A 72,089-nucleotide genomic window follows, 5' to 3' on the forward strand; every position below is an offset into this window, starting at 1 on the left:
TGGTGACTCAGAGATAAAAGACTCCACCTGCAATGCAGGAGACACCAGTTTTATCCTTGGATGGGGAAGATGTCCTGGAAAAGGAAATGGCAACCCACTTCAGTATTCTTGCCTGGGCAATCCCATGGACAGAGGTGCCTGGTGGGCTACAGTCCTTGGGGTCGAAAAAGAGTCAGACACGACTGAGCAATTAACACTGCATTACTACAAAGGGGGAAGTGGATTCCAAGCAGAGGGAGAATTGTGTGTATTTTATCAGTTTACTATTTTAAAAGAAGACGCTATTCTTTCTTTAGTATTGCTAATAACATGTAAATAAACCTTTTCTTCCAACCACCAGAGAAATGTAGAAATGCACATTCAAACTTGGAAAACAATGGACAAGGATGGACTATTCCTCATAGCCTCCACTTGAAAAGGGGTCCGGTTGACACTCCGCATTGGTGGGTTCTGCATCCATAGATTCAACCACACAGATGTTTTTTTTTTTTTTTAATTCCAGAAAATTCTAAAATGTGAAATTTAATTTGCTGCAGGTCAGCAACTATTCACATAGTATTTACATTGTATTTACAGCTATTTATATAACATTGGCATTGAATTCGGTGTTATAAATGATATAGAGATGATGTAAAGTAGACAAGAGGATGTGCTTGGGTTATAAGCAAATACTCTGCCGTTTTATATAAAGGACTTAAGTATCTGCAGCAAAGTTGAGAGGCGAGTCTGGGAGAACCCGTGGGACCACAGTCCTTACACAGTAAAATGCAGTATCCATTTCTTAGAGTCAGTTTAAAGCCTACCCTAAGGCTACCGGATCAAAGTCTTCAAAAGAGAAACTAAATCTCTCTTGACTTCACTTTGGATCAGAGGTCACCTCTTGCAGATGCTACAAAGATCAATTTATGCTAGAAAACAGTCCAAATAACATCGGAAACAACAATAAAATCTCTCATTTGTGCAGCAAGTCATACATTTATTTTCCTATTTGAGGTCAATCATTCCTAGACTTCTTGAGGAATGCCAGACAGAGACTACATATCCCCACTGTATATATAAAAAAAAAAAAAAATGAGACCCATAGACGTTAAGTAGAGTTCCAGGGCTAGTAAGTCACATAGATTATCAGATGACACTTCAGTGATCTGCTCAGTGCATCCACGCCCAATTTGATCTGACTGTGTGCTGGGTAAATATCCAGTCATGTCAAATCTAAATCCAAAGCATTATTAATGGTACTATCAAAATAGTACCATTTTGATGGAGGTGAAGTGGAGGCAAGTTACCCAGAGGAATCCCCACATAAACATTTCCAGTAGTTTAAAATGCTATAATACCTAGGTCATAAAATGAAGAACTTATTTCCCTTTGCCCGTTCATCCTTATATTCCTGCCCCAAACATTTACTCAGAACCTATTCTGAGCTAGGGATCCAAAGAGAAAGAGAGAAAAAAAGGTGGGTCCCCCACTGATCTAGTTTGCTTGGTCACCATCATGAAACTAACCACCTCTTCACTAATTTATCAGAGAAAACATTTTGAAAATTACATTTCCAAGCAAGCACTATTATTTCATTCACATCCTAGCTAGTGTTTGGAGAAAAAAAAGGAAGAAAATTACCATAGCATGAAATAATTTCCAATTTCCTGAGTGCTAAATGAAGTAAAAATTGTGGTTAAATTAAACTCATCAGGATTGCTATTTAAAAAAAAGTATTCTAATAAAATTATATGTCTTCAAATGTAAATATTTTCAGAGTTATGTCTATTAAAAAAGATTCCCATTGTTTGAACAAATGAGCAAAGATATATCAAATATGAAATTCACTGTATTAAAAATGTCAAAGTTTGTGCAGTTCTTGACAACCTCATCCCAATTTCATGTATCACTTGATACATAGTTTCTACCCAATTAAACACAATTCATAATCATGTAAATTTATTTATTGTTTTGTAATGAAACATTTAAAATCTCTTTTACCTGGTGCTTTGCCAGTGTGCTATACATTGTAGTCAAACACCTGAATTCATCGATCAAGTAATTAGCCTTATTTATATGTAATGTATAACATATACATGGACTGTATATATTATAATTAGCCTGGCACGCTGCAGTCCATGGGGTCACCAAGAGTCAGACACGACTAAGCAACTGAACAACAACAACGACGATATGCATATATTTGGTGGTAGTAAACTCTGCCTATCCTAAGCTATGGAATGCCAAGCTGTGTTCTACTGTTGGCTCAGGCTAGAATGATGAGAGAGTGAATTGATTTTGAAGAGGAAAAAGGAGGTATAAAGAAAGGAAATTCTTCCCTTAGATTGTTCAGCAACCTGGGACTGGGAAAAGGTTACTCATCCTAATAATATAATTGCTACCTTATTTAAAGCATTTGCCCTGTTCTAGAATCTGAGTGGCTCTAGAAATATGACCTCATTTATTCATTACCACCACAGGCCATGTTATTTGCATTGCACATTTGTAGAAAAAGGTATCAGAGAGGTCAGTGTACCTGGCCAAAGTCACACAGCTAGTAAGTGTTGGAGCCAGGCTTTACACACAGTGGTGCAATGAATGCCCACCCAACAAGGGTGGGTAGTATACAGCTTTTTCTCTTGAGCTGAAGATTTGAGGTTTGTGAGGTTTGAGCCTTAGACTTGTGTTGCCTCTGTGAGCCTGTGAGAGATGATCATGTGCCAGCCATCAGCTGATTCAAGCGGCAAATAACTGTAAAATCACATGTAAAAATGTATCACGACACCTGGAATGAAGAATGCTCTGTGATCCTAAAAATGATCAGCTGAGTTAGTCTGCAAGATGAAAATTCAATTCTTCCTCCCAGTCTACTGGGGCCTGACAAAGACTCTAGACATTGACCTTTTCCCGCCAGCACAGTTTTATTGCAACGAAGAGGATGAAATATCAAACTTCTCTGTGAAACATATTACAAACAGCTATGACATGCCTTATAAGTTTCTTTTATATTTGATTTTCAACAGCCATCTTGTAAAAAGACTTCAAACCCCAGCAGAAAGAATTCATAATCCTGTCTCATGAATCCCTTTGGACTTGGAAGGCAGGCTAGGCATTCAGAGCTGTGCCTGGATCCAGTTGTCCAGCTCTGTGGTGAATGGCAGCTCAAAGGACTGTCCATCCCAAGTTCTTACTGCCAAGCCTGAGCTAAGTCACTGATGATGAGGAATAGCTATCACGGTTAGCTCTTTAAAGGATAAGCCCTTGACACCAGGTGGGAGAAACAGGATCCATTCCTATCCAGCTTTGACAATCACTTCCTGTGTATGTGCTGAAGAGATGTTTAGCCTCTCTGGTCTAGTAAGGTGAGGATCATAGCATATCCTTTGTCTTCTCACAGGAATCAGTGTCGTGTATCTATACACATTCTCCCACACAGTAAAGGCTCAAAAAAAAAAAAGCCTCATTAGTTGAAGAAAAAAATTAATGCATTAATTAATATCCTCTTATTTTTCAAAGCATTTGACATACATGAATAAGGTTTATGCCTACTAATTATCCTTATTAATAAAACTAAAGCCAGCATTACTCTTCAACACCAGAGGGACTTAACATTACCATCAAAACACTCCTTTATAGTTGGGAGAGAGCAGTGAAACCCAATTAGACATACAGTCACTCCTGAGACTTCACCCCCTTGATAAGGCTTACTCTGCATGCCCAGCCCTACTTCTCTAGTGAGCTAAATGGCAAATCCATATTTCTCATTACCTAGTTCCACTTAGCTGCCACAAAAGCACCTGCAATTTACAAGTCCAACCCAAACTTAATTCAACTTCTTTGCCCCCACACCACTTCTCCTTTTAGATTCACAATCTCAGATACCCAGATCACAATCCACTCAATTTCTCAGGTAAAGAAAGCTTAGTATCACACAGGCATTCTCTCATCAGTCATCAAATCCCAATCAGTCTGCCACACTGGGTACCATCATCCATCCAAGTATGGATTGCTGTGTTTCAGGCACAATGCAAAGCATTGGGCATACAATAGGTAGACAAAACCTCTACCCGCTTGAGGCTTACATTCTGGCGGGGCATTCAGACTCAAAGACAAAAGAAAAGCCAATAAGAAAAATAAGTTTACAGAGTTGTAATCGATACAAAGGAGACCAACAGAGGATGAACCACTTTAGATGGAAAGGGGGGCACGTTTTGTCTGTATGAGGAAGTAAGAGATCGCCAGGGTGGTTGGATCACAGTGCACTGATAGGAGAATGGAGGAAGGTGAGGTTGGTGAGATTTGCAAGGCACTAGTCATGTAAAGCAACATTTAAGACTTTGGAAAGCCAGTGAAGAGGTTTAAGGTATGAAGTCAGGTGGTCTGTGTTGGGTGTTTGTATCCCTCTGGCTTCTTTGTGGAGAAGCTGGGAACAGGAGCTCAATTTAAGAGGCTATTTCCATCCTTCAGGTCAGAGATGATGATGGGCTAGGCCAAGTTGACAGCAGTGCAGAAGCAGCAAAGCCTTGAGTCTTTTCCATCACCAATTCACCGAATTACTTTAGAATACTTATGTCACATTTTGACATTCATAAAAAGCCTCCTGACATGCCTCTAGGTTTATAGAATCCTAATGTGTCCACACTGCCTGCCAGATAGATTTCAACACTCTTCTCAGAGATCCCAACTCACCCCTTGCTGTCCTCCAGAGGCTCTCAAAGAGATGAAGGACATTGCGTAATCACCCAGGAGCAATTTCAAATACTGTTGACCAGGTCCCACCTGATTCACAAGGCCATCCTCTCTGGGGAACCTGAGTGTGTAATTTTTAATAAGGTCTCCCAGAAATGTAGACCATCTGCTCTCTTACTTTCCCCATCATGCCAGGAACACTGGCTCATAAAATGCAACTTAGCAAACACAGGATCTATCCAGAAAGGTCCTCCACTCACAGTCAGCATCTCACCGTCTTCTGTTAGGCCTTTGATTTGTTTCCTTCCCTCGACCCTTAAGGATAGGAAAGAGCCAGATGCATTGTCTGGAGAGGTAGGTGGGTACAGAGGTAAACAGGTGATTAACAGGATAGGTATTTTGGAACAAGTTTGGAAAGACTAGAAGATATCAAGGAAGCTTCTTCATTCTGTATCCTTGAGAAACTACTACAGGGTCTACAAAATACATTTTGATGAGTGAATGAATGATGGATGGAACAGTACCTACCACTGAAGGACAAGAAGAATAAAGCAGCGCCCTTTCTTGAGCTGAATCCATGTCATAATGCAGTGATTACTTTATATTGAAATAAGGAAGGACCACTTAAACTAAAGCTTGCTTTTAAGGGAATATGTTCCAAATGAAAAAGGACTCCACTAGTCAGGAAAGACACTTTATTTGAGAGCTTCTAAGAGGGTTCTACAAACAATAGAGGCTTAGAGTGAAAAAGAAGATAAAAAGGAAAAAAAAAATGAAAAACAAGTATTTTAACTATTGAAAAAGTAAACAGCCTTTTAAAAAATTTAAACACAAAAATGTGAAAATGTAGTTGTCAAATCTAATCCAAATACATTCCTAGAAAAAAAGGATCATCCGCAGTGACGGGGTTACTTACAGCTGTATACTTGTTTAAGTGCTATTCATTTTCCTTTTGAATTATTTCTTCACTTCAAATTCAATTGGAGATCTGTGCAAACCTAGCAAAATATTCTTTGGAATACAAAAACTATATAAAAAATGAACAAAACTTGTCATTACGGAAGTATTGAGAGTGTGCAGTCCTTCACTGAAATGAAAGATTCCAAAGTGACATCGTCCACAGAATTTATTCCATTGAAGTGTTCAGACAATTTGATTCAAACGCAAAGGAATATGGAAGTGAGCACTTCATCAAAACATTTCTCTTTGTATGCATTTTGACTGAGTCATAAAAATAGTCTGTTGCAGGATATCAAGAAATTGCTTGAAACAAACTCCCACAATAAAGTTTAAAAAAGAGAAGATAATCTAAAAATTATCTGAAATCCAAGAGAAAGCACGTGCCCTGTGTCTAGGGGAAAGAGAAAAAGCGCTTACAGCACAGAATGACCTGTGTGTTCTTCCCCCAAGTATTGCTATGTTTTGACCTTTGGCCCTACAGAGCAGGTGAAGCATCCTTCAGAGAAGTCCCAACCCCTAGGCAGCAAGATGGGACCGCAGGAGACTGCAGGCATACTCACAAATGGCATTGACCTCAGAATCCCACCATGGTCCCTGCCCTCATTCTGAGCTTATGGCCCAAAGCATAATTTAAAACAAAGGTTCAGAAATGAATTGCTCTTTCTTTGATCAAACTTTGAAATGCCACATTGTTTTAAAAGGAGTTACAATTATAAAAGGAAAAAGAAACAGTTTCAACTGTCAGAGTCATTATGCTAGCCTGGCAAGATCAAAGTAAGGAAAAATAGAATAACACTGGAGGTCTGATCTGATAACTACATGTGGCAAATGTACATTTTTTACTCTTCACCCCCATCAATCCCCAAATGCTCGGTATGGGGCAATAACATCCACATCTTGAACTTTAGAGTTCTAATAGATTCATTCCCCCATGGATTCATTTCTCATAACCATCAAATTACTGATATACAAGATAAATGCATATTATATAACAAATATTGCAAAATCATAGACTGACCTAGATCTTTACCATCCTTCTTTGATAGAAGATGTGTATGAAGAAAAGCTAAGAAGCTAACACCAAGAATGTACAAAAAAGCTTTACACAATGTTACAGAATCTTGTCTGAAAAAAAATTTGTAAAACATATCCAATTTTAAATAAACAATAAAATCAGCAGACTATAACAGATCATAAATAGGGTTATGGAAAGATCACAAATACCTTAAATTAGAATTATAAATGGATAATTAGAAATACTTAATTGTTTTCAATGTTAAGAATCGAACCCAGAATTAAAAAAGAATCTTTTTTATTTCAAAGGTTGCTTCTTATATTGAAGCTCATATTAAAGCAACAGTACAATGTTCATAAAATATAAGTGTGATGCCGTAACATTTCTTACATGTCAGAATACTGATATTCGTATGTATACTAAAATAAGAACTTTAAAATTGTACAAATAGATACATTAAAAATGACATAGAAATAGGGCGCCTCTCACTGAAACAAGACAGTTATATCTGGCACATATTAGTTTAAGATGAAAGTAGAAGCAAAAAGATTTACAAGAATCAGCAGTAACAAGATTGATGCTCAAGAGACATAATTGTACATTGTATTGTACATACATTGTATGGGTTTAAGCTGGCTGAATATTATATATTTCAAGTTTAAAAATGCACTACATGTAGAGTGTCCATAGTTTAAGGCGAAATTACAGCTCAGAACTGTTGTCCTTTCTAATTTTGTGGAAGCATCTTTGACAAATTAAAAACAAAAAGAAGAAAAAAAAAGAGTTCAATGTTCATGACACATAAACAATTTCCCTTCATTGTGAGTTCACTGTTAAGACTTCCCCTTCTCTTAAATATTTTGTATGCCAAGTGGTTTTTCTCTAGCCAAGTTGATAAACAACTTCAATATTTGCCTTTTTGTGAGAAAAGGTACTTCACAGTATTTACCACTTTGATGTCCTTGCAGTTTTATTAAATGTATCCTCTCTGTAAAACTTTGCTTGTTTTAAATGAGCCTTTCCTTGATTTAAAAAAATACCTGTTTACATATCTTCTAGATTCCTCAGAACGCCAGACACAGTTCTTAAGGCCAAATTTGTATCGTTATTGTTAAGAGTCGTCATCAAAAGTGTCTTTGGAACCGTACAAGTCCGCTAGTTTCTTAAACCGAGGGCCCCAGTTCTGTAGGTAGTCATAGTCCAAGTCTGAATCTGTGGTAGCCGACTCTAAGGAACTCAGGGACCCAGCCACGGAGCCCCTGCCTTCGTAACCATAGATTTGGATGGAGTCATAAGGAGGGGCAGTCGGGTCATTATCCGCCTCCTGTATTCTCGTGTTGATGAAGTCATCCACATCCACACTGTTGGGAGCTGGCCGGAGCCCAGGTCTAGGCATGTACTGATACTCAGGTTTGATGTCTTTGCGAGGGATAAATCCATTGATACCATCAGGGTTCTGGAGGGTGGCGATATCAAAGGCTTCTGTGTCTTCTTCCCCACCGCCCTCGTCATCATAGGTAATGATATTCTCACGGACATCTTCTTCCTCGAAGACGATGAGGGGTTCTTTCTTTTGCCTTCTCAGGGTCACAAACAACACTACAATAACTACAGGGAAAGACAAAGAAAGGAAGCAAAGGTTAAGTCCAGTCTTCTGGGGTTCTTTTCTCAGAGGAACTCTGCTTACCTTAAAGCATGCTGTACACATGCTTCAGAACAGGGACCAGTCTATGAAATGAGTGCTTTACCTGGAATCCTCAAAGATGTGCAAAAGCTGGCCTCCACCTGTCTCTTCCTCTGCAAAAACGCTGCCAGCAAAATATTATTATCCAAACAAACTGGCAAGTTGGAACTATTGTGAGCTTTTTACAAATCAATCTGATACTATTTGGAAGTCATTTTCCAAAGAATTAGGAAGATTCTAAATATGTCTGTCTGTCTGCAGCCTCTTAAATGTGGGTTATGCCTGTCTCTTTTTGCAAAGCAAGGCAGCTGCCTCTCCAAAGTTTACAAATGAGGACACGAGAGACTTGAGGTCCTGTTCTAAAAGAGGTTGCAAGAGCTCTAAGGTGAGGCCAGCACTGAACCCACTATACCTTTATAAGAAACTGTATCATAAGCATGGCTAGACTCTCTTCAGACCACCATATAGAAGAGAGGTAGCTTATAAAGACCCCCAACAGACAAATGACAAATCTTCTGTATCTGTTTGAACAGAAAACAGTGTCAGCTGAAACTCCAGATGAAACCAGTTATTGTCTCTTCTCTGAGAGAGGGGATTCCACTAAACTCAGGCCATCTAGGTAAGTGAGCAGAGTTGCTTACAAAGAAAGCTCAGCCACTGCTTCATTCCTCTAGCAACTACCCCCCCCCCCCCACCCCGCCCCCGCCCCACTTCCCCATAAAAGGCTTCTGCAGTCTTTCATTGGAACACACGGGCTTCCCTGGTGGCTCAGTGGTACAGAATCCACCTGCCAGTACAGGAGACAGGGGTCGGGAGGATCCCTTGGAAAAAGAAATGGCAACCCACTCCAGTATTCTTGCCTGGAAAACCCCATAGAGAGAGGAGCCTGGCATGGGGTCACATGGTATCCATAGGGTCATAAAAGAGTCAGACACCACTTAGCAACCAAACAACAGCAACTGCAGAAAATGTTTGTGACTGAACTCGGCAAGTGAGCTTAGAGCCCCTCTGGATCCACCATCACTGTGAGGTGGAGGATGAGGGTGTGCATTTGCCTAGACTCTGACTGGCTTCCAGTGCTCATTAGGCAGTGTTCTTCCCCTGTGCCTAGTTCCTAACAACACCTTCACCAGGATCACTCCTTTTCACTTTCTTTGCTTGGATAACTCTTAATCTTTCATCACAAAAATCCTTCCTGATATCCCATTCTGATACCAGACAGGACTACTGGTATCCATTCTATGTATCCACCCGGCCATCACCACGACACGTGTTACACTGTTCACACATCTGCCTCCCCAACTCAGTTATGAGCTTCTCAGAACATTTATGTTTTCCGCCCCCTCTGCTTGGACTATCTGTCCCCCCCAGCCCCTTTCCTCAGATGGAACACTCAGCATCTGATAGGTGTGTCACATCCTCCAGGAGGATGTCTCTGACCTTCCCATTCCATGTCAGGCACTTCCTACTCTTGTGCCCCCACGGCCTGTTATGTTCATATCCCAGTCATGGCGCTCACCATGTGCCTCTGTATTTATCTGCTCATGCCTGTTTCCCTCAATAGATGATGAACTTTTTGATCACTGAGATCTTGTATAATTCTTCTCTTTACCCCTCCGGGCTGAACACAGGGCCTGGTATCCTGAAAATGCTCATTAACTATTTGTTGAATTCAACTCCTTGGCTCTTCCCTATGCATCGAGGATCCATTAATTCATTCAGTAGACAACTGGCCATCAGGGAACAAGTATAAATTGATGTCTGACATACTTAGGTTTCAATCCTGACTTTTTTGTCATGCATGAGTTCTGAGACTTTGGGACTACTGATGCAATCTTCCTGAGGCTTTCCTGCTATTACAGAGTAAACTATAGATGGGACGACATGTAGAAGAGGGGCACCAAATTCAGTGGGCAAGTGCAGGAAAAGCTTCTCCCAGGTCCCTCAGAGCTGAGGCATATACCCAGATATTACATATGACAACTGGCGGGGAGGGTGGCGGAGAGCCAAGATCCAGCTTCAGCCAGGCCACTGTTCATCCAGTTCCTTGAGTCCTCCATAGACCGTCTTTGACATCACAATTACTCTTTCTACCTCTAACTCTTTTCATTCTTCTTGTAAGGCAAATGGTTGTTCATATACTATGTCTCTGCCTAAATTCCTCTCCTGAAAAATATTCTGATGTTCTACCCGGTCCCCTGTCGATGCCCCCAGATGTATTCTGCTAGCAGTCTGGTGATGCCAGCAATTTGCTCAATACAGAGTTCCCCTAACTCTGCTCTAATGCTTGCTAAGTCACCTGCCCCCCCCCCCCACCACACCCTGAAATAGATGACCAGGCAGATGCCACTTCTGTTTTTGTCCCAAGTTGCATCCACAGTATATAGCACATATAACTTGGGAAATATACGTGTGTCAAGGATGGGCCTCTGGATGAAAGGCCCTTCCCACGGGTGGCTGGGGAGATCCCTTACCCAGGAGAATGACGATGCAGGCGAGGATGGCGATCAGCGCCCCGGTGCTCAGGCCGGCGTTCAGGATGTAGGCTTCTGCGTTGCAAGACAGCAGCGCCCCGTTCACGTCACACCCACAGACTTTGATGGTGAGGGTGTTGGTGCTGCTCATGGGAGGGATCCCACCGTCACTGATCACGATGGGCAGGAGGTACAAATCCTGCTTCTGCCGACTGAACCCTCCGCGCCGGGCATACACCCCCGCGGTATTATCTGTGGGAAGAGGGGAGACAAGGCTCGCTTGGAGAGCAAGGCCAGGGAGTCACAGCCGTCACACTGCTCCGTTCAGCTTGGCTGATCTGAGTGTGCTCTTCTCACCACCAAGGCTAACAACCAGAACCGCCCCACTTGTTCTTTAATCTAGACATCCACAGAAGCCGCTGCCACTTGGCATGACAAAGATCCCTGAGTTTTGTCCCATCTGGAAACAAAATTCAGAAACTGGCTCTTTTGTATTTCGTCAGTATGAATGCTTTCAGTGGCTGGGTAAGGACACCGTTTTCTGTTTGAGTGTTTGTCCTTTTCCTCAAATACAAGGACGTATGGGCTTCAACCACACCCTGTTAGTGAAGGATACAGTCAAATAGATAAGCGACTGTGCACTTTCCCAACTTCATGACCAGCCTTTGGCCAGTTTTTGTTAGTTTTTTGAGAGATTTGTAATCCACTCTCAAATCTTGCCCAAACTACAAACCCACTCATAAGTCCTAAAGGGAAATGTTGTCTTCAAAGTAAAAATATTTTATAAACCTAGAAGCAGGTTTATAGTTTCTCCAAAATTCAAGCAACATCAGCCACCCAGATGAAAATATCATTCCTGCTTAAAACAATGATGTTTTCTCTGTTGCCTACACAATGTAGCCCACGTCTACACAGTGGATCACCAGATGGTTCCCTGATCTAGATTAACCTTGCCTTCCAGGCTCACGCCTGCTGTCTCCCACACACCCCAGTTCAGCCTGCTGTGCAGAACTTAATGATTGTTCCCCAGCACACCATATTCTTTGTACGCCTTGACTTTGACCCTTTGCATTAAAATGCTCTCCGATCCACCCAAAGTTCCTTTAATCATGACAAGTGAGTTTCTCAAGCCTCAAAACTAAATCCAAAGTCACCTTTCTAGACCTCTCCCCCCATCTCCGTTGGGACCCAGCACACTGTACATTCCTATAAAAATCAGTCCCCCACTCTTCTGTCATTTGTTGGCATAAAACACTTGGTTCTCTCCTAGACTGTGGACTTCTGGAAAACAGGGGCTTTTATCTGCTTCATCTCAGTCCCTCCAGTGCTGGACACATAGCAGACATTCAACAAATATTTGTTGAACAAATGTTGTAACCATGTTTTGGGAAAGGTTTCACCCAAGTTCCAGATGTTGGTTTTCATGTATTTCTCAATCTTTTGTAACCTGTTCCCAAGTGCTTATTCATCATGTTTTCTGCATATCTCTACCCGCCACAAAGATTTTTTCTAGACCATATGCTCTGCGCTTGGAAAACATTGCTATTATAAAACCGTGGAAGTTTTGAATATGCTCCATCAAATTACACGCACACACACACACACACTCAATATGGCATGCCTCATTTTGTGAGGTAGGAATCAGTAATTTATAGCAAGGTTATGACCAAGATGATGGCCCATTGCTTTGAATGAATTGATAGTACCATGAATTAGCTCTAGGAAAAATTATCCTAGAATCTAAAAGCTGAATTCATATTTTTAGGTTAAAGAAAATGTAACATATTCTGTGTGAGATTAAAAAAAAATATCTATACCAGGTTCAGTCTCGTTTAGGACTGAACAGATATTCTGAGTATTGCAGAAGCTAAGGTGTGTGTGCTGGCTGGTTTTTGGCAGACTTATTAGTGACGGATCTTCTGCCCTTTGCTGCCAATCTCTCAATCAAAACAGGGCCGAACTGCCCGCCCTCATCTCTATATGTTCTGAAGTTTGTCTGATTAGCATATATTGCTCTTATCACTGGAGAAAAATTATATGTACTATGAAAAATCATGAGTTTTTTAAAAAGCTGGTCAAATAGAATGTAAACTTAACATTCCATTTGCTGACTGTGCTTTCCTATTGTAGGCTATCCCACTGTTCTATGCTTAACAAACACACAAAAATGGACAGATCTACATAAACTACTTCAAATGTTATTTTTTCCTCCTCATAATTTTATTTGAATTCAAGTAAGACTTTCACAAATTAAATGTCAAAATATTTACTGTATTTTAATGATCTGAAATATCACAAATGCCATGCCATCATGAATAAAAATAAATATGAAAAAAATTTATGAAGAAAAGAAATTAATTAAATTGCTTGGTCAAATATACCTCTCTGATATGAATGACATCCCCAAGAGATGTCATCTATTGAGTCCCACCCTGTTACCCATGGTGCAGTTTGGTGGGAACGTGACCTGAGTGTTTTGTTTTTTTTTTTAAACCTGTGGAGGCCATGGCTTAAAAATCTACTCTTCAGTGTGCAATCCATGCAAAACTGTACCTCCAGATGACAGCAGGCTGGCTGATACATGAAGGTAATTGAAAATCAAACACTAGTGGAAAACATGTATCTGAGCAGGACACCCACCTGTGAATTCAAGATGTTTCATATTCTGAACAGCTGAGTCCTCTCAGACACACTGAAACTATGAAATGAAAGCTCATCAAAGTACCCAGCTGACTGAACCATTTATTGTCTCTGAGTGATTCATCAGTAGAATCTCAAGAACTTTTAAAAAATGTTTCACATATGGATTTTAAGATTAGTTTGAGAGGTGGAAAATAAATGGACTGAAGGTCTGTTCCTGGGCATAGTCCAAACACATGCTTTAGAATGAGTCATTTGTCCTGCCAGAGCCTTACTTGTTCATCTTTAAAATGACACAAGTGGATAGCAAGCATGCCTCATGGGGTTGAGATTAGGACCAAATAATAAAAATCTTTGGTTGTCCTCTGGGCTGTGCTTCCAGGAAGCTCAGTAATCCTTCTACTGGAAAACTCAGCACCAGAATCCAGGTCCTCCAGAGCTCGTGAACTGGTGAGGGGTAGGCATAGTTAGAGGAGAAGCATGTCTAACCAGACTAGCTTGGCACTTAGGTGGCTGCTGTTGCTTGAATGCATACAATATCCCCCCTTTAGATCTAGACATCAGCACCAGTGGGAGGATGGTGCTGCAGGGAGGGCCATATCAGAGGAGACAGCACCGTGTCCTGTGATGGTCTTTCTTGCTGTCCACTCTGGCCACTGATCCTTTATTAACAAAAAGAACCACTATAGGCAGGGACTCCATGAAAAACAACTCTAGAAAAACAAATGGAAAATGAAACAAACTGACAACAATAATAAAACCTCTGTAGGAAATCATTTTTGTATCCTAGGTTTGGCTACAAATTCTCTCATTATCTTAATTAGCCAGCTACTCTATATCCATCTTTGAGAGGGTCCCCTCAATTTGGACATACACATTTCTGAGATTTATGGGTGACACAAGAAAAAAAATAAGAGCTTCTGTAAGACATATTTTCAGGGAAATGTCAAATTGATTCCATGGCTAATAAGATGAGGCAGAAAATGACAAATGTTCTATCGATTTTTGAGTTTTCATCAAGAGATTTCTCAAATCCTTTTCCTTTGTTGTTGTTGTCGTTAAGTCACTAAGTCGTGTCCAACCCTTTGCCACCCCATGGACTGCAGGCTCCTCTATCCTGCTCTATCTCCTGGAGTTTGCTCATTTTCATGTCCATTGAGTCAGTGATGCTATCTAAACATCCCCTCCTCTGCCACCCTCTTCTTTTGCCTTCAGTCTTTTCTGATGAGTCAGCTCTTCACATCAGGTGGCCAAAGTATTCTCCTTTATAAAGCTTCCAAAGAGCAAATCTCAGTATTTGGGGTCAAACAGATCTGGTTTTGAATCATGACTCTTCTACATATTAATTGCCTGACATTTAGACATATTAGGTAAATGTCTTGAGTTGCTATATTCTCATCCAGGAAATTAATAGTTTTTAGGGTTAAATTTGATTCCATTCGTAAAGGCACTTAGCACAGTGCCAGGCTGTTGCAGATGACCAGTAAATATCAATTCTTTTCTGGAAGTTCTCCTCTTTGTACAGTAGACTAATGAGGAAGAGAAACATACTAGCAAAGAGAGGAAAGTGAATTCTTAGAAATGTCATTGCAGCCTTGAATGCAATTGCCTACAGAGAAGGGCGCATCCTTCAGAGGTAGGAAGATAGTTCATGCTCTTCAGTTCTGGGTAAAGTATTTCCCATGGTAAGAAAATGCTTTTCAATCACCTTGGTGTTTCATCCTGACACCTTATATTCTCCTCCCTGTCCACAAACACGGAAGCCTTTCCTTCCACTCCCCACCCACCCCACTTAGGCAAAAACGTGCAAACGAGGTCATTAATTACCAGTATATGTCTTGTACAAACTGTAGCATTTCTATTAATGGTAAATAAATTCAGGTTTCAAATTTTTATGTCTACAACCTAGACTCCTAACTGGATGCTATTTTTATCTGCATACTTTGTGATTACATTAACCAAATGTAAAAGTTCTTCATAACGATGGTCTCCATGGTACCAGTTTGGAGATGCAAACGTAAGGGCCATGATGATGATATCACCCAAGGGAGGGATATATACAAAGGATATTAAAAGGGAAAATTATGATAGGGAAGCAGCCTTTGTTACATCAACTGCACTGGGCGGCTATCTTATATTAGCCAAAGACACTCTTCCTTACCACTTCTTTTCCTTTGTTGCTCTCCTCTCCAAAGCTAAAGATCCCCCTACTGATCAACTTGATCAGAGATATTAATACTTTAGCCTGTGAAGACAGACACTGTCTGCATCCTACTGGAGCCCATCTCTTGAGACTGTAAAAGATCTAGGCCAAGCCTTGCTCTTATTTAATTCACTTCTGACCTAAATCTACCTAATTTACCCTTTCTGCTCCAATCTTAGCAACAAACTAAATCCATCCACCCCATTAAAAGCTTCCACACATTTGAAGACAGTTATGCAGTCCCTAGTAGAATAATCATTATGTGATTATGTTCCTCTGGGTCTTTTCTACTTTCCTTATATATGTGGTAATAGCTCTATCAGGATAATGAAAAAAAAAAATATATATATATATATAAAGTGTGTCCCAAAAGTATTTAGTGAAGTTTCAAACTTTTAAAATTTCAGAAAGACACATGTTACAGAATTATTGTACAAAAGACATCATTGAAAAGTCTAGTTATTTAGATTTTTTTGGTACTCATTTACATTTGTGATTTTTGAAAAAATAATTTTAATTTTTGATGGCAATATTTGTGACACCTTGAATCTGAGGGAGGGACTGAAATAATAGAAATTTCAAATAATGTTTTTAAAGTTTGTAGCATTAACTTTCTAAGATGACTAATGTTTAAAGGTAAACTCAATAGCTTCTGTATATATTTTTTATTGTCTTTCTAAACACCGTATGAGCCACTTATCTATCTGTAGTCATTGCTCATATTGAATATTTCACAGTCTATGGCAACTGTTTGAATGTGTTTCTTCTCCAATGGACAGTAACATCATCGAAGGCAAGAACCTTGCTTATTCATCTTTGTTTGGTCAGCAGTGTTTTGTGAGCTAGAAAAACAAACAGTTGAAGGAGGTTTCTTTCATTACATTCTGCATCCATCTGGCTTTTCCACACAGTCAGATTTTACTGGCTTAATAGTTTGCCATCAGTTTCCAGACTGCCTATCTTCTCCCACTTTGTACTTTTGAACCCAACTTGATCATCGCTGCCTCTATCTATATCATATATTTTGTTCCTGGAAAATATCATCTCTTTATCTCACTATTTTTTCTTATTATTTTGGGTGAGTCAGATTTAATTAACTAACGTTTATTGAGCTGCTAATATGTGCAAACCTTATTCTTTGTTACTTCCACCTACTTAACGCCAAAGAAATTTTAAACTATGTGCTGAAAGTATAATTACCTTTATTTTATATGAAAAGAAATTCAGAAACAAAGAGGGAAGCAACTGGCCACAGTAACATGGAAAATACAAACAGAACTAGGATTCAAACTCCTCTAGGTTTCACTGTATCTTTACCAGTACACAGCAGACCCTAGAATTCTGATATTATTGCATGCCACATTTGTTCCTTTTTTTAAAATACCAGATTTCTCCAACATGGTTAGTTAATTATATGGACCCCCATCACAGCCTATAGCTAAATCCTCACAGACTCAAGTCCCAGATGAAAGAGCTGCTCTTAGAACCCTAAGAATTTTATGTCAGAGAGACCTATGAAGGATTTAGGGCACTTATTCAACACGTCTCTTCCCATAGCATTTCCATAAACACACACACCTTCAAAAACAAATCAGTATCCAGACGTAAAAAGAAATCTATTATTTTCTTAATTTTGGAATGATGGAAATGCTACAGTGAGGTAAATTCTATGAGACTAGCCTTAAAATATTAACGCAGGAAATTGTTTGATCCAAGACTCAGATGGCTATAACGTTTCCCCTGTAAGTGAAGGCCTACATCCTACAGAGGAAGGGGGATTATGATCTTTTAATTATATCTCTGATAGTGAGATTCAAAATTCAAAACACAGCAAATAACATGGGAACAATTGCCTATGTGCGTGTGTATATGCACATAGATTTGATGCTTTTGAACTGTGGTGTTGGAGAAAACTCTTGAGAGTCCCTTGGACAGCAAGGAGATCAAACCAGTCAATCCTAAAGGAAATCAGTCCTTAATATTCATTGGAAGGACAGATGCTGAAGCTGAAGCTCCAATGTTTTGGCCACCTGATGCAAAGAGCTGACTCATTTGAAAAGACCCTGATACAGGGAAAGATTGAAGACAGGAGGAGAAAGGGATGACAGAGGATGAGATGGTTGGATGGCATCACTGACTTGATGGACACAAGTTTGAGCAAGGAGTTGGTGATGGACAGGGAAGCTTGGTGTGCTGCAGTCCATGGAGTCACAAAGAGTTGGATATGACTGAACTGAACTGAACTGATGTGTATAGGAAGCATCTAAGTGTGCACTCTTTGTTGGTATCAACAGACTTCTCAGGTTGTAGTTTATCACATTCCTTAGAATCAACTCTCCTTCCACTTTTGTTAGAGGATAATTTTCTCTTGGTGATAGGGAGGGAGAAAGGAATGTATTTCCTGGTTTTAGAAAAGGAAAACTACCAAGGAATTCAGTGGGAGATGAACATTTAGGGTCTTTTAGTGAGTTGAGAAATCCCAAGGTTTAAGTCAGTGACCACAGCGAACCTTGAAAGAATAATCTATCTAATTCACCAAAGAGACCTATTTATCCTTCTGTTAGGTTGAGGAGGGGGTGGGTTTCCAGATAAATTGTGTTCTGTGTTGGACAAACCACGGCAGTGAATTTCAGGCAGAAAAGGAACATAATTATTTATACAGTGAAAATGGCAGGGCATTAAAAGCCATCTGCCATTTTGATCTGCCAACAGAGAATCTTCCATATTGAAGCAATTAAGGGGGGAAAAGTCCCACAGAAATCTGTTTGATTACCTTTAAATTATAAAAGTGAAAAGCTAGAAGCATATTTGGATGCTTTGTGGTGCTGCTCATCAGAAAAAGAATTGTTATTAGTTTAGACCAAAAAAAAAAAAAAAAAAAAGAAGAAGAAAGAAAGATGTTTGCCAATTGGTCTAATCAGGATGAATCTGTCTTGGCTATCTTTCCTTGCCAAGCCAAACCTGCTTTCCATACAAACATTTTTTGTTCTATTTTAAAAAATATTTTTAATTAATTTATTTTTTATTGAAGGATAATTCCTTTACAGGAATTTGCTCTTTTTTTGTCAAACCAGCATGAATCACCCATAGGTATACATATATACCCTCCGTTTTGAAGCTCCCTCCCATCTCCCTCCCCATCCCACCCCTCTAGGTTGATGCAGAGCTCCTGTTTGAGTTTCCTGAGCCGTGCAGCAAATTCCTATTGGCTATTTTACATATGGTAATGTAAGTTTCCATGTTACTCTTTCCATACATCTCACCCTCTCCTCCCCTCTCCCCATGTCCATAAGTCTATTCTCTATGTCTGTTTCTCCACTGTTGCCCTGTAAATAAATTCTTCAGTACCATTTTTCTAGATTCCATATATATATGTGTGTTAGAATATGGTATTTATCTTTCTCTTTCTGACTCACTTCACTCTGTATAATAGGTCCTAGGTTCATCCACCTCAATTAGAACTGACTCAAATGCATTCCTTTTTATGGCTGAGTAATATTCCATTGTGTATATATACCACAAATCCTTTACCCATTCATCTGTCGATGGACATCTAGGTTACTTCCATGTTCTAGCTATTGTAAATAGTGCTGCAATGAACAATGGGATACATGTGTCTCTTTCAATTTTCGTTTCCTTGAGTTATATGCCTAGGAGTGGGGTTGCTGGGTCATATGGTGGTTTTATTCCTAGTTGTTCTATTTTTTTTAATTTGATTTTTTTAGCAGTTCAAACTTAACTCTGAATGTATCAGAACTCATTTGATCTGCAACTTGCTGCATATTAGATAATATACTTACAAATTTAATATATTTGAAACCGTCTCTTCCTGGATCCAGACCTTAGATGTCCAATATAACTTTGTGCAATAATATATGATGCAAGGATAAATGGATAGAAGGGGTGGGTGATCTGGTACTGACTCCTTCAGAACTTTCCAACATAGAAAGAAGGGTTGTCTTTTTTAGCCTGAAGCTTATCTCATAACATAATCATTTTTCCACAATAATAACTAACCCCCCAAATGACTAAAGCACATTACATGTCTTTCTAACTACTTTTTCCACTTTAATTCATGCATTTGGTCAACCCACTTTTTTGAAGTTTTGGGATACCAGAGCTCGTATTCTAATGGGAGACAGACAGAGAAACATATGCTTAGAATGCAGAGTGATTAAAAAAACACTAGAGGTTAGTGCAGTGTTCCTGGAGCACAGAGGAGGTAGCATCCAGGGATGGGCTGGGATGCCCAGCAAAGCTTCACCTAAGAGACTTCATTTACAATGCAGCTTGAAAGAGGAGGTATAATAGGCAGGGATGGAGGTACATTTTCCACAGAACAAAGCATGGGCATGTGAGAACACAGCATATTTGGGAAAATAAAGATGGTTTGAAGTTTCTGGAGCATGGTTTATGGTAACAAGAGAAAGGAGATGATAGACCCCAAGTTTATGGGAAGTAGGTCATATCATTTCTTGCTCACTAGGCTATAAACTTTCAGTTAAAGCCATAGGAAATGGAGAGCCATAGGAGAATTTTAAAAAGAATTATCAGTGGGGGCAAGTTAAGTGGGGGCAAGGCTAGAGTCAGACAGCCTGTTTGGAGGCTGCCGTGATAGTTTCAGCTCCTCTGCAAGTAGATCATGAACAGACACTATCAAAATCACCTGTGCTTTCACAAAATAGCTAACTTTGCTGCATGTGCTTTTAGGAGTTTCCTGATATATGAGACTATATCTCACTCACTGCTACAGCCAACATTTAATCTTTAACCCTTGCTCTTTTCCTCTACATTTTATCATTATGTGGAATAGAGGTTTGGAAATTAGAAATAAGTTCAAAATCAGGATATTTCAATTTAATATATCAATTAGGTCAGTGGTCAAAATCATACTATCTTATTATTAGTATCCAAAAAATTGTGTTAAAAACTGAACATCTGTTTTTTAAAATAAAATTAAAATGGAATGGAAACTTCCTAAAATACACACACACAACATAAATCTTAATTTTAATCTAACAATCAATGTTATGCTTAATGATAAAACTCTAGAAATAATATCCCCATTAAATTAACAAGTAAAGGCATTATTTTTGCTATTATTTAACACATAAAGCACAAATCTATGCAGTTTGTCCAAAAAAAGCTCAATTTATTTTTTTTAAAGATGAAGCAAATTATCATTATTTAATTTTTATGTAGTTGTTTCCCTAGAAAACCTAGGAAAATAATAAATGAACTAAGTAAAATAGCCATAGTTTATACTAAAAATTGTCACTTAGAAAATATACATAATTAAAAAAATCTAGGCCAGCATCCAAAATATAAAGTAGCTAGTCATTATCTTAATAAGAAATATGAAGAACAAAAATGAAGAAAACTATAAAATATCCCTTATGGTAATTAAAAAGAGAACAGATTCAATGGAAACTCAGAACATGCTTCTGGATAGGAAGAATATTTTAAAATTCTTAGTTTTTTAATTAGTCTGTAAATTTAAGGTAAACACAATAAAATTCATGAAGATACTTATCAAGCACCGAAAAAAGTTCTAAATTATATCTGGAGGAACAAAGAAACCAAAATCTAAGAAAGAGTAATAAAAGGAAAACAATGTGGACAAAATACCTGTCAGATTTTAACATATTATGTGTGAAACCATTAATGAAAAATGTGATGCTCTGATGAGAGTAACTAGAATAGGAAACGTTGATAGGTCCATAAAATCTAGTAGTATGTAATGCAGGTGAAAATAAGGATGGTGTTACAAAGAAACTAGAAATGACTATTCCTTAAATAATATTTTAAAAATGGCCAACAAAGGGAGCCTGTGTATTTATCTCATATGGTTAAAAGGTTGGAATGGGAAACATGATATGTAAGAAAGAAGCAAAGTGAATATTGATGTCAATTTTTCATGAGGATAATCTTGCTAAGAATAATATTACACAGGAAAACTGAAAGGCCATGTACACACTGCTATATTTAAAATGGATAGCCAACAAAAACCTATTGTGTAGCACATGGAACTCTGCTCAATGTTATGTGCCAGCCTGAGGTTTGGGGGAGAATGGATACATGTATATGTATGGCTGAATCTCCTCTTCGTTAACCTGAAGCTGTCACAATATTGTCAATTGGCCATACCCCAATACAAAATGTTTTTGGTCTTAAAGAAAAAATTGAAATGAAAAAATAAAACCTTTACTTTAAAAAAACACAGCATAAACAGGACTGAAAGGACATTGAAACAGTGGGGAGATTATGCAGTAGTATGGTAAGACATGCTATTCAAGGTTATGCTCAAAATTCTCTATGCAGAGCTTCAGTAGACGTGAACCAAGAACTTCCAGATGTACAAGCTGGGTTTAGAAAAGGCAAAGGAACCAGAGATCCAATTGCCAATATTCCTTGGATCATAGAGAAAGCAAGGGAATTCCAGAAAAACATCTACTTCTGTTTCATTGACTATGTGAAAGTCTTTGACTGTGCGGATCACAACAAACTGTGGAAAATTATTAAAGAGATGGGAATATCAGACCACCTTACCTGCCTCCTCTGAAACCTGTATGCAGGTCAAGAAGCGATGGTTAGAACTGGACATGGAACAACAGATTGGTTCAAAATTGGAAAAGGAGTGAGACGAGGCTGTATATTGTCACCCTGCTCACTTAATTTATATGAAGAGTACATCATGTGAAATGCCAGGCTGGGTCAAGCACAAGCTAGAATCAACATTGCTGGGAGAAATATCAACAACCTCAGATGATAACCACTCTAATGCCAGAAAGTGAAGAGGAACTAAAGAGCCTCTTGATGAGGGTGAAAGAAGAGAGTGGAAAAGCTGGCACAGCATCTGATCCCAACACTTCATGGCAAACAGAAGTGGAAAAAGTGGAAACAGTGACAGGTTTTTTCTTCGGCTCCAAAATCACTGTGGAGGATGACTGCAGTCATGAAATTAAAAGATGCTTGCTCCTTGGAAGGAAAGCTATGACAAATGACAAACCCTAGAGAGCATATTATAAAGCCAAGACTTCACTTTGACAGAGGGGGAGATGGTTGGATGGCATTTCAATGGACGTGAGTTTGAGCTAACTCCAGAAGATGGTGAAAGACAAGGAGGCCTGGCGTGCTGCAGTCCATGGGGTCACAAAGAGTTGGACAGGACTGAGCAATTGAACAACAAAAGTGTGTGAAAAGAACGTGCTTACCCAACAATAGTCAACTGATATCATATACCCTTATAATGAGGTCAGGAGGTTATTTAGGAAAAAAATGTTGATGTAAGTATAATGATGCTAAAAAATGCACATCATGTATTATTATGCAGGGAAAAAAGGGAACATCATTTTATAGTTGCTTTTTTTAAAGATCAAAATATATGCCAAGAAAACAGCTAGAAGGCTATAAAAATTAGCAGTGATTATTTTTAGATTGTATATTACCAAGTTATTTTATTATTTCTAAGTTTATTTCTGCTTGTTTGTATTTTCTAATTTTCCTGCAAGGAATATGTATTAATTATGCAGTAGAATAAAATTATAAAATTTGTCTTCCACAAATAAGTTTTACTATAATTTCCATGGCTGATTAAGATTACAGTTTGTCCTTTTCTCTTCATACTTTCCCTGGAATCCTAGATTGATGAATCGAATTCTAGACCTTTTTCTCTTCAAAATACTGACAGTTGATTATGGGGTAAACAAAGATTTTTTAAACAATAATTCCAAAATCAGAAATTAGAAGAGACACAAGCTCTATATTCATAATATACAGTGTTACCACACCTGACAGAACTCAGTAAACACACAAGCATTCTAGGCCAATTTATTTATTGGCAAGGTGACCTTAGGCAAGTCTCTGAATCTTCTGACTTTTCATATTCCTTCCTCATCTAGGAAGTGGGGACAAAAATATCCAAAATGCCTACTTTCTGGGGCTGTTTAGGAATTAAGTGCAACAATGGCGACTAGAAAGCTTTATAGACCAATGAAGAGCTACATACACGAGAGGTGCTATTCCCAGCATTCTTTTTCTTTGTGCTTTTCATATTCATTATATGTTCCTCATGATTTTAAAAGGTGCCATAAGTCTAGTATTTTCAAACTAAATGCATCTCAAAGCCTGGGTGGATCAGCTCTTCATCTCCCCAAACAGCACCACTCTTGATATTAACAGCCAAAGATGGACTCAGATGTCCAAGAGTTAGCAGTGCTCTACTTCCCGGCTCCCTGCTGAGTTGTCTTTGAAGCTCCCGTGCTGTAGAATGGAGTAAGATAAAATATGAAATAAAAGGCTTGTGTGTGTTAAGATGGCTTCCCCTCTTATATTTTTAAAGAGGCCGAATGCTTCCACAGAGTTTAGGCAAACACAATCCTGATTATTTACATGGCATAATGGAAGTAAACACTCAAGGAGAGAGAAAGCTGATGCTTTTACTCAGCATGCTATAAACCATTATCTCATGTTTTCTATGGAAAACAGTCTCAGCCGGGAAATTTGGTAACTCAGTAGGCTATTAATAGGATGTGGAATGTGATTACTCTTTTTGGATTACTTCAATATGTAATTACTTTTAGGAGCTGGTAGAAAGAAACTCTATTAAATGATAATTATAGGACTGTATTTGCTTTAAGGTTTGGTAATAGCTCTAAACATGGGAGTTTTCATTAACTGTTTGCCATAGTTAATAAACGTATTTTTCTTAAAAAGTAGCAATCCCATGCAAAAGTGGTGGCTCCACATAGAATTAGTTTCTGATAGGAAAGGGCAGGGGAAACCGATCATGTGGTAGGGTGGCTTCTCCATGGTAATATAATCTCCCTGAAAATATAGATGGCATCCCCAAAGTACTGTGACAAAGTGAACTATGTATAACTCCCTGGAGAACAATAGGTCTTAGTATAATGCTTTCAGAGGTTAACAGCAACTAAACATTACAGAAGACATAAAATGAAGACAAGGCGGGTGATGGAGGTGAAGTTGGCACAATAAGAAAAGCCTAGAGACACCAGCTGTTCCAGGAGGTGTCCAGTGATAAATAGGGATGTTGCCAGGAATACATCCAGGAGTGAGACCTCAGATGTAAACTGGGGACTATATGAATACACAGATATAAGGATCATAATGAAATGCTCAGATCAGCCCAAGAAGTAATAATAAAGTATGTTAGACCATATCCCTTCAAATCCAAGGAGCATGGGAAACACTTATCTGCTTTAATAATTTACCCAGGAGGGCACAGGGGTTCAGGCTGTCACCTCTAGCCTTCTGAAAGTCCAGATTTAAAATCTAGGTCTCGCTCCCACGTGGCTGACTTACTTCATGGCCTGTCCCTCATTTTCCTCATCTTCAAAACGGGAATGATAATAATTCTTACTGTTGAGAAAATTTAATAGAGTGCAGGAAGGATCTTGGCATGGTGTTTAGAACATAGTTTGTTGTGGTGGTTGTTTAGTCACTAAGTCATGTTCGACTCTTTGCGACCCCATGGACTATAGCCCACCAGGCCCCTTTGTCCATGGGATTTCCCAGGCAAGAACACTGCAGTGGGTTGCCATCTCCCCATCCAGAGGATCTTCTCGACCGAGGGAATGAGCCTACATTTCCTGCATTACAGACAGACTCTTTATCACTGAGTCACTGGGGAAGTCCCTAGAACATACTAACTGGTATTTATAATATTGATAACACTGATAACAGTGATGGGGAAAGTAATAATAATTAGTTTAAGAAGCTATAAGTCTGATCTCAGTCACCAAGAAATCAATATATAACCTCCCACATAGCTAGCATGTATCTAATGAAAACGTGTGAAGAAGGACCACCCGTCCTTCTTTGTTTATTCCTATATTGAATCATGGCATTTGTCTTCCTGTTTTTACAGACTTGCATTGTCACAGGCTTATAGGAGCAGGTGCAGACGAAAATAGTCTGGAGAGGAGTCAAGAAACTTATTTTTTGATCTTGGCTCTGCTGCCAGCTTTGTCTAGGGACTGAACTGTTTGGGCCTACACAACAACAATGAAAAACAACTACTGCAAACAATTTGCAAGTCTAGAATCTCCTTGACTAATGAAATAAGAAGTAGAAATCACATCAAATTTTGCCATGTTTACAGCAAAAAGACTAATGCCCTTCAGGCAATAATTCTACAGCCACCTTTAGGTATCAAGCTCTGTACCCAACCATACTACAATAAAACTGTGCTGGAAAGGGAAAGACAGCTGAAAGATTACATTGCCTTACAAAGTTGAAAGAATCTCTTTTAATGCTTTTCTTGATATCAATATTCATAAAGCCATACTGTCCACAAAGAGTTTATCAACCTCTTAAAAAAAATAAATGAAGTTGTTTGCATATTGACCCTGTAAGCATCCCCGCTTGGTTTCCCCAGCACTTCATGAATATCAAAGCCAACAACAACAACAACAACAAAAAGTAAAATAAAAATAGACTCACTTATTCCTATGCACCAAATGAGCCCATGTCTCAAAATATAGGTGGCATTATTATTTCTTGTTTGTTCTTCAACAGAAAGGCATTATTAAGATTAGGGGGAAATACTTGTGCTCTGCAATATAAAAGCCATTTGTTTTCCATTTCTACTTCTCTGAACGCACAGGAACCTTGGTACGAACCTCTGTTGTCTCTGACTGTGAAATTTGGATTGTGAATGATTTCAGGGGGTAGACTGAAGATAAATCTTGGTCCATTGGCTGTGTCATCCTTGTCATCTGCACTAATTGTAACAATTGGCTGAAAGAGAAAGGTGGCCCATAAATAAATCATGCTAACATTGACACATCATTTATTCAAAAATTCCTGGCTGGCTAAGAAGCCTGATTTTAATTAGAGAACTTAGCTCCTGAGCTAAACCAGGGCTCTGAAGCCTTCTTGGGCAGTTGGGAAGTTTCTCCAAGGGATGCTCTTGAAAGCAAACTGGTTCTAAATGATTGTGTCTAGCCAGGGCAGGGCAGCATTACCTGGTTGGAATGTGGCTTGGTCTGGTCGCTCTCACAGATGAAGCCTTCATAAGGAGCAGCAAACTTGGGAGCATTGTCATTAACGTCAAGGACCCTAATGGCCACAGGGACTTTGGCTTCCTGATGCCGGTTGTCTGAAAGGAGAGAATTCAGATGGTAAACATGTGCAAGGGAAGAATCCATGTTGGTCCAAGGTTACTCCCAAGAAACAGTGAGCTCCAGCTTCACTCAGGCCCTGCAGGCAAATGCACTGTTGGCACAAAAGTCACCTAAAACCCAAAGCATGCCAAGTCCAGTGTGGGGGTCATGTCCTAGAATAAAGGCTAACATTAGACCAGTAAGAAATAAACCACTTTTCCCTTTCTGCTGAGGTTTAATTCCAAATGCTTATAGTGTAGCCTGGCTCCCCAGAGTGTAGTCCACAATAGCAGCTCTCAAAGGAGGGTTCCAGGACAGCATCAAACGATTTGGGAATTTGTTAGAAATGAAAATTCTCAAACCAAACCCAAGACCTGAGTTAGAGGCTCTGAGGGAGGGGTCGAGAAATGTTTGCTACAACAAGCCCTTCGTGATAATTCACTGCGTGATCAAGTTTGAGAATCTCTGGTCCTCGACTCTTTGAGACCCCATGGATTGTAGCCGCCGGGCTCCTTGTTCATGGAATTCTCAGGAAAGAATACTGGAGTGGGTTGCCATTCCCTTTTCCAGGGAATCTTCCCGACCCAGCGATCGATCCTGGGTCTCCTGCACTGCAGACAGATTCTTTACAATCTAAGCCATCAGGGAAGCCCTCACAGGTAAACAAAAACCCATAAATCTTGGCTCTAAGGATTCTGCTGCTCTGGGTTTAAACAAAACTGAGGATAAAGTGGGGAATCTTTCAGCGGTGGTGAAGAGTCTCAAGCTGCTACAGGCTATCAGCTCATGTGCCAAGCCTGTACCCAATTCTGCCAAAGAAAAGGAAAACAACTCTATTTGCTTATATGTCTTTCTAGATAGATGACCAAAAATAAATTTTAAAGATTGAAAAATATGTTTAAGACTAAAAAAAAAAAAGAAAAAAGCTTGTTCTATCTCAACTATCTGTTATTTTCCAGAATATAGAGAGTCTGAAGAAATAATATTTGGCAAAGTAGAATCAAAACCCTTAGGATAATACTTACGGATTTCTGCTGCAAAAACTGATATGTTGAGCCAGGCAGTTTCTTCTCTATCCAAAGGTTTCGTAGTTTTAATAAAACCATCCTCTGGATTAATAGTGAAAAACCTGTCCAGGTCAGTATGACGATCGATTGAATACCTAAGCAGAATGCAAATGAGGCAATTAGACTGAGACATTCTAAGCAGCTTAATATTGGAATATTTTCTCCATGCTATATTTAAAGCAACTTTTTCAATGACTTGCTTGAGCTAGATTTTCTTTTTAATCAAATTTACTTTTCAAACTCCGTACATGAATCTTTTATAGAAATCATTTTGCCACATTGGAATTCTTTATTCAGGACAATGAATGAAAGAGCTGTTTAGCATATTTGATTGAGAAACAGAATAACATGCTGCATATTTGATTGAGAAATGGAATAACAGGCTGCAGATTTCTTCATATTTACTACAATCATCCACCATCTGAATATTTATGAACCTGCATTTGGGAAGCGGGCTTACCTTGCTTCCAAACTACTCAAATAGTCACAAGTGTATGGAACTTTTGCCAGATTTTTGCATACAAAATATTAAATACTGTTAAGTTTACCTAAAGTTATCATCAAAGATCATTCACAGTCTAGAAAGAAAAATCAGTTTTATCCATACTTAAAGGAAAATGATAACTACAGTTTGAGTAAATTTATTCAATGTATTTGGTTTTAGCAGTTCTCAGGTAGCTTGGTTCTGAATTCCATTGTGAAGTATGTAAAGCAGTCTTGGCCATTCATTTGTAGAGCATCCTCCCCACACTTTAATGACCCCCTCCTAAGCCTAACACCATAGTTGGAAGGTTTCAGCTACTCCTGTCCACTAGAAAATTTGCTTTTTTTTTAAAAGAGACAGAGTAATTTCTAGAATATTACAGGGAAAGGTGAGGTAGAATATGGGTCAAGAGGAATGGTCTTTACTGAGGTATAGTAAGGTAAAATAACTTTCCCAGGATGATGTACTAGAGACGCGGCTCTCATAAGTGTTGACAATTATCCATTGACTTCCATGAGGGTGTGGATCCAGGATCCCTGAGGATACCAAAACCCATGGATGCTCAAGTCTCTTATATAACATGGTGTAATATTTGCGTATAACCAACACATATCCTCCTGTACACTTTAAATTATCTCTAGATTACTAAAATAGTTAATATAATGTAAATGCTATGTAAATAGTTGCTGCTGCTGCTGCTGCTAAGTCACTTCAGTCGTGTCCGACTCTGTATGACCCCATAGATGGCATCCCACCAGGCTCCCCCATCCCTGGGATTCTCCAGGCAAGAACACTGGAGTGGGTTGCCATTTCCTTCTCCAATGCATGAAAGTGAAAAGTGAAAGGAAAGTCGCTCAATCGTGTCCGACTCTTCGCAACCCCATGGACCGCAGCCTACCAGGCTCCTCTGTCCATGGGATTTTCCAGGCAAGAGTACTGGAGGGGGGTGCCATCGCCTTCTCCAGTAAATAGTTGCTGGTGTTCCACAAATTCAAGTTACGCTTTTTGGAACCTTCTGGACTTTTTCCCTCAAAATAGTTTGGATCTGCAGTTGGTTGAATCCATCAATATGGAACCCATCAATACAGAGTCCATGGCTAAAGATGGCCAGCTGTACATATGTCTAAAGGCATTCACTGGGAGCCATACAACCAAATAATATTACCAAAAAGAGATAGCAAAGACCCTGGGTATCACAGAGTTTAATCTCTTCAATTTATAAATGATGGGATTTGCAAATGATCTGTCTCCTGGTTTCTGGGGAGCCAATATTAGAACCTGGGTCTTCCAGTTCTAGATCACGTTATTTCCAAGAAGGAGGAAATAAGTATGGAGCAGCACTTCATAAAATATAAAACATGGGCTCATCCATGATACCGTCGACTTCACAGCTCCCTATGGGAACAGAATGATGAGTCCCCTTCACCGGTGATAAAATGGAAGATAAACTATCACACACCTCATAAATGTCAGTAGAGGTTCAGTGATTGAGCTGACTGAACCCTAAGCAGAGCTCTATGTGAAAAAAAAGAGAAAAAAATAATATATTTTTCCTGACATCAGAGAGTTTACTATCTACTTGACATGATAAGACAGGCTCATGGGAAGAAAGATAATTAACAAAGTGTTGTTCTATACAGGTGGAGCACATGGATTTTGGTTTTGTAAAGTCCTAGGTACAAGTTCATGTCCCACTGTATATACATCCAGAGATACTGGAGAAGCCACTTAAGTTCTTTAAATCTGAGCTTACTTATCATTTAAACTAGAATATTAATAGTACCCAACTTCAAGGTCTTCTGTAAGAATGACATGAAATAATAGACGTTGAAGATGTATAACCTAGTGCCCCACATATAGTAAACAGGAAAACAAATATAGCTGCTATGATTTTCGCTGTCATCACCACTATTACACACTGGATAGATCATGGAAGCTCTCAAATGTCAGTCTACAGAGTATGACTTTCATCCAGTGAAAAAATCATGAAGGGCTTTCGATCAGAGGAAAAACAGACTGAATCAGAGCATCAGGATGATGAATACGATAGGGTGGGCAAGGTGGTCTGAGCTAGTGAGGGTGGGGGAAGGAGCAGTGGAAACTTAAGGAGTTGATGTAGTTTTTAAGGAATATGAGGTGATAAGAGAGTTAGGTGTAGGAGTGACAGAGGGAACGAAAGACCCTTGACAAAGACAGAACCAGTAGGATTCAGTTGATATTTGGAGATCTGTGGGAAGCTGGGAGAGTCCTAGAGAATTTTTAGCATGGGTGTCACAGAGAGGGAGGCATTGGAAATACAAGAACAAAGTCAACTTAGCAGGAAGGAGAGACTGAAATCCTGCTAGGGCTATGCTGCCATGCCAGGAGAGGAGAGATTCAAGTCTACCATAGGTTTCACAAAGTCAGGAGTAGAGCCGATCTTCTTCTTCTTTTTAAAGTATGTCACAAGAAGCATAGGCTCAAAAATATCTTTCTAATGAATGAGCAAGGGAAGGAAAAAGGAAGTGGGTAAAAATGCACAGCAGATAGCAGACAAAGTACAGAATGAGAGTCAGGGAGAAAGATCAGTCTAGAGACAGAAAATCTGGAGCATTAACTCAATTTAAACATCAGAATGGAATGAAACTATAAATAAGTGGACACAGGGAGAAAGACAATCTGAGGTCAAAGGTTGAGTCTCAGGGAGTCCCCGGTGCCTGGGCTGGGATGGAAAACTAGCAAAGACACCATGTATGTCTGAGGCATGAAGAGGTTACTAGCAATGAAGCTAAGAGGAAAGAATATTTCAGGAAGGCAATGGTAAAGAAAGGATCTCTAATGCTACAGAGTCTGAGTAGAAAGATTTGCAAAAATTTCTAAGCAGCTAAGAGTTTGGGTGACACTATAAGGCCCTACCTGTATGTCCAAGGACACAAATTCCCTTAAAGGTGAAGATAAGCACTCAGGAAAGTAGGCAGTCTGGCTAGAAAGCTTACTGAATAAAAAACTTTAAATGTTTTTCTATGAATTGTTTGGTAGTTCTAACAACTAGGACTTGAGTGGGTGAGGGAAGTTGGTTCAAGGGCAGTAATGAGCATCTTTGGATAATTACAGAATCGCTTCCATTGCAAATATGACCCAGATAACCAATCGCAGATGTGGATCCCTGGAAATAATGAGGTGCCAAGGAAATGAGCTGTTGTTCCATGTGTTTTTACGTCACCACTTTTAAAACGCTGCTAATGTACCTCAATATTTCTGGGGCAAAGCTAATTCGTTTAAAATTAACACCATGAAAATTTTTGAGTAGTTTAAAGGTGCTATCAAGCTCCTCAGTCGTTATGTAACGTATCTTCTTGCGTGCAGAGCACAGTACTCAAACGTTCCCGGGAAATCTTTCCATTAGTGCCTGCTCAGCCAGAGTAAACCACCCAAGGCAGATCCGGATTAAAATCCAGTCTCCAATACTGACTGGTCATGTAACTTTGAGTAATTCACGTTAGCACTTTGAGCTCCAGTATTTCCATTTATTGGATCCTAAAGTGATCACTGTCTCAAGGTTGTCTGAGGATTAACTTATATAACTTCGTGCAGGGTTGTCTGGAGCCAAGAAAACTGTCTTCCTTTCTCCCCAGAGGGGCAATGTTCAAAGACTTAAAGGCAACTGAACAACAGTTACATTTGGCATTTCCTTCTGCCCTGTCAGCATTTTTTTTTTTTTTTTTTGGTATAAATAGAAAAACTCCAATGTCTGTGATATTTTTTTTTCATATTCAGATATACTTACTTTTCTTCCCAGCTTTATTGATGTATGATTAATAATTAAAAAATCATCTGTATTTAATGTCTAACAACATGATGTTTCAAAATAAGTATACCTTGTGTAATGATTACCACGATCAAACTAATTAACATATTCATTGCCTCCTCGCATAGTTACCATTCATGTGTGTGTCTGTGTGTGTGTGGGGGGGGGGGGGGTCAAGAACACTTAAGATCTACTCTCTTTGTAAATGTCAAGTCCACAATACATTAACTATAGTTACCATGCTGGTCAATATCCCTCCCCCCCCATTTCCCCAATTCTCTAGATCCTGGCAACCACTGTTCTATTCTCTGTTTCTATTAATCAGACTTTTTTAGATTCCACATAGGAGTAACATGCTATGTATTATGGCTTTCTGAGTCCAGCTTATTTCATTTAGCAGTTGTTGTTGTTTAGTTGCTAAATTGTGTTCAACTCTTTGCTACCCCATGGACTGCAACATGCCAGGCTTCCCTATTCTTTACCATCTCCTGGAATTTGCTCAAACTAATGTCCATTGAGTTAGTGATGCTATCTAACCATCTCATCCTCTGCCACCTCCTCCTTTTGTCTTCAATCTTTCCCAGCATCAGGGTCTTTTCCAGTGAGTCATTTATTCGCATCAGATGGCCAATGTATTGGAGCTTCAGCTTCAGCATCAGTCCTTCCAATGAATATTCAGGGTTGATTTCCTTTGGGATTGACTGGTTTGTTCTCCTTGCTGTCCAAGGGACTCTCAAGACTTCTCCAGCACCACAATTTGAAAGCATCAGTTCTTCAGCGTTCAGCCTTCTTTATGGTCCTGCTCTCACATCCATACAGGACTACTGGAAAAACCATAGCTTTGACTGTATAGACCTTTGTCATTTAGCATAGTATTCATCATTTAGCATAGTATCCCCCAAATGCACATATGTTATCACCATTGGCAGAATTTTCTTTCTTCAGGCTAAATAATATTCTATTATATAGATATGTCATGATTTCTTTGTCCATTCATCTGTCGATGGAAATTTAGATTACTTCCATAGCTTGTCTATCGTGAATAACACTGCAGTGAAAATGGGAGTTCAGCTATCTGTTCAAGATACAGCTGTTATGGAAAGCAGTATAGAGGTTCCTCAAAATGCAGATGGTGGCTTGTTCTGTGGGCTGTAACTTATCAACCCATGACCTAGACAGACATATCCCCGGCCCTCTTTGAGTATGCCAATGGCAACACAGTGTAAGCTGTCACTGTGATGCAGCATGGTAAGAGCTGTGAGGTAGAAGCTGCATCCGATCTATCTTAGGGTGCCTGGGAGAACTCCTAGAGGACATGACACCTAAGTGGAGGTGGGAAAAATGAGTACCATGTTGCAAGCTGGAAAGGAGGAGGGAGAGAGCTCCAACCAGGAGGAAGAACATACAAAGGTCAGGAACTAGAAAAGGACAGGAAATAGCCTAGTCTAGCTGCAACTGAGAGTCTGGTGAGAAGGAAGAGGAAGAAAGCAGAGAGACCAGCAGTACTGAGGGGTGGGGGTGGGGAGGGGCTTGAAGAAGAGCTTTAGCCAAGTGAGACTTGAGATTATTTTGGACTATGGGACAATGAGAAACAATTTGATCATTGACTTTTTGTTGTTGTTGTTTAACTGAAGCACGATATGATATTTGGATCTTGCTACAGGATGACGGAAATGCAGGTGGTGGTCTGGGGGTAGGGAGACCATGAGGAGGCAGAGGAAGGAATCTAAGCAAGAACAGAATTAGGGGAATGGCCACGGAAGCATAAACACCTGCTAGAATCCAGGGCAGGTTTCAGACAACTTTCCATTCCTGCCCTATATAGACATGCCTTGACTGTATAACTCAAGCTTCCTTCTGGTCAGCTTCTTTCTCATCTCTGTCTCATCTTCATCACCAGTCTCATTGGTTATTAGCTCAGGTTGGGGAGGCAGGGTTCTATTTTCTAGTTTTCTTTTCTAAGTCACAAAAATGTACTCATCATAAGAAAAGCACTCTAAATTTGAGGGTCACTTTATTTTCTCTTCAAAGTGTTCAGCAGTTATATAGACAGGGCTTGCTTTCTGAGCCCCTTGATCACTATCTGGGTTCTTTGGTTAGGTCATTTTGTCCTGCAGAACCCCGTTTTTGTCTCAGCTTAAGGGATAAGAATTCCTATAAAATAATGTTGAGAGGATAAATTAGTTTATGTATCTGATTCCCCTTAGTGAAGTAACAGGAGCATAGAAAGGTATTCAATAAATTAGAATTACGGTTATTATTTTACAACCATTATTTATACTTCACCACAATTCTCTGAGACAGACAGGTGAAGATAAGGGTTATATCACCTAGTATAACCAGGAAATCTGCTCCAGAAATTATGGAGCCTGAATGAGTCTATCCAAATAACTGGAGTAGAATTTTCATGTCTCCTAAGTCTTCATCTTGTTTACACTGAATGATATCTTGGACCCTTCTTGAGACTGAAGGATGTGGCTCCTGTAGGGCTTCCTAAAACCTCTTGCCTCTAGAATTCCCCATCCAGACTTTAAAAATAAGTTTATCTGTACCTGATCGGGCTGTTGGCAGCATCAGGGTCTTTGGCATGCACTCTCCCCACCACAGTGCCAGGGGCTGCGTTTTCTTGGACTTCGTGGATATAACTTGGGGCCAAGAACATAGGGGGCTCGTCAGCATCTTCTACTGCAATCTTGACTGTCACGGTGTCCTTGAAAGGCCCATTGCTGATGAACTTCGGGTCAATGTGCACGTTGGCTGCCTCTACCTTCAAGCTGTATGCTCTTTTGGTTTCAAAATCTACAGGCTGGCAAAAAAAGAAGAGAAGATTGACAACCAATTCCTTGAAAGAATAATGGAAGAGAAAGACATGATTGTTTTTATAGGGCCGCGTGAATAGTTGTTCAAAGAGAGAAAATCTGTGTCTATTCAATATCCAATTACCTGAGCCATTTGGTCAGAAAATCAGACAAATCAATTGTTAAAACCTGGAATGTGTTTAATGGGTAATTCTAGGAGCATGGCAGACTCAGAAGGACCCCATCATCTAAAATGAACCACGTTCTCTGAACACGCTAAGGCTTCCCAATTCAGTCACTAAAATCACTTAAGGAAAGGAATTAAAACATTACAAAAATAAATGTTGTAGCCCATTCTGAAAAGTACTAAGAGTCTTGGTAATAAAAATACTCAATGAATTTTAGAGAAAAAAGCAATGTCTTGTTAGATGACTCTCCCCTCTACCTATACACACTCTAGCTTAATCATATTAACAGTCTCATTTTTAAACTTTCTGACCACAGAGCATTTCTCAAAGTCTAGAAACCTTATCATCAGTGGTCCATAATCTGACTTAACATGGTTTATGGGTAATTTGAGTGGGTGGGGTTTTTTGAATGACATTATCCTAATTACTGATACTATTATCCCTTTTCCAATTCTTCCATTCCCAAACACATCAAGGACATCTCAGTACTAATTTTTAAAACACCTATTATGCTTCCTAATCTCCCTTTTGAAAGACTATGATAGAACTCTCTAGCTAGAATGGAATGACATCACTTTGTTTGGACTGAATTCATTTTTAGGTTACTTCCTATTTATGGCAAGTGATATAGGACAGTGTGAGTACTTCCCAGTTAAAAGAATGTATATTTGTACAGAAGTCCATTGAAAGAAAAACAATTATAAATAATATAGATTTTACACAGATGTGAAAAAAAATGAAGTAACATTTGAATGGCTGTCATTATTAAGAAACTGACAGTAAGCACTCCCACATTCTGAAGGAGGGGTGGTTCTGTGAAATCAGTCAGCAACGGGTGAAAAGTGAAATCACAGAGGAGAAACAAGCCTTCCTGCCCGGAAACAGAACTTTCTAATGAGCACTCTGAATGATGCTGAACTCTCAAATGTTTGCAAAGAGTTGGGTCTTTTAAGGCTAGCATCTGCCTGCCTCGTTGCTGTCATCTGCCTAGTATTATTTTGAATGGACATATAATCATAGGGCTTAGTCCTAACCTAATTCTACAGAATTCTAACTGAGGATGGTTCCAGTTTCAGGAAAGTTAAAAGCATTCAACACCCTTGACACTTTTCTCGCCAGATTCAGAGAACATTCCCTTTTCTTGAAGCAAAATCTGTCCCCAGCTGCTCCAGGTTCCCCAGCAGTCTCTTTGTCCTTCAGTGGGTTACTGAACAGCAGGAAGGAATGGTATTTATAGGCTGAAGGTGTGAGACTGCTGCAATCCTTCAAAAATCTCTGTGATTATTAGACAAAATCAAAAACCTGAATATGATAGTTCTGAGACCAGGCAAGAAGAAAATTTCTTCTCTCAGGTAATCTGTCGATTCACTTGGTAACAGAATGTTTTGAACTTGGCTTAGGTACACGCCTAAGGACCCAGAGCATTGTTTCCACTGGAAAACCTTGTTAATGTTAAAGTTGGTATAGTATAGTTTGACTGGTACCTGCTGAATCTAGAGCAAAGCTCCCCAGATCTTTGCAAATGCTTGTCTGGAATGCCCTTTCTAGTTTGGTGAAACTTTACTGTCTTCTGGTGGTCATCCCAGGCTTATGAAATCCTCCCCATCTCCCCCAGACAGATTGGTCTGGCCCCTTAATTGCCCATCTGCAGTCCCTTGTTCCCCACCCCTGCTGGGCAAGGAGCATCCCAAAGAACTATATGCAGTTGTGTTGATCTTTGCTCACCTCTGCCTCCCCAGCACCTAGGAATGACTATACCAAGTGATAGCATGCACCAATCACTGTGGCTGAAAGGAAAGCAGAGCTGATGGATGGACAACATTTAAGCATCTGCCTCTAATTTACTCCTTGCCTCCTTCCAAAAGAGATTTAAAGTAGTTTCCCTATCCATGTCATGAGTAGTTGAAATAAAGCTATATGAAGCAACATACTACATAAGCCATAAAAATCTCAGTACTCCCGAGTTTACTAATCCCACCTCTAAAAATCCTGCCTGAGGGATTAATTCAACAGAAAACCAAAACACACAGTATTCACAAATGCATGACGTTGTTTAGACATCATTGAGGGGTTATATCTAATCCTGGGAAACATACACACAAAACACCAAATCCAACTGTGAGATTTTATTAAGGAAATAATGGTCCATCAATAGGATGGGATGTTTAGTCATTAAAAATGATTATGTATATTATATAACAGCATGTAAAACATTTATGATGTGCTATTAACACATCTGATTACTCTATGACTGCAACTGTGTTAAATGTTACACATCCACATCTACATATATGTGGACAGAGAACATAAAGAAATAATCAGGCGTGCATGCATGCATGCTAAGTCGCTTCAGTTGTGTCTGACTCTGTGACCCCATGGACTGTAGCCTACCAGATTCCTCTGTCCAGGGGATTCTCCAGGCAAGAGTACTGGAGAGGGTTTCCATTCCTCCTCCAGGGGATCTTCCAAACCCAGGATCGAACCCATGTCTCCTGCGGCTCCTGCATTGTAGGCACTCTGTGCTTTTTTTAATCACTGAGCCACTGGGGAAGCCATAATCAGGCATAAAAGTGGCTTTATTAAAATTGTTATTTTAAAAATATTTAAAATGCCTTCTAATGCTGCTCTCTCACTGCTTTACAAGGAGTTTATTTGTTTGAAAGTGAATACCTCAGAGACCTCAGAGACCATGAAGAGATCTCTCAGTGATAACTGGGAATCCCACTCAGTCAAAGCTGTTGCAGCATCGGATTTTCCTAAGTCCACCAAGCCACCTACAGGTCTCACTTTTACTTTGCACTGGTTCTTCTTCAGCTAGTCACACAGAGATCATCTCAATATCCTGAAGGCAGCTCCTCCGTCTCTCTCTCTCTCTCTTACACACTCTTATAAGCCTGACACTTACTCTGTCTGACACAGGGTATTCAAGAAATATTTATTACAAGCTATTCAGTACAAGAAAGTGAAAGTGTTACTCATTCAGTCATGTCCAACTCTTTGTGACCCCATAGGCTGGAGCCCTTCAGGCTTCTTTTCTGTCCATGAAATTCTCCAGGCAAGAATACTGGAGTGGGTAGCCTTTCCCTTCTCTTCCCAACCTAGGCATTGAACCCGGGTCTCCTGAATTGCAGGCAGATTCTTTACCATCTAAGCTACCAGGGAAGCCCATTCAATACATGAATAACTCCTAAGTAACTCTTGAATTCTTTATGTTTATCTTTTCTGCCTTCTTCCAGTCTTTGTTATTTCTCTCTTGAATTCCAGCAAGATTTTTTCAACTGGTCCCACTGTATCATCTCAAAACCCTCAAGACTGAACTCACTCAAGTTTCTTAAAAGTGTCCTGTTTTCTTCAAGACCAGTCCTTCAAGCACTTGTTTTCTCTGACCCTTCTCTCCTTATCCATTTGATAAATTCCTACTCATCTATGAAGACTTAGCTCTAGAACTGCTCCCTGCAAGTGGTCATCCATGACCCATATTCATAGATTCTATCATGTGTTATCATAATTGCTTTTCAGCCAGGAAGTGATTTTGCTGTACCTCACCCCAGGGAATATTAGGCTTTGTCTGGAGCTATATTTTATCATCACAGCTGGTGGGGCTGGGTGTGTGCTTTCTGACATCAAGTAAGGAGAGGTCAGGAATGTTGCTAAACATCATACAATGCACAGAACTGCCCCCTACAACAAAGAAGTCTCTGTCCTGAAATGTTAACAGTCTCAAGGGTCAGAAACACCCCCTCTATTTTAATTGTCTTTTTTGCTTAACTGTCCTGTTAAATTCTGATCTCCCTGTGACCAGAACTCTGTTTTTTCAATTTTAGATGTCCAACCTCTCACAAAGGGCCTGCCTGACAAATAATAAAAACTCAATCACTCTTGGTAGAAAAATAAGTTGAATGAATTAAGAAACAAGTGTAAAAAAAAAACTATATTAGAGAATATTTTTGAAAGGTAAAAATAGTTTTGTGGGTCTCTCTACATCTTTTTATATTATTAAATAATATATAATGCTTCCATCAATTTACTCTATTAAATTTACCTCTCAATATTTTTGTTTTCCTCCTGGACAGTTAGAACTTCATGCTATAAGTTTAAGGAAATGTTCTTTTATAAATGAAAGAACATTCTACTCTGTTTTCAACCTAAACATCAGTGCTTTATGGAAGATTATTCCTTTGCCTGAAATAAACACATTGAATTGGGGGGAAATGTGCAAATTAATCATATGCAGAGAGCTCATTTGCAATGTGTTAGTCCCATGGGGTCATTTAAATGTTTCAGATTTTAAAGACACAGTGTGTGTTTATACCCTGAATACACTGAAAACAGGTAACAACCTTAGCATAACCAACTACCCAATTACTTGAACAGCCAAGGATGCGGGCAGGAATCGTTGATGTCACTGCTCATCTGTCAGTATCAGGCAGGAGGGATAGTCATATTAATTAACAAAGCAAGTTGACAGCTCTATGCTAGAGGCCAATTCACACAGCTACTTTTCCAGAGGAGAAACCAGAGGGAGGGGATTATCCCAGCTCCTTGAGGCTGGTGATTAGGCTTCGGTGACTATACCATTCATCACCACTAATATCCAACTTCCATACTCTTTTATGACAGAGTCATTCCTACTCTCTTTTTCTTTGGGTCCCCTCATATTTCTCCCAAACCCAACAACATTGCTTTCGTATGTTGTGAAAAGTGGGCTTCCGAGAACACATCTCTCCCTGCTCCCTTTACTAAAAGATTCCTCCCAGGAATCTCCCTCCCATCCCACCCTTGCCTCCTCTCCAGCAGCTGAACTCTTTATTGATTCTCGAAATTAATTTTTTCATCAGTGTTCCAGTCCAATCTTTCCCATCATACCAAGGAGCTTAATATTCAGGCTACAAAACCAAGTTGAAAATGAATGTTTGATTAAAACCAAGGTAATTCCATCATCCAATTCAGATTTGATACTCCTTATACTTTAATGATGGAGAGGTATTGATTTCTCAAGTGGTAAATCGGGGGGGGGGGGGATGGTAATCGTTTTATTAGGATATCCACTGAAAGCGAATCAAATCTGGCTCTCTTTATAAAATCTTTTTGGTCCAGCTATTTCCAAAATGCCTTAAGTGGGAAGATGTTCTAGAATACACTAAATTCGAATTCCATGTCTTTAAATTGCTAGCTGTGTGATTACAACAGGATTAAATTATTTAACCTGTCTGAGCCCCAGCCTCCTCCTAATTAAACTAAGGTATCATTGCCCACAGGGATACTACCATCTATTTTATATGATTTTCATCATATACCAAACAAAGGTTACTGTGAGTCACAGGCTGTCTCTGGCCAATATTTAGAATTGAGTAAATGTTAGATTAAAAAAAAAAAAAACAAGAATAAACAATAAGCTCATCTTTGTAGTGAATTAATCCCAGGAACACATTTTTAGCAACAATTTAGCTGACTATGTGGAGAAGGCAATGGCACCCCACTCCAGTACTCTTGCCTGGAAAATCCCATGGATGGAGGAGCCTGGTGGGCTGCAGTCCATGGGGTCGCTGAGAGTTGGACACGACTCAGTGACTTCACTTTCACTTTTCACTTTCATGCATTGGAGAAGGAAATGGCAACCCACTCCAGTGTTCTTGCCTGGAGAATCCCAGGGACGGGGGAGCCTGGCGGGCTGCCATCTATGGGGTCGCACAGAGTTGGACACTACTGAAGCGACTTAGCAGCAGCAGCAGCAGCAGCAGCAGCAGCAGCAGCTGACTATGAGGGAAGATCCATTATTTTTGTTTCTTAGGCTCAGTTCTGACAGAAAATTGAGCAGAGGATTTGGTTTACGTTTCATAGAAGGCCCAATAATGTAACAGACCTTGGATGTTTGAGGTGGGAAAAGTTCTGGAGAACCTATATTAATAGACTCAGCTTGGCAGATGCAACCAGGAAACACCATGCATGCTGAGGGCTGCCTCTCCAAAATCTACATTTATCTAAACATCTTTCTTTCCCTGAGGAAACTGCCAAGTCATATAAGAACTAATCAGTAATCTCAGGGCAAGTATATCACCCCCTCTCTTTCTTCCAGTTTTACTGAGATATAATTGACAGATAGCACTGTATAAGCTTAAAATCTGACTTTCATACATCATGAAATCATTACCACAGTAAGTTTAGTGAACATTCATCATCTCATATAGATAAAAAAGAAAAAGGAAAAATTTCTTTTTGATGAGAACTCTTAAGGATTTACTCACTGAACAATTCTCATATATAACATACAGCAGTGTTAATTACATCCCTAATACTTATTCATCTTATAAATAGGAGTTTTCCCCTTTTGACTGCCTTCATCCAGCTTTTTCTTTCCCCATCCTCCACCTCTGACAACCATACATCTGATCTCTTTGTCCATGAGTCTGTGTTTTGGTCTGTTTTTGAAGAAGAATCGACCTACAGTACCATGCTAGTTCCTGGTGCACAACACAGTAATTGGATATTTCCATACATTTCAGAATGGCAAGTCTGATTGTCCTCTGTCACGACAGCGAGATATTACATTATTATTGACTATCGTCCCTAAGTTGTATACAAACTATCAATCTCAGGTAGGCATCATCAGTCACTTCTGCCAGCTCCCTCTGGAATATAGTTCTGTTATCTCCCCAAAGCTCAAAGCCCAACTGCAAAGTCTGAGGTCCAGCCCTCAGTTGTCCATATTCTGTTTTTAGCCTTCAACTCTTCGCTTCCTGCAGTGTTGTCCTGGCAAAGCAGGCCACACTGCTGCCACATCTGATTCCTCACCCTAACTCACCTTTTTCAGTTTCACCACGCCCTCCTGTGTTTCATAGTCCGTTGTGATTTCAAACAATTCCATCCCATCTCCATCAACAATATTGTATGTGACTAAGCCATTTTCTCCAATGTCTGGATCTTTAGCCTTCACTCTTCCCACTTCCTCCCCTGGGACAGCTGCTTCTGACACAGACATCTGGTATACGCCTGGAAGAAGAAGATATCTATTTTTATTTTCCCTTTTATTTGGCAGCTGTAAGACTTTAGATTTCGTTGAATCCCAATAAATTTCTCAAAGGGTTTGACATTGAGCTTCCTATTGATTGAAAACATGAAAAGAAGTGAATGGATGCGAGGAAGATCCCACACAGCTTGCTTGTCAAAGAAATGTTTTCTGTAAAGAATGATGAAATAATATCAGGGTCCAGGGTGGCAGGGTGGGGGCACCTGCCACACATGAGAAAGGAAAACAATGCCCAGTTACATTTCCCATCAGGAACTGATGGAGGGCCATGCATATCTTCACCCAGTCAAAAAAAAATCAAAACCTCTTTTCACGTCTTTGGAATGGCCCAGAGTTAATTCTAAGGCTCACATATGGCACTCCCAGGCGCCCAGAAAGAGAATGTCTTCTCTGTTTAAAAGCCTTCTGTAACTCCATATTTATTTTAAAGTCAAATGCAAATTTTGTCCTTCAAGGTCATGACCCTTCCAGCTATATATCTGACTCTCTTCTTACTTTATCTCCTTCACCATTTGATAAATAGATATCTTATATGGAAAGGTTTCTCACAGTGTGACATTTCCACATAGATTTGTTTAATACGTGTTGGGAACCTACTATATCCTGAGCACTGTCCTCGCCTTTAAGAGTCAAGATTCTTCTCTCATTCTACAGAGAAAAAAAAATCAGATGTATACATACTCTGATATCATTGCTAAGAAGGAGAAAAATACAGTAAGGGACAAAGGATAATGAAAGTGTATAAGTGTGACTGTGCATAAGTGTATGTTGTGTGTGAGTGTGTTCATGTGAGTGTGTGTGAATATCTCTTGAAAGGACTGGGCCAGATAAATCATGTGACTATCTGGGGATAAAAATACAAACAAAGCAAACAGCAAATTGCAAAAACCCTAAAGTGAAAACAGTGAATATATACAGAACAGTAAGACCACAGGTGTGACTGCAGCCTTCTGGTAGGAAATAAGTGTAAAAGGGCTAAGCCTAACTGTGCACAAAGGGCATTGCAGGAGATGGAAAAGACATCAGAGTTTCTTTTAAAACGTGTAGGAAGTCACTGAAAGGTTTCATTAAAGAAATAAGACTTGAGATCATCTCAATTGTATCATCAGAATTAAAAAAAAATTCTCTGTGAAACAATATAGAGAAGCAAAGGTTGGAAAACCTGGCCTCTATCACTGCCAAACCTAGTGGTTTGGGACAAGCTACTTAAGCAATTTAAGCTTTAGTTTCTCCTTATGTGTATTTTATCAATTTTAATACTCTGTGTACATTTATCTATATTGTTTGGCTGTGACTGCTTTCAGTTCAGACCCACATTCAACTTAAACACACCATGTCCTCCATGATAAAGGACAAGTAGGAGATGGGAGTCTCTGTAGATAATTACCAATTTACTTGAAGGTTTAGAAAAACTTGCTCTCAGGTAATTTTCTCTAAATCTCATTCAAGTCCACAGCTATAAAACTGGTTATCTTCACAGTAGTGATGTAACTTCACTCTATGCCTGTAGGTGCGCAAGGACATTGATCACCGCCTGCTAATAGTCCCGCATGGTCCTTTCCATCCAGCATACCAGACAGTTTCAGAGTGTGGATAATGGAGCATGCAGTTTCTTAGAGTGCTCTATGAGGCTTAAGCTTATTGAGGATGCTGAACCTTGTACCTGACCAAGCAAAGTAATCTTCATCTCTTTGGGGACTTTGTGAGAACTGGCTGTCACCCTGTAATCCTCCACCTTAATGTCTCCCTTCCAGAGATTGTTGTCTTTGAATTCCTTTGAGTGACCATGGTCCTTTCTGGGACCATACTTGGTGGCCTTCCCTGTTTTCTCATTTGTAAAAAGTGCCATCTCTCTGACAATAAACTCATAGGCTCTACCACCTAATCTAATGAAGAAGCTTTCATGGTGAACTCCCCATGATCTATCAGCACCAGCATCATTACGGTTGTACTGTACCTCTGTCTATACCTACACTATACACATAATCAGATTTGTGTTCACAATCTGTTATGCTGTAATCCTTCAGGCAACTTACAGCACCTTCCATGGAACCCAGTTTTACCTGTGCAATAGAAGCTCTCATAGAGATCTGCAATAGTAGTAACTGTTCATTGAATGGTTGTAGTTGTTGTAATTATGCTTATTAATAATGATCTTTCAAATCATTTTTTTATTTCCTGCTGCCATCCTATTAATTTTGTAGGACCATAATCACCTAGATCATAATAATGGCTAACCTTTGTTGACAGCTTATGCCAGATATCATTGTAAGATTCTACAGTGGCTCATTTAGTTCTAACAACATCCTACTAATTTAAATGTTTTTTTAAAAAAATATTTATTTGCCTATTTCGCTGTGTTGGGTCTTAGCTGCAGCATGCAGGATCTCGGCACATGGACTCTGTGCTGTGGTTCGGGCTCAGTAGTTGCAGCACGTGGGCCCAGTTCCCCAGAGCATGCAGGGTCCTAATGCCCCGACCGGGGGTTGAACCTGCATCTCCTGCACTGCAAGAGGAATTCTCAATCACTGGACCACCAGGGGAGTCCCAATATCCTATTAACTGAGACTTGTGGAAGATTTTAGTTTGCAAAAATAGTCCAAACAGTATCTCCCAGCCCATATTCTTCTCTTTCAAAGAGACTTTAACAGTCCTTCCCTTGAAAGGTGGGGTCTATAAGAACTCCACTTAAATTTGGGCAGTCTTATGACTACAGTGGAAATGATGCTATGTGATTTCTGAAGCTCGGTTACAACAGGCAATATGGTTTCTACTTGGTGTCCTTGGGGCTCTTCTCACTTTCAGAACCCATCCAAGCCACTCCTTGGAGAGGCTGACATGGACGGGAAGTAACAGCTGACATTAACTTGCCAGCCACGTGACTGAACCAGCTTGGAAGTGGATCGTCCAGCCTCAGTCAAACTCTGCCAACTGATGCTGTGAAACAGAAACAAGCTGCCTCTCTCAGGTTTTGCCCAAATTTCAGACTCATGATGAAAATAAACAATTATTATTGCTTTAAAGCACAAGATTTGAAGTAGTTTGTTAGGTAGCAATAGATAACTGATCCAGCTACTATTACATATTCAGGTTAGAAATGAGAACACTGAGACAGAAAGATTAATTAATTACTACAGCACATCCTGAGTGCCTAGCAAAATGGATTTTTCTCTTCCCAGGGTTGTGAAACATTCTATGCCTTTCTCCCACTCTCTCCCACTACCTCTCCTCCACGTAAGATTTCTGTTGTCATTACTGTTGTCTTCTGTGTGTTTTTTTTTTTTCAAGAATGTTATAAAGAGCCTCCATTACTCTAGATTCCTTCTGGAAAGTTGAGTATAGCAGGGATGGGTCAGATAAGAGAGTTGGCTGTGGCACCACTGGAAAGTGAAAACCAAGCCCACTGACTTACTCTGCGGAAACTTTGGTGGGTTGTCATTGACGTCGGTCAGTGTGATCGTCACTTTGGTTGTCCCTGAGAGTCCACCCATGTGTCCACCCATGTCCTTGGCCTGGATCACCACATGGTACTCCTCCTTGGCTTCCCTATCCATGTTGGGAAGGGCGGTTCTGATGATACCTGGACAGGCGAGCAGGGAACACCACAGATCTTCATTAATTACATTGTAACAAAAAAGATCTAGGCACAGGGAAGCAGAGATGAATGAAACAGCACCTGTCTGCACAGACGAGTCACTTCAATATATTTATCATCAAAAGTAGCCATACTTGGAGCATCATATAGACATATTTTCCAGCAAATTGCCATCGTTATTAATGTAGCATTAAAATTTTATGTTTTATATGTTGTACTATAAATGCAAGTAATAATCTCATCCTTCTCAGGTATAACAATTAAAGATGCTAAAGACTGATACATTTGAGGACCCACTATATGAGAATCCATAACATAAACCCATGCTTCTGGACTGTCAGCAGAATCCTTTGACTATCAATGCCTGCATACGATTCTTAGAAACATTACTCTGGTCTATTTTAAGTTAAAAGTAGATGGGAATACATTAAAATGTTAATATTAGCTTTTTAAGTGTATAACAAATGGGTTAGAAACATACACAAAGCTTATGTCAATTCTAGTTGTTTACTATCACCTATCACTGACAAGGATACATTAATAATTGAATTCTACATGATCTCTGGATATTAGTGCATTACTGGTGTGGAAACCATGTTCACTTAAAATCTTTTGGGAATGCGTGCAAGCTTTTTCTGTCTGTAGATGCAGCAACATTTACACTAGAAATCTAAGAGAGTGCTGTGGAAGCTTTAAGCCTTTATCCTTTTCTGACCCCGATGTTTGTATGTTTCTCAGCAATATTATTCAATTCGCTGAGCCTCGTTTTTCTTGTCTGTTAAATAATTTGGTAGGTTCGAATTGGTCCTTCCTAACATGAGTCCCTGAGATAACGAATATTGCAACTAGAGTCCCTCCAGCAATTTTAGTATCTCAAAAACTCAGATGCAATTCCACATTTATCCTTGGCAAAATTAATTGGTAAATGCCTTTGATGAAATCATAGCAAGTAGCCGCCTAAATTGTGATCCCAAGCGTAGTGTCTACAAATAAATGATCACATAGATAAGTGGAAATTATTCAGTAAGCAGGCAAAATATCTGATTGGCATGCTATGCAATATAGTATTATACATACACACACACATATATATACATGTATTTGATAAATTTCAACTGCATTAATGTAAGTGGATTTTTTTGTAAATGTCTTGCAAACATATGGGGGTATATTGTGGAAAACAGAAGGGAGTTTGAGGTATAATACTGTGGACTGACAGTTTCACAGGAGTTTAGTGTTTATTCTAATAAAAGGATCCTAGAATCAAATTTGGTACACATGGAGTGAAACATTTTGGTGTGGGTTTTGGCTGGTATATTCATTCACTCTTTTTGTTTGCTATTTGTTTTCTGTAAGAATTTGCAGAACCTCCTTTTTGGATATTAATGCCTGTTGGGAACCTCGAAGCTCAGCAGAGGAGGTGGGGAAGTGCCACCTCCCAGACGTACCTGAGCCTCATCAGTTCCCACCCCCACCCCCCCCCAAGCCTGCACTGTGGTCTTCAAGCTTTGAGAGCTGCCGGTTTTTACCAGTCCTCAAGTCCTATGGTCTCTTCCTTTGGATCCACAGTTGAATTTTATGATAAAACATATTTGAAGATACATTTTTAAGTTGAAGTTGAATTTTAAGAACTGATAGCATGAGGAAAGTTGCAGTCTAGGATTATATTTATTGCTGTGACATGGCACAATACAAACAAAAGCAGTCACAAGTATAATTCACTGGGTGCTAACTACAGGCCAGGCAATGCACAGTATCGTGACATGGTGCAATACAAATAAAAGCAGTCATAAGCATAGTTCATTGAAGGCTAACTATAGGCCAGGCAATGCACAGTGTCTACACTGTACAATAGTCTTGTTAGGTGGCCCATTTTATATTTTAGAAAACAGAGACTCAAAAAGGTTTCAGCCAGCAGGCCTGGACTCCTTATTCACAATGTGTCACAAATCACAATGCAATTCCATGGTACCTGTCTGCGCTTCTACTGAAAAGTAGGGTTGTCCTTCCAGGATGCTGTACACTAACTTGGCACTGTTTCCATAGGTGGGGTCATCTGCGTCTGAAGCTGTCACCTGGATCACTGACGTTCCTTAAAAGTGAAACATTCATTAGAGACAATTCCTCCGCTTTTCAAATTATATTCTAGTTTGCAAATTTTGTCTTAAGATTAAAAACTAACGAGAGCCCCCATATTATTCAATATGCTTTGATTTTCCAGACTGAGATGCAAAAATAATTTCCCTTCCTCCTCCCTCCCTTTTTAATCCTAATAGCTTAAAAATGAACTTTCTATATTCATAGTGCATCCTGCTATGCTTAGTAGTTAAAATAATAATGTGAACATTATTGCAAAAACATTCTAAGGCCCATGCAACTGGAATGTTCAGTATATCAAATAATTAAATAAAAATCTTCCCAAAGAGTATAATAAAGGATAATTAATGATGAATTGCTTTTCATGAAAGGACAGAGTGCAGTCTTCCATCTGTAGCAGAGCAATAAATACATCATTTTATTGTTGCTTTGCATGTAATAAAATGGCTGCTAATACTACATTTTAATTAATTTATGGTCATAAATATTGTACAGAATGTTGTTCCCTACTGGCATGAAAATTGCATCTTCCCACCTCCAATGGGTCTGGTAGTCACACAACAGAAATCACCAGTAGACATCTGGTGAGATCTAAGGCCAGCAATTGTGAGCCACAGTGGAAAGAAACCAGGGAATTGAAAGAAGAGGGGATTCTGTTTTTCAGAGGAAAAACCGTTGTTCCTTGATGGTTCAGAATGGGGCAGGGGAGGTGGTCAAGGGAGAGAGCTGGTAATTATAGAATTCCTCTGTGCCAAGCACTGTCTGGGGCATGTTCCAAGTATTCTGCCCCTCTGCTAGGTGCTTTCTACTGGTTCATTGTGCTTGTGAGTTACTGAGTATAACAGGTAGGAAGTTCTGCAGTCTGTTTTGCAAAGTGGGTCACTGTCAGAGTCAGGATTCTAACCTCTACCCAGCAAACAACCAAGCCCAAGTTCTTTCCGTGACAATTTCAACAAAGGAGCCAGGTTCTACATGAGTGGCAAGGCAGCCCACTAATACAGCCCCCTGATCTACAAGTTTGCTGGTGATTTTCACACAGTGTAAGAACAAATTTTACTTTTTTAAAAAATTCTGTAATTCATTTTTTCATACAAACAACTTTGGGGGGAGGATTCTTCCCACAAAACTAGGTACTATTCTAAATCATGGACATTTGTAATGGCGTTAGTAAGCTCTATTCTCTACTTTCATGGTAGAGCTTGTCAAAGTATTATTTTTTATGCTTAATTTACTTCAAGAAATCCACTAAGTTCATTACAACTCTTTGTATTTTACATTTATGTTTATTTAACCCTCATCAGAGTTTACATTATCCTCATGTGATAGACGACAAAATGAAAACTGAGAAAGATGTAAGATGTTGTCTGGGTTGACCTGGTTGGTCAGAGGCACAGCCATGATTCCAATCCAATACTGTCTGACAGCAGAAAACTCTCATAGGTCACGATGCAAAGTCTGATATTAATCCTTAAGCACTAAGCTGCCCCAAGACATGGGGTCAATGAAAATTTCCCTGGAGCATTCTTTTTGATGACTGGCCTTTTCCCCCTGGCTCAGCTGCTGTTGTCCTCTATTTAATGATTTCTTTGATGTCTGCTGTTTCTCATTAAAAGTCCCCAGGTGACTACTGAGAAACTAAAGAATTGGGCAAGGCAAAGAGAAGATAGAATAGACCCAGGTGAGTTTTTATAAAGTATGAGAAGGGTTTCACGTTAGTTGGAGGAGAAGAAGAGGGCTTTTTTTTTTCTTTTTTTTTTGCACCACAAGCTCTATAATGCAAAGTGGAAGGAGTAGAGTTTTTTTAATCTTTATTTATTTGGCTGCCCTCGGTCTTAGGTGCTTCATGAAGGATCTATCGTTGCAGTGTGCAGACTCTCTGGTTGTGGCTCATAGGTTTAGTTGCTCCAAGGCACATGGGATATGAGTTCCCTGACTAGGGATTGAACCCACATCCTCTGCATTGCAGGGCAGATTCTTAACCACTGGACCACTAAGGAAGTCCCGAGGAGTAGGGATTTAGAGTTACTTCTGTATCTAACTTTCTTGGGCAAATTGATTCTCAGTCTCTGTGCTTGGTTTTCTCATCTTTAAAATGGGCAGTTTGGCCCTGATGATCCTTAAGCTCAGCAGAACTTTAAATCTCTGATTTCATAACCATATATACTCCCTGATCTGAACAGCCCTGGTCACTGTCTGAAAAGCAAACCCTTCTTAATATGAGGCATGCTTCTCAAAAGCAAGTACAACAACCTGCATTCTATAAAGTGAAACAAGAATTATTGCCAGGAGAATTGTCCACTAACAATGTTAGGTATCTGTGTGCATGATGAAAGACATAGCTGCTTCTGAATTATTCTAACAGATGGTGACACAGTGTCATGGCGAGGTGTATATACTGGATCCACTTAACAGCTCAAATGACCTTGAATAAATTATAATTAACTTGTTTCTAGCTTTGGTTTCCCATTTGCAAAATATGTCAAATAGGACCTACCTCATTGCAAAGATGAGTCACTGCAAAGATTAAATGCAACAGGGCATGTAAATCATTAATGCGCACTGTGCTGACATGCTACAAAGTCTGCCGCTATCACTTATTCAACACCAGCACGCACTAGTGACCAGATGTATACTGTTTATCATCCTACACGAGTAGAAACTTTTAGTCCCATTTTACAGAGGAGAAGCTCAGGCTAAGAGAACAGATGGAACTGATTCCAAGTCAAAAGGTTAACAAGCACCAGGGCCAGGGTGGCCTGGGTTCCATCACATTTTTCCTATTCTTCTATGTCTCCTCATGTTTTGTAAGGTTACAGTTTATAAACTCAGGGCAATTTAAAATATTTGAAACTTCAACTATGTACATGAAATGTTTTTTGTTTGTTATTTTGAACACAGACGCTACAGCATAAATTCTACATCCCGACTTGGGAGAATGGGCACCAGCCCACCCACCTGCAGAGACACCAGGCCTGCAGGTGGAGCAGGTCCGTCCTCCCCCTCCCTTACGTACCCACGTTGGACCTCTCGGGCACGTTGGCATGATAGGTCTCATGTAAGAACTCAGGAGGGTTGTCATTAATGTCCTGGACCTTGACGATGAATTCCGACGGTGGCTCCAGGGGCCGGTTGGTGTCCCTGTCCACCGCCTGAGCCATCAGCGTGTACTGGGCTCTCTCCTCTCGGTCCAATGTCTTGGTGGCATGAATGTTCCCTGATTTGTCATCAATCACAAAAATGGTTCCGGCTCCTTCACCTGAGAGAATGTATTTAATGTTCCCATCACCAGAGTCAATATCGGAATGAAGCTAGGAAAAGAGAAATGGAGACTTGTAATTCCATGACGGATACTCTGGGGAGGTAGAGACACACTCACATCCCGTTTGCTACAATACGCTGTTTACATGCAGACACACACACACACTGAGAGGGAGACACTCTCATCCCATTTACAAGTGAAGAAATGTAATCTTAGAGAAGATGTCCTGGCTAAGGGCACATAGCTGGGGAGCAGTGAGGCCAGAGTCCAAAAGGTTTTAATTTTAAGATTCATGCTTTCCGTTCCCCTTTCCTATTACATATGCTCACATATGAAACACATATAATACACATTAGTAGAGCTATTTTGAATGAAATATATGCATATTGTAGAAAGTGAAAGACACACATTTGAGCTAGAAGTAAATCTTGTTAAGTTCTGATTGCCATGTCTTCATCTTCCCTGTAAAAGAGAGCTCTTGTTATCAGTGTCTCATGAATTCTCTAAGACATATTCTATGCATAGGCCAGACTATCTATACAAATACATGTGCTCTGGTTTATTTTTACACAATAAAGTGCACAGTGGACACACCACTCTCAACTCTGTTTCCCTACCAGAGTAAATTCGGAGGACCCTTCCAAACTGGTATATATGTATTGATCTCATCCATTGTATAGAGGTTATTATTTCAGTCTTCTTCCAAAGGACACTAGGTTCCAAAGGACACCAGGCTTTTGTTACCACCAACAATTCACTGATCAGGATTTCTGGATGACCTGCTGTGTGGCACAGAAAGTATGAGGCTCTGGGGATGGACTCTGCCTGGAGGACCTCCCCCATTCTCCTCATAAGCATGGAGTGCGTGGAGAGGGCGGATAGACATGCAGCTTCTTAGACTAAAGGAAGACTAGTTCCTTGAGATTTTCCCCTCCTTTGATAAAGCCCAGCAAATTGATGGAACTCACCTAAATCCACACTTGGCAGGGCCAGGAAGTCATCCAGGTCACCCGACTACCCCCTTGTGCCTTCTGCCTTACTCTGCTGTGTTTTGTAACATGGAACTCCCCTAAAGACCACATCCAATTTTCCCATAGCAATAAAGTCTTTATTGTACTTTGTTGTCCAACCTAAATTTCTGCAGCTATCATCTTAATCTGAGTTCTTCTGCCCTCATTTTACCCTTTATGGGAAAAGATAAGCATTACTTTCACTGTTCTCATAGGCTTCAAGAATAGGCAGGTGGATAAAAAGCCCTTGGTTCTACCTACTACCTAAGAAAACCTAGTGTAAACTAACAAGCTTTATTCTCAGGGAAGTAATAATGATAATAATACTTATTACTTAAAATTATTATCTTAATGTTTATTATAGTGCCATTTTAATATTATTATTAATGTGATTTTAATTATTATTATTATCATGAAACCAAGACCTAGAAAGCTTGCCCAGAATCACAAAGCAGGATAGAATACATTGCTTTTTAAATTTTTTTGTATTGTTTCAATTTTCCCCAAAATATCTAATGGATTTTCAGTGCCTCAGTGAAACACCAATTATTTCAGCTCAGAAGGATACCTGTAGGTACAAAATACATTTTGATTTTAGTCTATAGTGCTTCTTAGGGAAAAAAAAAAAAACATACTTCAGAACTTGTTATTCATAACAAGCTATGTGTTGTCATGAAGTTATGGCTACACATTTCTTATGAATAGCGCAGTTTGTAATATACAAAGCTATCTGAATATATGGACGCTCCAAAGGATGACTCAAATTGCCTCAGTCTTCATACAAGTTTCCACAGTGGGGGCAGGCAGTCTTCTGGCTGTTCTCCTAACCCCCCATAATTGTTTATATTTGTTTGTTTTCTCTGCCTCAGACTTGGCGAAAGTCAGGAGTTCAGCCATGACTGTGGAATGTGGAACAAGGAAGTCAAGGCAACACTTCCTTTAATGGGAGTCTAGACAAGGAATGTTTCTAGGGACCTTTATATATTACATATGAAGTTGGCAAGACTCTTGGGAATTAAATTTCATGATCAACCAAGTAACTGAAACATTTAAATATAGTGCTCATTTATATTTTTTATCTTGTTTTCGGAGTTCAAAGTTGGATATAAATTCCCTTTTGCCCCCTCTCCAACAACGACGAACCACACAACTAACAATGACATTTATTAGTTTCGACACAAAAGGCAGTTTGGAAACCCATTCAGTCCTATCAAGGGATCAGTTGCTGAGGCAGACACGGCCAATTCCTAACTCCCAAAACTGAGGCCATCCCCTCAGCAGCGCATAGCATGATGCGGACTCTGCTCCCTGCAGATCTAAAAGTCCATGGTTTGCCAAATTCCACATTTCAGAACATCCTAAATCACTCAATCTCGAAAGACACCAAATCAAGGTTTTTAGGTAACAAGTCATCTAGTTTAATCCTCCTATTCATGGAGAACTCGAGATCAGCATTATCTCAAAAGGAAGTTTGATAGGATCTAACCACTTTCTTTCTTTTTCTTTCTTTCCCCATCCAATCTGACATCTGGCTCATTCTCACATGCCTAGATTTTCCCTTCCTCTTGTGTCTGCTGCTGTCTTTTAGTAGACACAACACCTGCTTGCTCCACAGAGATGCCCTCTAGGTCCTGTGTCTTTTGCCCTCCCTACCCTAACACACACGCTGCTCCCTATGGAGAAAGTCCCTGTGGCAGAAGTTTTATTTTCTCAGAACAATTTGCACACAGTCTCCACATTGTTCAAGCCACACAGCTCCTGCCGCGGCTCAAGTATCTTCTTCCTCTCTAGGCACAGAGACTATCTCCTTGATGGAAGGAATTCTATGTGCCAATTATTTCCCTGTGCTCCATTTCTCAAGGATACTTCCACTTTGGGTGTGATCTTTCCATTTTGGGTATAAATGATGAAACTGCCCTGGTACATCTCTTCAGAAAGACCCTTTTCCAACCCTTAACAATATTATCAGGACACTAATATGAACCTCCTCCAAAGATGTCAATCCCATAAATATGGAATGATAGTCTCATGTTAAGCAGCAACTAAGATAACTTCGTTGGAATCTATGAGGCTCAGAAATGAGCACCCCACAAATCTGTTCTTGTCCCTCTCCCCCTTCACTAGATAACTCCTGCTCATCTTTTAGGTCACAAGTTATTACCATTGTCTCCATGAAGCTTCCCTTCATGCCTCCTAAACTTTGCCATGTAAATTCACAACCACTTGTAGTGAAATTTCTTTATTATTCTACTCCTTTAGTTTTGTTTTTTTTTTTTTAATTGCTTAGGTAAGTGTCTCTTTTTCCACTAGCCCCTGAACTCTTTGAGGCCAGGGACTATTCTACTGCAGTTTACCATTTGCCTCCCTCTGTACCTTCACATAGCAGGCTTTCTGCTTTTATGCGTATGAACATCTATCTCCTTGCCATTAATGTCACTTGCATGTGAAAGATGGCTGTATGTTTTACCACAAGTGATAGCTGGCAGCCAGTTTTTCAAACATATTTTGTTACTTTGTTTGTTTTTATTTTTGGTTTTGAAATTTGGCTGCATGGCTTGCAGGATCTCAGGTCCCCTATTAGAGATTGAACCAAATCCCCCATCAGGGGCTCCTCAGTGAAGGTGCCAAATCCTAACCACTAGATCACCAGGGAACATGCCCTCAAACATATTTTGGACTCTTTCTACCCTTGCACTTTTGGAGGGGATACTCAGAGAATGCAGGATTTCTCAGTAGTACTAGGACTCTCAAGCTTTCTGGGGGTTTGCCATCCCTGAGCCAAACTGGATAGAATCCCACCCATTCCCATGATGCATCCATTCATCTTGTCAAATATTCACAGAGGTGTCCATAAAACTGGGCTTAGGTGTCAGAACCTGGGGATACAAGACTGAACCTGTTCTTGATGAAAGTAGCTCAGGGTCCAGTGAAGGAGACAGACATGTGTACTACAGGAAAAAAGCTATGATAAAAATAGTACAGAGCATTATAAGAACACAAAGAAAGGCATCCTAGCTGGGGTTTGGATGTAGTGGGGGTAATGCGCCCAGTTGGAGAATGGTTAAATAAATAATCATCATTTCTATTCAAGAGACTACTGGGTAGCCATTAAAAACAGAGTTTTTAGGGTATAATATGCAGTGGAAACAGAAGTGTTCTTAACATGGATGTCTAGGAATTAAAAAAAAAAAAAGCTGGAAGGATGAATGAATAGGATTTGGTGGATTTTAGAGATGATCAGACCATTGCTACCTTCCCTCCTAGATTTTTGTTGGGCCAGGACCCCAGTCCGGGGAGGGTGGGGAGTGAGAAGTGAGCATGCAATTAGAGCAGCCTTACCCTGCCCACGAGCACGGGGTCGGGTCCCGTGTACTCCTCTATCACGAAGAACTGGTTCCAGACCCAACCCCTCTTGGAGCGCTGCAGCACCTGGCCCTCCTTGCCCTTCTCGTGGTGCCCGTGGAACGAGGGTCGCAGGTGGCTCCTCCGGTCCAAGGCGAAGGCCTGGCTGTGGCACAGCATGCCCAGGCATACCAGGGCGGCATGTAAACAATAGTTCTCCTTCATTTTTGGTTACGTGGTAGGCACGGGAGAATGCGGCTGTCACCCTGTCCGCCGGCCGTGCGGCTGCCTGGCGGATGGCGGCCTTCCCAGACGAGTCACGCAGACCTCGCTCGGGCTGGAAGCTCTCTCCTCGCCGAGCACATCACGTCAGGGCTGCCCACGTCCCCGTTCAGCCTCTACAGGGAGCAGGAAAGGTCAGATTAGTCACAGGTTCCATCCCCACTTCCATTATATTCTGTAAACACTGACCCACGCTGGACCCCGTGAGGGCTTTGCTCTGGGTACTGAGGAGGCAGATGCCAGTGAGAAATACTCTCCAGGCTCTAGCCAGTTCACCACGCAGAATAAGATAAACGTACAGGAAGAAACCCCTCAAAGTCCATATGAGGATAAAATGTGTGTGCTGTGGAGTCCAGCTGCCCAAGTCTGAGAGTCAGTTTTACCATTTACTTAGCTCTGGGTTTAGGGTAAGCCAACACTGAGCTCAGTGTGCTCATTTATGAAATGGGCTGGGGAATCCTACTCAGTGGAAGGTACAGATCTGAGTCATAGCCCTAAGTCTCATAGCCAAGACCTCATATGTGGTCAGCACTTCTTATTTATCTGTTATTATTATATTAATGATCATGGGACTCCCCTGGTGGCTCAGACGGTAAAGCGTCTGCCTACAATGTGGGAGACCTGGGTTCAAACCCTGGGTTGGGAAGATCCCCTGGAGAAGGAAATGACAACCCACTCCAGTATTCTTGCCTGGAAAATCCCATGGACGGAGGAGCTTGGTGGGCTTACAGTCCATGGGGTCGCAAAGAGTCTCAGACAAGACTGAGCGACTTCACTTTCTTTCATTATGTTAATGATCACAATCCTTCTTGGCTGTGTTTTGTAGTAGGGACACCTAGGGCACTATGGGCATTCCATAGAGGAACACAGTTGATGGGGGTTGAGAATGGAGATGGCAGAGAGTGGGGACTGTTAAGGATGACTTCCACATCGACTCTCAGATGAGTTACGTGATAAGAGTGGGATGGATGGGATGTCCAGGTAGAAGGAACAGTGTGCCCCAAAGCACAGAGCTGTTCACAAGCACGGTACTTCCCAAGACTGTTCAGCTTAGTGGATGGTCTTACAGACGGAGGAAGCCAGCAATGACTCCTAAGATATGAGAGGTCAGGGTAGACCCTGAGATGGTCAGTGATGGCCACTAAAACATTTGTCATTGAAATAATGGGTCAAATTTGCATTGTTGGGTCAATACAGTGTCAATTCAATATGCACGATTTGCTTTTGTCTGGTCAAATGTCCACCCAAGAAGATGAAAATTCTGCCTTAACCTGACAGTCTTTCTAAGCATACTCTGTAGGCTCCCTTCGACAAGGAAAAACAAAATAAAACAGCATTCCCACCAGCTGGTCCAAAGGTCATGTTCCTGGCACTCGGCCATGCCTCTGCTGCTCATCAGCAGTAAGGATGGGCCACGAGCACGTTTCCTTGCCTCTGTGGCTTCTCACCTACAGTTGCTCTAGCCCTCTCTCCAGCGCTCTGGTTCTTCTCTCTGACCTTTAGCTCCTGCCTCAGGTTTCCCGGCTTCTTTATGGGACTGTCCTTCTGGTGCCAGAAACTTTTTCTTCCCCGAGGAACTCCCAGTGCTCATTCTCCTGTCTTAGGATCCCACACCTTCTGAACAATCATCATCTCCTCTTGGAACACCTCTCAGACACAAACTGGAGCCCGAGTTCCCAGAACTGGAAGGTCCTCACTACCACCCTTATCTGTAATGTGAGGGGCTCTCAGAAAGTTGCTGGGCATGGGGGCCGAAGCTGCATTTCAACCCCCGTGGGTCTAAATGAAATTGGTGGGCTGCTTCTTCTTTTTTAAATTGAGAGGCATAGTTGATTTATAATTGTGTCAGTTTCAGGTCCATAGCAAAGCAATTCAGTTATGTGTAGCTGTGTGTGGATACATATTAATGTTATTTTTCATATTATTTTCCCTTATAAGCTATTATAAAACTGAATATAGTCCCCTGTGCTATACAGTAGGTCCTAATTTATCTCCCTCACTCCATTTCTCCTTTAAGAGAACTCCATTTCCCCTAGAAGGGGAAGAAACTATAAATTTGCTTTCTGTGTCTGTGGGTGTATTTCTGTATGGTAAATACGTTCATTTGTATCATTTATCTTAGATTCCACATATGAGCAGTATCATGATGTTTGTATTTCTCTGTCTGGTTTACTTCACTTGGTGTGATAGTTTCTAGGCCCAACCATGTTGCAGCAAACGGCTTTACTTTATTCTTTTTAATGGCCAAGTAGTATTCCATTTATATGCCACATCTTCTTTATTTCTCTGTCTCTGGACATTTATTTAGGTTGCTTCCATGTCTTGGGTATTGTAAATAGTGCTACAATGAACACTGGGGTGCAGGTATCTTTTTGGTGATGGTTTTCTTCAGATATATGCCCAGGAATAGGACTGCAGGTGGTCTTATTTTTTGTTTTTAAAGGAACTTCCATACTGTTCTCCATAGTAGCTATACCAGTGAAATTGGTAAGATTCTTGAACGTTGTATGAATAAAAACCTAATTCTTTGCTATCTGATTCGGACAAAGTGGTTGGATGGGGAGAGAGGTGAACAGAAAGGAGATAGTATGCATCTTGGCAGAGTGGAATATATCTAGATTTGGAGGCTGGGTTGACCTGAACTGAAATATTATTGTATATTTCAATCTGGATGGCCTTGGGCACATTGGCCAGGCACTCAGATGCTCCGCAGTCTAATCTGAACAACAGGGATGACAAGAACTGGTACACACATGTGGGGCTAAAGACAGAGAGAGAACTGGGCACACACTGGGTCTCCTCCTCTCTTTCCAGAGCTCCACAGCCTAAGTCTGTGGGCCTCACTCAGCAGAAGGAAGTGCTCTGATCTGCAGGTGGAGATGCCCTGAAGACAGGGGTGAAGTGCTTTCTCTAAGAAAGGAATTGAGGATTAAGAGTTACATGGAGATACCAGAGCCATCTCTCCTTAGAAGTCTCAGAAATAAGGGAACTGGTGGAATTCTACTTTGCTGGTGAACAACCCCTTTTCTTCTGAGGCTCTTTGATTTCACCTACCCAAGCGTTTCTAATGCTTTGTAATATGGCAAAATGGTATCTGAGGAGGTCACACATGTACAGTCATTCCAAGTATCCATCACTGCCCTCAATACTATTTTGTGATGTATTATGTAAGTCCCTTTTCAAGGAATAAGGACTTCAGTATTTGTTGTAGACAGACTCCAGGATATGTTAAAGGCTGTGTAGAAAAGAGAGAAAGATTCAGGAGGCAGTGTGGTCACTTAACAGCTTCACCCGAGGCTTGGGCATATCAATACTACATCAAACGCTGCTTCTTGTAAGGCAAACTGACTGCACGGAAGAGACCAGGAGTTAAATCCTATAGTGAGGTAATGCGAAGTCATAGGAAGATGCCTGTATTTAAGTCAGAAAGCCAAAGATATGATTGAGAATCTGCCACTCAGCTCGTGGTGGGGCATGCCTCAGCTCCGAGAGTGGCAGCTGTGCCTCATTCTCTGTAAAGGGAAGCCGCTGGGTGACATTTTCTACAGGTGGTTTCCAGATTCACATTCTCATTTGGGTGAAAGATTTTGGAGGCATTTCTGATTCATAACACCATCTCCTTACTAGACTGGTTGCTTCTTAATGGTTGGAATGATATCTTATTCACGACTGGGTGGCCAGTGCCTGAGCAGGACACCAGTAAAAGCTAAATATACGATTTGAACCCCATATTTCAAGTGCAAACTTGATAATGCCTCCATAGGATCTCAAGAGGAAGAAATAGAAAAGGAAAAACATATGGTACAGCAAGATCTCTGCCCATTTCACACCACGCCAAGTATTAAGTGTTCATTCACACAGTGGTAAATTATTCTTGCATATACTGTGAAGAGTATTTGAAAGAAAGGGTTTAATTAAAGTTGATATTTCTGCACCTCTTTCTTCTGGCTGCCATTTTGCTGTAAAGCACAATTATTTCTGACACTAAATGTGTTGAAACTAGATGACAACTTTTTTTTTCTTTATAAAAAATTTCTAGATTGATACTAACAAATTTAAGTTTTCACGTGACCAATAAACGATAAATTTCACCCTTTGTTAAAAAGGTGATACATTTCACCCTTTGTTAAAAAGGTGAAATTATCTATTTTCTTCTGTTGGAAAGAATAGCAAGATCAACTTGCTTTTAAATGTAGTTCCTTGAAACCATTATTTATAAGTGCTTATATGACTGTGTGTATCATATAAAGTTATTTTAATGGTAAATCTCACGTATGTTAAGATGAATTTTTAAGACATTGTTTTTTAATTCAATTTTGGAATGAAAATTTACTGAGCAAAATCTTTTTCTAGCCATTGCTCTAAAATCTTTATAAATAGTAACTCATCTATTAATTTCTATAACAAACTTATGAATGGGGACTGTGAATATACTTATTTTAAAGGATGGAAACGAAGATCTGGGTAGATTAAGCAATTTCTGCAAAGTTAGGCTTCTGATAAATCATAACACTGAGTCTGAGCCCATGACAGTTGGCTCTGGAGTCTGTCTTCAACCAGTGAGCAATACCAACTGTCATCACTTGTTGGCTTCTGAGGTTCATAAGGGAATGATATGGACACTGTGACAGAAAGAGTAACCCAGATGCAGTGAACCAATAGGAGAACTAGGTTTATGCTCATAATATGATTATGATGAAAATGGTAATAACAGTTAACATTTGCCCAGTCTTATTGTTTGCCTGGGCTTCCCTGGTGGCACAGATGGTACAGAATCTGCCTGCAAGGCAGGAGACCTGGATTCGATCCCTGGGTTGGGAATGGCAACCCACTCCAGTGTTCCTGCCTGGAGAATCCCATGGACAGAGGAGCTTGGAAGGCTACGGTCCACGGGGTCACAAGGAGTCGGCCATGACTGAGTGACTAACACTTTCCCTTTTACCTCTTCCATTGTTTGGCTATCATTCTTCCAAGTGCTTTCAATGAGTTGAGTCATAAATTTTCATAATAACTCTACACCACAGTATTATTGTAATCCCCATTTTACAGATAGGTAGTCTGAGGCATACCAACATGAAGTAAGTTGCTCATAGTTACAGAGACAGCAAGTGGAGGAGCTGAGATATGAATACTGGATGGTTAGTTCTAAGACCTGCATTGTTATCCCCCACAATGCACGTGATAATGCCTCTCTTAAGAGAAGACAGGAGGCCACATATAGACACATATCATAAGACAACAGTCTCACGATGAAAATAATTTAAGTTTTGGTGGGAAGGAGTAATATGGTAACTAAAATGTTAAAACCAAACCAGAAAGAGGAAGATAAAACATTTTATAGCAGTGATCAAAGTGAAGATGAATAGGAGGTAATTATATCTGTTATCTGATTCTGTGGTAGCAGTATATACCAATATAACCAGGTTATATAAACAGTTGGCCAGTTAACAGTATAACCAGTTAACTAGTATACAGGTTATAACAAGTCCTTGAAAAGTATAACCAGATCCTTGAACAGCACCACTACACAACAGTAAATCTTTGACTTCTTATTTTTAAACACAGTTTCAGAATTTTCAAATGTATAGGTTAAAAAGATGTGTTCAGAAAGATTATTATTAGTATTATTTAGAAATGCTTCTAAAATGCTTCTAAAATTTAGAAATGCTTCTAGAGATCTGGTTGATATATGCAGTGGTACAGAGTTTGCAGGAATCATGAATGAAAACAGGAGACAGCCCTCCTAAGAAGACTTTGACATTGGGAACAACTAGGGAAATATATCAATGTTCTAATTAGTTTTAATAAAGACCGCCCCCCACCCCCCACCCCCTCACCCCCCACCCCCGGCCAAGGCAGCTCTTGAACAGTCCTTCCATTAAAGCACTTTCTAGCAGTATGCCAGAAATGTCTAAGCACTGAGGTTCTACTAAAACATATAGGAGGACTTTATGATGGAAGCATATTGCTTGGAAGGAAAAATAAATGTTGTTGAAAGTCACAGAAGTAATAACACGACAGGAAAATGGATTTGCAAAACCACCAGCTCTAAGTGGAAGGCTCCCCCCTCTATCTTGAGAGCAGATAGCCCGTCATGAGCATAAAACTCTCTCGCTGAGCTAGCTTTTGTCTCCGTAAAAGAAAATGACATAGACGGGTGTTTAAGTATATTTGGACTCCTGCTGGAAATTGTTATCCAGTAGAGAAAGAAAGACGAAAGCGCTTAGCACAAAGCAAGCGGCTTTGGTTTTTTAGCGTTCTCCTCCCCCACAGAGCTGGATGGATCAGACGGCTGACCTGTTCTTTTCATTTCCAGGGAGTTAATTTACAGTTAAAGGCAGGTTATCATTACATTAAGAATATTACTGAGCCCACCAGAGCTCAAAACCTTATTCTGCAAGTGCTCTGTCCTCCTGTCAGGAGCTCAGGGGCTCTGGTCCCCACTGCAACAAACACAGCTTTGTAACCAATCGGATTCCATTATGCAAATTAATTCAAGCATATTTTATTCCCAGTTCAGATCTCATCACTCAGCACTGAGCTGGTCTCTAGTTTCAAATCAAATCACAGGAATTATGCCATGTCTGTGGAAATCACAGAGAATGGGGACAGGAAGTAGTACAGCAACTACTGAATCACGTTTCTCCCCCCATTTCTACACCTGGAGCAAAGCATAAGCTTGTAGTAGTAGTCACTTCTGCTCAGGTGCAAAATACACAGCAGAGATGCAAAACAGGCACTGCGTATGTTAGTCTACTCTCCAATACCAAATTCAAATGTTAAAATAGGAAGCAAAGGGGGCCCCTTATCAATGACCATGATGTTCTATAAGGGCAAGTGGAATGTTTAAAACTGCTCCAATGTAAATGTGATTCTCTGCTTCTAGAGATAGGGAACCACTCCCTGCCTGATGTTGGGAAGGCCCAGGTCCAAATCACTCATCACCTGTGGGCAATATAAAATTAGGTAATGAGAGCTGGAATTATCCTCGATGAGGTACTTGATTTGTCTATACTGCTGGGCAGTATACTCAGGGCTTGGTATACAGCATCTAATTGTATTTCCACTATAACTATATGTAAATATCACCCATGATATTATCTACAAGGAAACCAAGGCTCTAGGCAATTAAGTAAATTACTCAAGGGTACACCCTGAAACACTGGCAAGGCTGCACTTCAAATTCAAATTTATATGATGGCAAAACCCATGCTTTGGCTTTACCTGGCTCCCAAACACTAAGATCTTCAACATATGAAGGGGCAGGATCCATTTCCAAGGATGGTCTAAACTCCATATAGTATTTGACATTGAAAAGAATTTTTGTTAGAGGTGAACTTCATTTATTTTAAGTATGTACAATCAACTTTTATATTCTTAGGCCACAGAGTATCACAGAAATCCAGCTTACATCCCCAGACCTTAAACACACAGAATCACTTGCTGATTATTTATCTTTTCAAGTAATTAAATCATCTCCAAATGATAAGATGACTAAACGCAATGTGTGCTGAGAAGAACTTATTATTTTTACTCTACTCACTCCTTAAGATAGTCTTTTTCTTACTGTAATATTTTTAAATGTTAATCATTAAGATGAATGAAATACATCCACCCATACAGGAAATAACATTGTCACCAGTGTCATCTTGGGCTGTGAATAAACACCCCATATGAACGTGTGGAAAGAAAGAGATCTTATTTTCCATTTTTCTTTTGCATGAGTGAAAGTACCAGAGGGAAGATCAGGGCAAAAATGGTAATGATAAACAGATGCCCAACATAATGTAATGTCATCGATGGTATCAAAGGCCTATGTGTAAATCCCTCTTTGTCTCAGAGCTGTGAAAATCTATAAAGTTTTCTTTATTTGCTGGTTCCTTCATTCAGCAGTAACTTTTCTCAGCACCACACCTGAGTTGGTCTCTCAAGAAACATAGCTGCAATGCGTCTCTGATCTGTAGACTCAAATGATGGTGAGACAGTTGTCTGAGCAGATAGATGATGGTATGCCATGACACTGGGTACCAGAACGCAGAGGCATCAGTGGCCACATCTCTGCAGATGAATCTGTAACATATCCTTCTTGCCTTTTGGAACTTGCCTACTCCAGCCTCTTCCAAGCGTTAATAAATATGTATAGTAACAATCTCCCACATCTGGAAGTTCCACTTTCACCCTGAGCCACAGCTGATTGAACCACATGTAGTCCAGTGACACAGTTCAGTTCAGTTGCTCAGTCGCGTCCGACTCTTTGTGACCCCATGAATCGCAGCACACCAGGCCTCCCTGTCTATCACCAACTCCCGGAGTTCACTCAGACTCGTGTCCATCGAGTCAGTGATGCCATCCAGCCATCTCATCCTCTGTCATCCCCTTCTCCTTCTGCCCATAAACCAACCACAGACTGTTTCAAACTGTGTAACCTGGTCAAAATGATAACCTGGTCAAGTTAGATTCTCTGGGGAACTTGAATGAAAGGAAACAGAACCATTTGCCAGTTAGTAAGGGAGCTGAAATCCCATGGACAGAGGAGCCTGGTGAGCTACAGTCCATGGGATTGTAAAGAGTCAGACACGACCTAGTGTCTAAACAATGAAGGGAGCTGAAACAGAAAGGTCATGAGGCATATAGGTGATGGAATAGCAACAAAGTGACATCTGATGGCCAATGTTTTGGTAAAATCAAGGTATGAACAAGGTATGAGAAACCAAACAGAAACAAGCATGGCCTCTGTCCCTCAGCCATGTAAACGGCAGAATGCATGGCCCTTCCTGGTCTCTGAAGATTTTGGCAATCAAGGACTGCCCTCTGGCTGCTGTCTCCATGGGACCAAGCCTTAATGATAGTCCGTTTCTGAATCTGTGAGGTTCTTTGCACTGCCTCCTTATGCATGGATAACATTAAGCCCCTTGTACATGAGCCACCTTGGGTGCTTTTTTGTCATCAAACAGCAAACCTAGTAAACTATAATAATCGAGAGGAAAAGTTAGGTTGTTCTTCCTCTGGTAGAGGGTGAAGTAATATAGCAATGGAGATCATTTGTTCAGATGTACAAAATGCCTTTTTTTTTTCTCTCTGAATTCCCAAGGCATATTGAGCAATAGGGAGAAAGTGAAGTCGCTCAGTTGTGTCCGACTCTTTGCGATCCCGTGGACTGTAGCCTACCAGGCTTCTCTGTCCATGGGATTTTCCAGGCAAGAGTACCTGAGTGGGTTGCCATTTCCTTCTCCGGGGATCTTTCCGACCCAGGGATTGAACCCAGGTCTCCCGCATTGCAGACAGATGCTTTAACCTCCGAGCAATAGGGAGAGCTCTAGAATATAAGTCAAGACAGTTTTGTTGTAGGAAAGGTTCTGCCACTGAACAGTTGTGTAACCTTAGAAAAGACACTTCTTCATTTGGGACTAAGTTTCCCCTGCTATAAACTAGAAGACTGGTAATAGCCTATGAAGGGTCTTCCACATCTACAGGAGCCTGAGAGTCTGTGCTGGGCTGCGACAGAGCAACTTTCCTGGGGTGGAGAGAGGTGAAGATCTCTTTAGAAGGTTTAGAAAGTCTGGATGCCACTGTGCTGGCACACACAACTCCAGGAGGCCCCACTTACATCAGATAGAATGTGAATGGTGCCAGCAATGCAGAGCCCTGATAATGTGACAGGCCTGGAAACCCAGCATCAGGGATCTGATGGACAGTGGGCATCATTAAAAACTCTGGTCAGGAGATTGATGGAGCCCGAGCTGTCAGAGGTATGCAGGATAAACCAGGCATTTCTAACAAAATGGTTGAGAGCATGGGCTCAGGAGTCTGATGAGGTTAGAGGATTACAGCTCAAGAGTTTCTACTCACTAGGTGTGTGACTCAGCTTCTGTGAGTTTCCACGCTGCCTTACTGAAAATGTGAAAAACAGGAGGACAGTTCTTAACAGGGGAGATCTAAAATAAAATGAGATGGTTCCCAGAGAGAGCTCTGTATAGTACTTGCCACTGGCTGGCACACAGAAAGTGATAAAGAGAATAAATTAGGAGTTTTGTCCCTTGAACAAGAATACATAAATATGTACGGTAAGCCCTGGACGCATGAATGTGACACGTAATATACATACAGCGGCATGCCATACGGTACAAGCCTTACAGAGGGCTCCAGGAGGCTGTCCGTTAAAAGGACGTGAACACAATGAAACTTACAACAGGACTGCCGAGTCCACTGACGCTACCACATGAGTCCAGGGAGACTCCTGGGGTCATCGCAGTAGTTCAGGTGAGACGCAGTATGGTTCTGAACTAGAAAGTAAGGCTCACATGGAGGCAAAGGGGACTGTCTAGAAACCATGCAGATGTGAAGGGCTCTGGGACCTGGACAGGTTGAGGATAAAGGATGAGATTGCAGTCTGAGCAGAGAGAGAAGACAACGGTGCTGTTCCTGGCCTCAGCAGAAGAACAGACTGGTTTGGGGATAAAAAGCATGAGTTTGGTTTTAAACATATTAAGCTTGTAAAGCCAGTGGACTGATGCTTAAGTGGCGAGCTAAGTCTAAGTTCGGTTTCCAAGTTCTTCCAAAAGTAGGTACCGTCAATGTCAGCATTTCTGTTTCAAGTTTGGACACCTTGTTGCCTTAATCAATCCTAGCATCTCAGAACTGGGGGAAACCCTAGGTAGACTTTCCACTATTAGTCCTTATTCCACAGACAAATGGGAAAACTGAGATACAGAAATGAGAAGTAACTTGCAGAATAGGAGACAACATGAACAAAACCTAAAAGCCCTCACTGTACAGAGGGGAAATGCAGGGGGAGGAACAAGTATCAACAGTGAAAGGAAATTTTTATAGCATCTACCGTGCCCTTTCCTCACAAATCCCGGCTTAAAAGCAGCCCTCCTTTTCAAAAGATTTCTATGGAAACAGCCAGTCCAGGTTCCACAAGGGAATAGACAGTCAGAAATAAGGACCTGGGAGCGCTTTAAAGATGATCTGTGGAGAACTGGAAGAGGAAAAACAATCTACATATTCTCACTAGACTGTGACATCCTGCAGAGAGCCACTGTCCACAAGTCTGGTTCTCAAAGCACAAACAATACGAGGAGGAATTACCCCAAGGCGGCCTTAATAACTGACAAGGGCCTGATGTGGTTTTTCTGAAATAATTACTAAGGCGAGGAGAGAGAGTGCCTCCAATCAGCACCTCCGAGAGCCTTTAGAATTCTGAGAAGGCCAGCCTGTGACCCCAATCCACCTCAGTCCGTCCAGCTTAATCAGCCACCAAACCGGAGTGAGGAAAGCACAGACTCAAGCTGCTTCCAATTATCAGAGGCACGATTTTTTTTTTTTAATCCCAGTGTGGGTGGGCTGTTCTGGAGGTCTCTTTGCAATGGACCTCCTCAAACTATGCTATCATGCTAAGAAGTGAAGTCGCTCAGTCGTGTCCACGGACTAAAGCCTCCCAGGCTTCTCAGTCCATGGGATTTTCCAGGAGAGAGTACTAGAGTGGGTTGCCATTTCCTTCTCCAGGGGATCTTCCCGACCCAGGGATCGAACCCGGGTCTCCCACATTGGAGGCGGACACTTTACCCGCTGAGCCACCAGGGAAGCCCATGCTAAGAGAAGACTAAACTCTGCCATGTTTTTAAATGGCTTTTTATTACTATTATTTTTTTGTATCTTTATATACCCCCTAAAGGGTCCCCCTCCTTGTTCTCAGAAAGCAGACACCAACAATAGCCTCATAATGATAGCACTGTGGTTTCAACTAATCCAATCTCTGAAGCCCACTTCTTTCTTTTCAAGTGCATTAATGTCATTTATCAAAAGGAAGGGGATTTTTTTTGAAAAAAAGTTAAGCATAAAAGAAAAGTAATGGGATACAGCAAACTAGTCAAGTGCCTTGTACAGACGTGCATGGAGCATTTTCTGAAGCATACACCCAACACTCAGACAGGCAGGACTTTCAAAGGCAACGTTAAGTGTCTTTTGTGGGTCTCAGATAATGTGGTTCACTTAATTAGATTTTCTATAATCCCAGGTTAATCCTATTGTGAATTACAGACGTGAGTTCACTTGCCTGGCAGAAACATCTACTGCTACAAATGCATTTCTGGAAAAAATATATACCGTACTTATAATTCATTAGCAGAGTCACTTTTGCAAAGAGACCTACTTCATTTTCTCCCTCCACCAGGTAGAAGAAACCCTTTCCCATTCCTTTGGATCACAATGTCCTTTAAAGCAATTTAATTAAGTCTTCCTTTTCCCTGGGATTAAGTTCCCTAAGAGTTGGGAACACAACAGTTAACTTCTCACTGAATACCTTCCCCCTGACTACAGTGATGTATATGCTGACATGAGGGCCCAGGAGGCCTTCTGTCCCTCATGGAACTTAAAATTTAGACTAGTGTCTCTAGAATTTGACTGCATATTAGAATTAACCAAGAATGGGGTAAAAGTGAAAGTGAAAGTCGCTCAGTCATGTCTGACTCTTTGTGACCCCATGGACTATAGTCCATGGAATTCTCCAGGCCAGAATACTGGAATGGGTAGCCTTTCCCTTCTCCGGGGGATCTTCCCAACCCAGGGATTGAACCCAGGTCTCCTGCACTGCAGGTGGATTTGTTACCATCTAAGCCACCAGGGAGGAGAAGACGATGGCACCCCACTCCAGTACTCTTGCCTAGAAAATCCCATAGGCGGAGGAGCCTGGTAGGCTGCAGTCCATGGGGTTGCGAAGAGTCAGACACGACTGAGTGACTTCCCTTTCACTTTTTACTTTCATGCATTGGAGAAGGCAATGGCAACCCAATCCAGTGTTCTTGCCTGGAGAATCCCAGGGATGAGGGAGCCTGGTGGGCTGCCGTCTATGGGGTTACACAGAGTTGGACATGACTGAAGTGACTTAGCAGCAGTAGCAGCAAGCCACCAGGGAAGCTTGGGATTGGGGAGGGGGGTGTTTTAAAAATCCCATTACCAAGGCCTTACTCTAAACCAATTAAAAGCAAAGAAACTAGCAATCAATATTTTTTGAAGTTCCCTGGGTGGTTCCAGTATACATTCAAGATGAGAACCACTGGTCAAGAGTTATTCTATCCAATATGGTAGCAATCTAGACACATATAGCTTTTTAAATTTAACTTCATGTAAATTAAGTGAAGGGTGTCCCCAGGGGCTCAGCAGTAAAGAATCTGCCTGCAATGCAGGACTCCTAGGAGACACAGGCTCGATCCCTGGGTTGGGAAGATCCCCTGGAGGAGGGCATGCAACCCACTCCAGTATTCTCACCTGGAGAATCTCTTGGACAGAGGAATCTGGTGGGCTATAGTCCATGGGGTCACAAAGTCAGACAGGACTGAAGCGCCTTAGCACACAAATTATATAAACATTAAAATTTACATCCTCCATGCCCTAGTCCCATTTCAAGTGTTCAATGGTGATTTTAGTCATCAAAAAAAAAAGTTCTGTTATTCATCAGTGTTGGTCTTGGACACTAAAACATCCTCATCTGAAGCAGAAATGTCTGTTCCCTGAATGAAGGTGGACAAAGGACACTGCATTTAAAGACCTGCCATGAACTCACTGCCTGATTCCTATCATCTAGACCTCAGTTTTCCTCTCTGTGAAACAAAGGGCTGGGTAAGCTGGTGAATCTCTAGGTGACATTAGCAGAATGCCTGAAAAAAATCAAGGGACAGGGCTACAGTGGGTGGGGCCACTGAACCAACTGGCCCCTTGTGAGTGTGCATGCTTTACCCATGACCGACTCTTGGACCCCATGGACTGTAGGCACCAGGCTCCTCTGTCCATGGGATTGCCCAGGCAAGAATACTGGAATGGCTTGCCATGCACTCCTCCAGGGGATCTTCCCGACCCTGGGATCAAATCTGCAACTCCTGAGACTCCTACATTGCAGGTAGATTTTATACTGCTGAGCCACCTGAACTGGCCCCATACTCCACAGGAAACAGAACATCTAGCTAAACTGGCCAAAATGTTTCCTTGAAAAGCAGTTCAGCTTCATTACAAAAAAAACAAAGGAAAAAAAAAAAAAAGAAAGAAAGAAAGAAACCACTTCGAGATCTTGATACTTCACAGAACTTGCTATCTCAGTCCAGGGATGGTTAGTAAATTCCTGCTTCAGCGCCCATAATTCTCCCGGTTCAGGAAGGAGGTCTGGGCTCAAGAAACTGTGGGACTACTGACAACCGACAACTCACTTCACCTCTCTGAATCTGTTTTCTGTTATGAAAAGGGGGGTGAACGATGCATGACCTCCCTGGCTCCCAAGTTAATCTGAGGGTCGAATAAGATAATGATTTGGGAAGCTCTTTGTAAAAGCATAATGTGGGCTCACAGGTGAAGACAAGCCTGGTGAAATGCTGACAGCAGTGGCAACATCTATTTATTTGAGTAATTTTTGTAAAGTTTTGGCTTTTAACCTTTAGTGGAGTGGACTGTAGATGAATGTAAATGACCTGTTTTTGTTACCAACAGGAGGATGTGACTTCACTCCTTTTCTCTGATATGGATATAAAATCTTTCAGATGCTGCAATGGACACGGGCATCCTTTCTGTTTGCCCCCGGACCCAATGGGATTCTATAGTCGTGACTTGTGAGAACACTGTCCTCCTTGTCTAGGGGATGGTGTGTGTGTTGGGGAAAGTGGGATGGCTGATTGCAACAAGAAAGGTTGTGACAGTGTATTAGGGCCCCCAGACTCAACAGGGATACAGGCCAGAAGTCCCTCTGCAGAATCTAAGGGTCTTTCAGTTATCCTTGATATGGATGAGTATGGAGTGACCATGGGGAATGTGCACAAAGATGCCAAATGCTCATCACAGGCGAGGGCTGGCTCTCTTGACTGGATGAGTTCTGGGAGGCCACCTTAGCAGATCCCTTATTCACCATTTAGCCTCTGTTTGAAACAGCCCCATCCCTGGAGAAGAGGCAGATGGCATTACTGATACAAAGTTATCATCTTCAAACTGGCTGCTGTGTTTCTGAGAACCTACTACGGGTTGGGTGCTTTGCTAGGTGCTATACGTAGATTCTTTACAGCCTCTCTCTCCCCAGGACCTTTGAGAGTTTTGTATTACTGCCTCCTTTGCCTAGATATGGAAGCAAGGGCTAGGGCACTTCACTTTCAGAGCATTCTGAAACCTGAAGTGGAATTTGAAGCCATATATGGCCCATTTGGAAGCTCTTATCTTTCTGCCTTTGATGATGAACTTCTCTATAATTCTTCTCCGAAGGTCTTAATTTTTCCTTCCAGGGATGTTCAGAGTTCAGTGAGATCTCATTCCACATGGCAACCATTTGAGAAATATTTGTAGGATTTCCACAGTAGTTAAATGCATCAGGCTTAGGTGAAACATATTCTTTGCTCTCAAGGAACTCAGGTTACTATCTTTTTAGAGTGTGCATTCCCTCTAAGAGTCTTGCAGTTAATTCTCCACTTTGAACAGTACCAATCTGTTAACATTTCCTTAGAGCAACTGCCCCAGCCCTTCCCTAGATGTTCTCCAGCCTGCCCCGCTCTTCAGAACAGTCCTCGAAGGAATGAATCATGATTTCCAAACTCCCCTCTCTCTCTCACACACAACATTTTCCACTTTAGAACAAAATTTTGCTCTACACCCTTCACTGCCTCAGCCTCAAAGAAGGTGCTAATGAGTAATAAGATGCAAGCGGCACAGGGAACTGTAAGAAGACAGCCAGACAATAAATACCTTTCAACAAAAGGAACCAGCCCAACAACGGGAGACAGCTCCGTGAGCTCTCACGCGCTAACGTCGTTTAAAAGATTAGGTATGTCGCTCCTGGAAAGAGGGATTATGCTTTGATGGAGGCAAGTCCTACACATCAACAGTTCACCCAAAGACATTCAAGGTGAGACCCAGAAGTATACCTTCCTCTCAGGCAGGAAGACCACCACGGTACCCGCACCGCAAAGGAGATTCAATCTAGTTTTTAACAGCAAATGGAAACATGGTGGGATGGGAGGATGACAATAAGTTTTTAAAAAAATAAAATTACATAAACAAATAAAAGTGTAAAACCTTTCATCAATGTATAGAGCATCACGGTGACATTTCCCCAGATATGCATGTCAGCTCCCCAGGGGAAGCATGTGCAGCAGGGGATGGGCCCTGCCCTTGCTCTCAAGATCTTACATCCTTTAAGCAAGTACCTCTTTCCAAAAAGATGTTATTGGAAGGGCAAACTTGCAATCTGTGATAACGTAAAAAGGGCGCTTCAGCATCACCCCGTAAGGGGAAGCGCCTTTGGACCAGAGCTGCCCCAATCTCACAAGGAGTAGATGAAGACAGAACAACAAAGTAGTTATTATAAAAGTCATGAACTTTCCCATCAAGGACTTAGTTAAGCCTCCCCGGAAA

General features: G+C 40.6%; 1 protein-coding gene across 1 annotated transcript; it reads right to left on the reverse strand.

The window, feature by feature from the left end:
• Positions 1-7,125: 7,125 nt before the first annotated feature.
• On the reverse strand, positions 7,126-55,649 carry CDH11 (cadherin 11). Its single transcript, XM_052656990.1, has 11 exons — positions 55,422-55,649; positions 50,827-51,121; positions 47,689-47,808; positions 45,534-45,701; positions 41,897-42,084; positions 34,661-34,914; positions 27,796-27,932; positions 26,633-26,766; positions 26,288-26,405; positions 10,802-11,053; positions 7,126-8,251 (listed from the first exon to the last, which is right to left on the reverse strand). The coding sequence occupies exons 1-11, from the start codon at positions 55,647-55,649 to the stop codon at positions 7,755-7,757; spliced, it is 2,391 nt and encodes a 796-aa protein (XP_052512950.1). The 3' UTR covers positions 7,126-7,754.
• Between the last annotated feature and the right edge of the window lie 16,440 nt (positions 55,650-72,089).

Source organism: Budorcas taxicolor, chromosome 18 (assembly GCF_023091745.1).
Source record: "Budorcas taxicolor isolate Tak-1 chromosome 18, Takin1.1, whole genome shotgun sequence".
Lineage (NCBI taxonomy): Eukaryota > Metazoa > Chordata > Mammalia > Artiodactyla > Bovidae > Budorcas > Budorcas taxicolor.

Coding starts and splice junctions, on each gene's coding strand:
- CDH11 (XM_052656990.1), bottom strand. CDS start 55,649: ATGAAGGAGAACTATTGTTTACATGCCGCCCTGGTATGCCTGGGCATG. Junction 34,915..41,896: donor GCGTGGTGAAACTGAAAAAG/GTGAGTTAGGGT, acceptor TTTTTTTGCCAG/CCTGTAGATTTTGAAACCAA. Junction 26,406..26,632: donor CCAAGCCACATTCCAACCAG/GTAATGCTGCCC, acceptor TTTCTCTTTCAG/CCAATTGTTACAATTAGTGC.